This window comes from Protopterus annectens, chromosome 3.part1, assembly GCF_019279795.1.
Source record: "Protopterus annectens isolate FY-2018-M chromosome 3.part1, PAN1.0, whole genome shotgun sequence".
NCBI lineage: Eukaryota > Metazoa > Chordata > Ceratodontiformes > Protopteridae > Protopterus > Protopterus annectens.
The window spans coordinates 591848017-591920105 of NC_056732.1; positions in this window are offsets into that span (position 1 = coordinate 591848017).

Below are 72089 nucleotides of genomic sequence, written 5' to 3' on the forward strand. Positions count from 1 at the left end.
GGGGGTGACAGGTAATGTAATATATCGCCAATGGGAGACTGGGTTGGATGCACAATAGGTGAACTGGAGGTCTAAGAGGGAGCGGTGTGTGAATCAGGAAGATAACCAAAGAACAAATATACACATCTGCAATACAATCCCACAAACATGTGAACATTAAAATGTGCAATCCACATGTACAGAAACGTTACCAGCACATACCCACATAATGGTCTGGCCTGAACTGAGCCATCCAACCCCAACAAACCTGGATACATAATTGAATACCTATCATCCCCTTCACAGCACACCACCCCCCCTTCCTGAACGTCCACCAAAACCAGCCATACTCAGGCTGCTAGATAGGCGCGGCCATACCTGCACATAGTGACCTCTACCCATATCTAGTAGGCAGTCTCACCCTAGGCATTCTCAGGATTTCAAACTAAGTATCCCTTGCATGTATAACCCTACCTTACAGCCATAAAGCAAAGATGGTCATCGCTCCCCACAATTTTTGGATATCCCTCATGGGATATGTATCTGTTCTAAACATTAGACTTGGTGTCATGACACGATGTCCAGTCCTGTATACATCTGGGCACAAGTTGCATGAGCATTAGCTGTCCACAAGTCTGCTCAGCCTCCAGCCAGTCCTGCAGAACTTACGACCCGGGATTAAACACCTGACCGTGATGCACGTCTCCCCACATGCATTAACGAGAATATATACCTTACACATTCGCATAGTGGCAGTCAGATATAGGGTGCTTAAGGAGCTGTAAAGCAGATGTAAGTAGGGTTACCACCTGCTCCACCTTGTGAGGGACAGTCCCTTTTTTGTTAGTTGTGTCCAGACCAAATATAATGCAATGGCAAATGTCCTGTGATAGTTGGAAATATGTCCCATATATCATGTAACACTTGCATAAAACAGTGATTTATGTAAAATACTCAAGCGGGTATGCAAGCGTGTATGCGCAACGGTAGGTGGCGGTGATTCAACGGTATGGGAAATGCAAATGAGCATGTAGGTGTATATGCATTTGTATGTACAGAACGATATATATATATATATATATATATATATATATATATATATATATATATATATATATATATATATATATATATATATATACACACACACACACACACACACACACACACACACACACACACACACACACACACACACACACACACACACACACACACATATATATATATATATATATATATATATATATATATATATATATATGTATGTATGTAGATGTGAAGAATGAACATGGTCACAATATAGGAAATCCTGGTAATAGTTAGCGCTGTTATATATCAGGATGGCCATCGGTGAGCACACCTCTGCATCCCCAACCACAGGTAGAACGCTAAAAATGGTACGAACGATCTCCCCTTGCTAAGTCTGACTTTCAACTAGGTACAGGGCAGTCCTGGTCCCCAGTCAGACAAGCCTAAACCCGGAAGACCATATAAACACCCTGGCAATCGAACACATGTATGTGCCAGGACTATAGGCTGTAGAGGTCTGAATATCCTCGGAGTGAGTCAACATGTGGCACAAGTCCAGAGCAGTAGGGAATAGAGAATAATGCATGTGTAGTAGTGCATTTTTTCCAACATGTAAATGGATGCCTGCTGTATAAGTGAAGTGATGAGGCATGTGTTCAGGTAACTATGCACCATGGGTATACATATAAATGAGGCAGAACACCAATAGTGTAGTGGTTAGAGCATCCGCCTAATGAAAAGGCATTCACGGTTCAAGGTCGACAATAGCACATATCATTTTCCTTGTGGAATTAATGTTGCTCTGCTGTAAGGCCGACATTTAAACATGTAAAGGTGAACGTGTGTATCACATAGGACTATTAACCAGTTCCTTTCAATCAAAGTGGTATTGTCATAATGTATAAGGCACAAATAAGCATAAATAAGCAACAGTAAACATATGTAACGCACAGTAAGCATTGGCGAGTGTGCCTGCACAGGTCTAAGCAGCTCCCAGCATAGGAAATGTATGTTTGTATGTACAGATGTAATATATATATATATATATATATATATATATATATATATATATATATATACATATATATATATATATACATATATATATATATATATATATATATATATATATATATATGTATATAAAGAATGGATGTTGTAACAGTAAAGTATACACAAGGGATGTGAAGGGAATCAAGAGCAATGTTGGTATTGTAAAGTGCTTTCAGCGTATGTCATAAAAAGCTGCCCAGGAGTGAGCAGAGCACCGCTACTCACACCACAGGCAGGGTATTACCACTGGGAGTATCATCGTTGAAATGCTAGGTCTACTTTACACACAGGCGGAATATAGTCCCATGCTGGGACTCCAAAATTGGAAAGCGCAAATGGCTTTATTTCATAACACCAGGAAAGGCACGTATGTGCAAATATACATGACGGGAGACCCTGTGAATACACGAAGTGGGACAGAATGTGTGTAGGGCCCCAAAAGCTCTGGAGAGGGAAATGTGTAAAGGTGTGTCATGGCTGCGATAACAAGTGCATAATGGATGTTATGCCTGCAAATTTAACATGGGTGGGTTGGAGGAACTATGGGTATGCTATTATGGATCCATGTGTGCCAGGGTTGGATGGGCTGGTTCTAATGGACCGCTCCGTGGAGGTCAGCTAGGTCATAATAGGTATATATGCATACTCACATGCAGACAACAATATATGTTGACGTACAAATTCTGTAACACATGCATTCCATTTGTTGACATAAATAATAGGAATGTGCCCATACAAACATCGACAGTACATGGAATAATAGGCTGTGCAGAAGAAGGACGGGTCGAATCACACTATCACATTCCAATTACCATCGGTAATCCCTACAAGAACATATAGCGACATCTGTCCGCTGTATAATGTGCTACATACCAATAACAAGATGACTGGAGTGTGTCGGTGTTATAATGAATAAAGCACTAGTATGCTGGTGAAGCTTATACACATCATTATGCATGTGTTAGTGCGTATGAGTGGGGAATGTATTGACATACTGATGTGTGTGTATGTATATATATATATATATATATATATATATATATACACACACACACATACACATATATATATATATATATATATATATATATATATATATATAGATATATATATATATATATATATATATATATAGATAGATATATGTTACAGTGAAATACACATGTATATACCTAGGTTATGTTACAGCAGTTATGGGTGACATGTTTAGACCGGGCATATGTTGGTGGGAGGTCCACTCAACAAACGTCTACTTACCACCCCCCCCCCCCAGCTAGGTGGTGAGACATACAGACACGCAATAAAGGTAAATACAACACTGGTTCCCAGACCACTGGCAGGAAACTACCAGTGGGAGAGATCTACAAGGTCTACACTTTAAACATGGATAGTGACGTCCCTTGCGGGACACCAAAAATATGGTGCCTTCAGTTGATGGGTGTAACACAGTTAAGACCAGGATGTAGCTTTACACGGAGCAGTAGGTTTTGCAAGCCTGGTAACACATGCAATGACACAATGTACGACATGTGTCCAGACATGGAGAGAGTGGGCAATGTGTAGGGGTGTGTTTATATCCCACCTGCATCCACCTGCGTCCACAGTAAGGATGAGTACTGTAGAGTAGTGGCAGGTGGGGGAACTATGGGTATGCAATTATGGATCCAGGCATGCCAGGGTTGGATGGCCGGTTCTAATGGACTGCCCCGTGGAGGTCAACTAGGTCGTAATAGGTATATATGTATACTCACATGCAGAAAACAATATATGTTGAAGTACAAATTCTGTAACACATGCATTCCATTTGTTGACATAAATAATAGGAATGTGCCCATACAAACATCGACAGTACATGGAATAATAGGCTGTGCAGATGAGGGATGGGTGGAATCACACTATCACATTCCAATTACCATCGGTAATCCGTACATGAACATATAGCGACATCTGTCCACTGTATAATGTGCTACATACCAATTACAAGATAACTGGAGTCTGTCAGCATTACAATGAATAAGGCACTAGTATGCTGGTGAAGCTTATAAACACCATTACGCATGTGCAAGTGCGTATGAGCAGGGAATGTATTGACACACTGATGTACATATATATAGTCATATATATATATATAAAATTTTATATATATATATATATATATATATATATATATATATATATATATATATATACATATACATACACACATATACATATATATATATATATATATATATATATATATAAATATACATGTATGAATACATATGCAGATATGTCTGTATATATTAATGAAAATAGATATATATATATATATATATATATATATATATATATATATATATATATATATATATATGTTACAGTAAATATACACATGTATATACCTAGGTTATGTTACAACAGTTATGGGTAACATGTTTAGACTGGGCATATGTTGGTGGGAGGTCCACTCAAAAAACGTCTACTTATCACCCACCCCAGCTAGGCCGGTGAGACATACAGACACGCAATAAAGGTAAATACAACACTGGTTCCCAGACCACTGGCAGGAAACTACCAGTGGGAGAGATCTACAAGGTCTACACTTTAAACATGGACAATGATGTCCCTTGTGGGATACCAAAAATTTGGTACCTTCAAGCAATGGGGGAACACCATTATGACCAGGATGTAGCTGTACACGGAACAGTAGGTTGTGCAAGCCTGATAACACATAGGTTGACACAACGTACATGTGTCCCAACACGGGGAGAGTGGGCAGTGTGTAGGAGTGTGTTCATATCCCACCTGCGTCCACCTGCACCCACAGTAAGGATGAGTGCTGTAGAGTAGTGGCAGGTGGGGGAACTATGGGTATGCGATTATGGAGCTTGGCGTGCATGTGTTGGCTGGCAGATACATATTAGGACCGCCCTGTGGATGTAAGTAATATTCCAATGTGGGTATAGCAGACGCCCATACCCCCCAAATTATAAGAGCACATCTACTGGACAGTCCGTAAACCATTGGGGGAATACATATTGACCATATCATTGAACTGTCCCCGATTACCAGGGACGTCCGTGATTACAAATCAGAATCCTAACACAGTCTCAACTAAACCATCCTAGAACTAGTGATATTAGGAGGAAAGGTGGCGGAATACACATAATGAATAATGACAACATGTAAGAGTCATAAACTGCATGCACCACAGAAAATGTGTATGAATACATATGTGCTCTGCGTCCATCAGTGTGTCAAGTTAATAGCACCAACCTTCTAATTGTGTCCGTGAGGTTGTTATGCAGTGTCTCTGATTCAGTGTTTATTCTTCCCCATTCGTATGAGAGGTCTGATAGTGAGAGAAAGCACATGTTCTGCCGACTACCTTAGAGATTGATAGAATAAAAGGTTTGGGGTTACCACCTGTCCACCTTTGTGAGGGACACTCCCCTGTGGGCAGCTGTGTCTTGCATAATAACTGTAATTAAGGCAAATGCCCTGTGATTTAGGGCAAAGACTACCTATATTGTCTGTAGTAGTAGCATAAAACAATTATGTTCCTTTGAAACACCTAAATGTTATAGGCAACAGTATAAGCAACTATAATGCTACAAGAGTAACCTTTTATTTAGGTGAAACAGTGAAGTACACCCCTTTCTACTGGCTGTGGGTGTGTTGCCCTGCAAAGTCTGATGTCTGTACATACAGGTCCTAAAGGGCTGGCACCTTTCCAAATGGCCAGAGTGGGACATATTCTGTAGAAATGTCAGACATTCCAGGACTAAACTTACCTACAGTCGTGCATAGTACAGGATTACTCTTATTTGCACAAATAAAAGCTTAATCTAGTTGCATTTGAATTGCTTATGCTACTTCACATAACATATAGAAGTGTCATATATAAAATAACTGTTGTATGCAATCATTAATGAAACGTAGAATATAATAATGTCCTGTAATCTGGATATGTGCTATGTCTTGATTATTTTCGCACTGTCCTTCACAAAGTGGGACAGGTGGTAACCCTAAAGTCCTACCTTGGCCAATTGATAAGGTGGCAAACCTATAATAGGTATGCGGTAGCATGACCCGTCCGACAGATGTGGCTACCACAACCCAACTACTCATTTGTAATGCAGGGTCCCAGTTCCCATGTATCAGCCAGATGGGAGAAGAGTGTATGCAGAACACACAAATATGATTAATTCATTGGACAGGCCGCTGACTCCATACAGTCGAATGCCATGCCGTCGCCTAATGGGCAGCCATTCCCGATACTGTAGTCATGTAGTCCGATGTGATAGGCATTACAAGGTGGGAGCAGATTGTAAGAGGAACACACAATTATGAATGTTTCACCAGACAGGCCACTGATTCCGTACATTCGAACGCCATGCGGTTGCCTAATGGGCAGCCATTCCCGATACTGTAGTCAGGAGTGGCCTTAGGTCAACTGGTGCCTAGGCAGAGGGCACAACAGCAGCCCCCATCACACCACCCAGTGCCCCCATCCTGGTCTACCTACACCAAATAAATACTGGTAAAGTGCACCCACTAAAGCGGTGCCCTAGGCAGCCACTTAGTTGGCCTATGCCTAAGGCCGGCTATGACTGTAGTCATGTAGTCCAATGTGCAAGGCATCACAAGGTATGCCTAAGAGGAACACATGAATATGAATGAATCTCCGGACAGGCAGCTGATTCCGTACAGACAAATGCCATGCTGTCGCCTAATAGGCAGCCATTTCCGATACTGTATTCATGTATTCCAATGTAATAGGCATCACAAGGTGGGTGCACATTGTATGAGGTACACACAAATATGATTGTGTCACTGGACAGGCCGCAGATTTTGTGCAGCCAAATGCGATGCCATTGCCTAATGGGTGGCCATTCCCGATACTGGAGTCATGTAGTATGATGTAATAGGCATCACTAGGTAATATTGTGGTCCTCGCCCACACCCAGGGGTGTGAGTGACAGATGCAAGCACCAATGCCAGTGCATTAGCAAGTGTGGGAACGAGCAGGTGTAAGCGTGTTTCGCTACCAGTATGAGAGTATTGCATTGGTTAAGCAATGTAGAGGCTAATCGAGTGTAAGAGGCTATAACCAGAGGATATCATACAGACCAGTCATTCAACAGTATAGGAATGTATCCCATCATGTAGAAGTATATGTGAGTATTTATGTCCAGCATATAGGTACATACATATACAGAGATGTATCAGGGACATGCCATGTGGCAACAAAGCATTACAAACTAATGAAATGGGTAACACCAGCGACGCGTGTATTATGTAGTGGTGTTGCTCTATGTGATCATAAGACTCCCTCAGACAGACAATAGTTGTACATTGGCCATATACATCACTCTGTGCATGTAATGTACAGTAACATAACAGTACCTGTCCAGTCATTATGTGTGAACAGTACTCCTGCAATGTGCAACATCATCATCATGATAAAGGTAAATGGGGTAACCATAGAGGGACCAGTAGTGTTTTGTGTACAATGGGGTTGTCCTCCTCATGTGTACCTGAACCATGTAGAAATGATGTGCATACCAGGACCGTGCACCTGAGGGACAGTGGTGAGGATAACAGTAGTATGTTATGATGCATATTACAAGGGTTTCATGTGTCCAGTGGGCACGTTTGTGTAATGGACAGCTATGTATAGGGCAGATGGTGTCCTAGGAGCCAAATGGCCTTATGTGTCCGTAGGTGAGGGTCAGATGTTGGGGAAGGAGTGTAGGTATGGCCATGGAGGATAGGTAGGAGCACAGAAATGACAGCATAACAGGGTTGGTATATGACACATGTGGGGGGGATACACCCTGGATGGGGATGGGTCTTCGGCATTCAAAAGCCCATGGGAACAGTGGGATGGAGGTCTCCAGCCATGGGCAACTGCCACTGCACCTACACAGCTGCAAAGGAGGCAGTGCTGGGGGCTGTCCAGGACAGGCAGCATCACCCTGTAAATGTGACACTCCACCCTTGAACTGGTGTATCTGGATTTGTAACCCCTTGGGGAGCCACCTACGAAACATGTCCAGGACCGCATGACAGCAGATATGTACCTGTCTGGTCCCACTCCCAAGGGAGGCATGCTCCATCCTCAGTGGTGGAGCCACCAGGAGGTGGTGCATAGCCAACAGAGGTTGATGTTAATGGCTGGGCCCCAGATGTGCTTGTGCCCGGTGCTATGGTTAGCTGAAGTGGGACAGGAGGATCTGCCGGGACCTACCAACCCATTCTGCCTATGGTGTTGTGTTTTAAACCCACATATGGCTTAGTGACAGACAACAGCATACAGGATTACCTACGACAGTATGCATAGATATCACCAGCAACCCAACAGATTGTATACATTTGCAGAGGGAGCACAACACATGCATATATACCGCATGGCAACTGTACAATGTGTAGTAGACATGTGACCGCAGCTATGAACAGTTGCCCATCATTGGCTTGTTACTGGGAATCCCACACAGTGTCAGTCATACCACTGTCTCATGTGACACATGTCCAGTCAGGGATGCGATGGCAGTAACACATCCTATCATCATGTACTGTCTGCAATCCCCACACCATGCTTCTGCTGTCCACAGAAGTGTGTTCAGTGTGTAACACAGGAAACAAATGGTTGTACACACTGACCTGCTCACAGATGGCCCTACAGATGGGGTTCCCTCATGAACAGAGTACTGTCATGTCTGTATTTTAACATGCAGAATAGCCATTACCACACACATGTTAAACAGGCAGTAGTCTCAATTCAGCATAGCTACACTTACATGCTGTAGTTGTGTGGCACATCACCCTCCTGTCATTAGGCTATTTCCCACTGTTGAAAATGATTGAGGTACATCCAGATATCATCTGCAATGCCATGTCAGAACACCACATCCAGGTACCACTCACAGCGACTGTCATGGCCAGATAATAACATATTTCCCTAGATAGTGTACTGTGTTTATCATGCAGGTGGCTATGGGAACACCATCACAGCTGTACCACATGCAATCAGCTAGAGGAGGACTGCAATAGGTGCAGAGGCCATCACCTTACCATTTCCAGCTGTTACAATACACATGCTGCTGCTTTGCAGGTGTACACCTTCACATCCACCAAAGACTGTGTGTGCGGGACAGGCAATGTACACCAGGGAAGGGCTTGGAGACTTCACCATAATCTGCCACACGCTGAATAGTACAGTGTCAAACACCTGACTACTCATTACTATTACATGTGCATGACATTACTACATGTGCCCCAGAGGCAGCATGCTACAGTGCTGTAAGAACATGTGTGTAGGTGAGTGAGTGCCATCTGCAACAGATATAGTAGACATATATTAGGTGTGGCACACGTCAGTCCACCTGAACAGATGCCATTGTCACCACAACCACACTCTAATGGACATGCATTGACACCTTTGCCAGAACGGCAAATACACAATGTAACTACTTAGTTTGCCACATCACAGTAATGCACAGGACCACATGCACCACAGGGGATATCTGGAGGTTCAATGGGCTAGGCCATGTGAAAGTGCTTGACAACTGTTGGTATGCCAATGAGGTTTATACTGGGAGTGACTGTGGTTGGGAGCATCACATCCCACACACAGACACAGGGTGCCAGTACTGTCATGCAGGTATGCATTGCTCTATGGGTGTGTAATGTTTAGCTGTGCAAGATGGCTGTACAAGGCTGGGTGAGGGGTAATCCTTGCCATTGCATCACCCGACAATGGTGTGCAGTGCAGGTGTGTAGTGTCTGCAATGTCCCACACAGATGGGTACTGCAATATCTGGCTTGACATCCTGGTTCATAAGTTCGTAGGTTCATAGGTTGGTACTAGGCTATCAGCCCTAGGGCCTATACAAGCCTAGCCATAACAATTCCCTGGCTATTTCTTCCCACACTATTTACTTCCCTGGACCCCTGTCTAGCAGGGCGACTGATGTGATCCCCGGGATGAATTTCCTTTCTCCCCTCCAATCATTAAGGTTCCTTCTGAAGAGGTCCAAAGAGACAGTCTGTTTGACATGTATGGGCAATCTATTCCAGAGTCTGGGGAGTCTCTGGGTCAGGAACCTATCCCTCCAGCATGTTTTGTTTATTGTGATGACAAGGTTTAGATCCCTGGAGCGTGTGGCTCTGAGGGATTGGGATATCTTTAAGTGTAGCATGTCCAACAGCTCTGGGTTTGACATGGCCTTGTATGTTAAACAGAGATCGCCTCTGAGTAGATGATATGCGACAGAGTATAGCTGGAGTTTTTTAAGGCGGTCAGCGTAGGGCATCTGCTTTAGGCCTGTGATTCTTTTAGTTAGGTATTTCTGAGGCCTTTCCAGTTGTTGGAGATGTCTTGAGAGGTACATACCAAACGGAGCGTTGTACTCTATAATGGGTCTAATGAGGGATGAGTACAGTGGGACAATGACCTCCTTTTTTCTGGCTGAAAAGCCCTTAGTGATGAGGTGTGCCACATAGAAGGATTTCCTGACTGTTGTGGCGATGTGGTTATCTAAGGTGAGACCACTGTCCACCTGTGTCCCTAAGTCTCTTATCACACTTTTGGTGTTTAGTGTACAGCCACCTATATGGTAATTCACAGATACATGTTTTTTTCCCAAAGGGGATAACTATACATTTCTTGGCATTGAGCTTGAGCCCATGGCTCTGGCACAAAGCATCTGTTTCTGTAAGACCCTTTTGTAGAGTATACACATAATTTGGGGATTCATTAATGGCTCCCAGTTTGCAGTCATCTGCGATCTTTGTTAGCCAGAGTCCCTTAGTGTTGGCCTGTACTTCAGAGAAATAGATGCCAAACAGGAGCGGTCCCAGGACTGAACCCTGAGGTACTCCACTTGTCACTTGTCTGGAGCTGGATTTGGAGTCGGCTACTTTTACAGTGTGGGTTCTATCAGTAAGCCAGTTAGCAACCCATTGGGTGATGTAGGGATTAATGCCCAGATTAGTAAGTTTATCTATGATTCCAGAGTGGGGGATGGTGTCAAAGGCCTTGGTAAGGGCTAGATAGACTGTGTGGAACACCTTACCCTTGTCCATGGCTCTGGAGACTGATTCAAAGAAGTCAATCAGGTTCAGGAGACAAGATCGGCCCTTCACAAACACAAACTGGGTGGGGTCCAGTGTTTGAAGGTTGCCAATGTCTTTGTTTATAAGTTCCATGATAATACGCTCTATGGCCTTGCAGATATGGCTTGTCAGACTGCTGGGACAGTATTTTCTGGGATCCAAGGTGGATTCCCCCTTGTGGAGTGGGATAACTGTAGCTCTGCACCACTCAGTGGGCACGAAATCTGAGGTGAGGCTATGATGAAACATGACACTTAGGTGAGGTGCCAGTTCATATTGTAGTTCATGTAGTACACAGCCCGGGATGTCATCTGGTCCCATGGATGCTGTATTCTTAGCTTTGCAGAGCGTGTTTTTTACCTGTGTGGCCATTATTACTGGAATTTGGCAATCTTTTGGTATTGAGATGGGCCATTTAGGGGGTTAGAGGGGGGTGAAGTTGGCACTGAATCGATCTGCCAGGATATTGGCAATATCCTTGGGATTAGTATATTTAATTCCATTCTGTTTTAGCTCAGAGCAGATCTGAGCATTGCCATTTAGATTCTTGACATAGTTATAGAATGCCTTGTGGCTGTCTTTGGAATTTTTGCCAATTTTATTTTCGTAACTAACTTTGGAAGATTTTATGAGGGATCTCAGTTTCTTACTAAGGCTGATAAGGGAGTTTTTTGCATCCTGGGATTTTCCTCTTTTCTGCAACAGTTTCTTCCTTTTGTTGTAAAGTTTGCTTATGGCAGGGGACCACCAGATTGGCTTCCTTTTTTTGGATGAGAGCATCTTGATTCCATTTGGGATGGCACAATTCATGCATGAGAGGATGTGCTCGTACAGTGCCTTAGTTTAGGATTCAGCAGTTGAACTTTCAGTTCCTGTCTGCATGGGTGTCATGAAGTTTGTCACTTATGACTTAAGTAGCATGAAGTTGGCTTTGGAGAAGTTTTTTATGGAGGTTTCCTTACTGGGGGGTGGGGGTGGGATGTGGATGTTAAGGGTGATTAGCTTATGGTCAGACCTGATTAATGAGGAGGTGACCATAGGTGTGGAGCATCGATTTCCCATGTTGGTAATGACCAGGTCTAGGATATTGGAGCCCCTGGTGGGACTATGGATTAGTTGATCCAGGGCGTTGGAATTTATGAATTCCAAGAACCGTTGGGCAAAGGTGTTGGTACATGAGTAGTTTTCCCAGTTAATGGCAGGGTAGTAAAAATCACCCAGTATTAGGGTGTTTGGTTCTATCTTAATATTTTCCGGTATGTTTAGAAAGGTGTAGGGCCATAGCTTTGCAATGCATGCCATGTCTGTGTTTGATAGTCCTTCACATGGACATTGCCTGGGATGCGCATGTCAAACAATACTGTACAGTGACATGTAAAGGTGTACCTGATTTGGCAGACACATGTAGTGTACACAGCCTGTTATACCCCAATATGCCAATACTGGCCTGGTGTGGTGAAACCTGATTACAGTGAGCAGGTCGGCCCTGCACCTGCATGTATAGAATGGACAGGTATTCTGTGGTGTCAGTGGCATGGGTCCATACAGGGCACATGCGTACAGCATTGTCTGGTCTTAGTGGATCACATATGTTGCAGCCATTCAGTGTGGAACATAGTGAAAGTACAATGTCCGCATATATGTGCTAATTGTATCGCTGTACAGGCTGCCATGTCCTCTGCAGGCCACTGCGGTCACACCATGCCTACTATCTGTCCTCAATGTGCATGTTACTAGCAACATAGTGGGATATCCTAGGCAAGGTTTTATGTGCATGGCACATGGGTGTGGGACATATACCGGGTACTAGTAGGGATGAATACTTAGTTCACCAGCCCTTTTGCCAGATGTATGGGTATGGCTTGCCAACATGGTGCTGTGGCTGACTGACAGCTGTACTCCTCATGAGGTGGCCAATGTGTCATAAGACAGATACTATACAGGAAAACTACAAAACCCGCTTCCAAACATGTCCAATGGTAAGACAATCACAGCCACCTCTACACAGGCTCTGACAGACAAACACACACTTGCCATGTCCTGTACAAAAACCCTTAACGTATCACACTGCAGCAACATGCATTTAGGGCATGCTCAACAGCAAATACTACAAAGCACTGTACTTGTCTCATGCAGGCAGACACACACACACACACACACACACACACACACACACACACACACACACACACACACACACACACACGGCAAGTGTGGGACTAGAACACAGACCTAACTACTTTATTACACTACAGCATTACGCAGTTACAGAACGTGCTACTGAGATTACTGGGACACAGCATTTCCAGAGGTGTATTTGTAGATGGGTGACATCATCGGCCTTGCTAACGGTGGGTATAAGAAATGTATGGAGTGTGAGCAGTATAAAGGTATTACTCAATCCTCAGGCAAATGGGGAGACACACATACACACACACACACACACACACACACACACACACACACACACACACACACACACACACACACACACACACACACGGCAAGTGTGGGACTAGAACACAGACCTAACTACTTTATTACCCTACAGCATTACACAGTTACAGAAAGTGCTATCGAGATTACTGGGACACAGCACTCCCAAAGGTGTATTTGTAGATGGGTGACATCATCAGCCTTGCTAATGGTGGGTATAAGAAATGTATGGAGTGTGGCCAGTCTAAAAGCAATTTAGAGTCCACCGGCAAATGGGGACAGACATACACACACGCCAGTGTCGGGTATGGAACACCTGCCTATTTACAGATTACTATTACAATACTACATATATACGAATTGCGGCACACAGACTGCACATGTCAAGGCTGTCATTATGACCGTCTCTGAATGCGGACATCAACAGGAATGCTGGCAGTTAAGATGTACATACCTGTGAACCTGTGTGTTTAAAGTATGAATCCATCCTGACCTGGAGTATGCCCATCTGTGGAATGGACAACTACTACCACTATACAGGGTTACAATGGCCATGCTCATACACAGAGGCACATAACCAACACAAGGTGTCATTGGGCATGCTCACACACTAGCACAGGGCTGTTCGGAATGCATTGTGTCCATCTACACAAGGATATACTGCGCATGCTCATACACTTAGTAGCACAGGGCTGTTCGGAATGCACTATGTGTTCATCTACACAAGGATATACTGGGCATGCTCATACACTTAGCAGCACAGGGCTGGTCGGAATGCACTACTATGTGTCCATCTACACAAGGATATACTGGGCATGCTCATACTCCTAGTAGCACAGGGCTGACTGGGATGCACTCTGATGCTAAACACGGAGGGCCACAGTGGCCATGCTATTACAGATAGATGTAAAGAACACATTGTAATGGGCTCTGGTGTTGGTAGTTGTCATTGTTAGTGGGAACGCTGCTCTACATATATTTGACGCCGGTCTTTTACAAATCAGCTGTCATTCTGGGATGGCATGGCTGACAGTAGGCAGGCCTTTGTCACATATCACATGCATCCATGATACAAGGGAGTGTGGATAATACCCAAGTCGCATCCGCCCACACAGTGCCATTCCAAGGCAAATGTCCTAAACACAGGATAACTCCCATACACCTACAGGACAACTGCATTGTTTTCTTATGCTAACCAGTGCTAGATATGCAGCATCCATATTCACAGATGGCCACTGTAGATACAACAATGGGGAGTACTGACATCTGTGCAGTGAGGAACACCTGGCTGATGTCTCTGTAGTGCACAATAGAACTACCACCATATATCTCAGAACCTAGCACTAAAACCATATACCTCTGAACCAGACATGTGGGCCATAACACAGGTACGGACCGCTCCAGGTGGTGTACCCACATACATAAAGGCCACTCACATGTACTGACCAGTCCCCCCATGAAAGGTATCACAGATGAGCCATGTGCAGGATACAGTGTCACATGCTGCATTCTAGGATGTAAACTGCAGACACCACCATGCCCTTGGATCACCACCACGTAAGCATACATGTTGTATGACAGACGAGTACGCCACCATGTGACCCTTGACCTGTGTACTGTACTAAGCTCTACATCAACTGTAGACAGTACACATGTACTGACACAGTTGCATCATGTGTTATGCAATGCAATGATACCACTGTCTGTGACCACGTCAGCTGTACACATAATAAGGGCCCTCAGTACTGTCCACCATTAGCAGATGTCTGTTGCTGTACACCAGTACACACCCTCATGTATGGATATGACATACATGTACCTGCCCTGGGAATGTACATGTCACACACACAACATACCTGTAAATAGCATAGCTGTTGTAGTCCTTTGTGCAAACAGGTGGCTACAGCCATTACACACATGCACATGGAATGTAGGTCCATGGCTGCTGAATGCTAACAGTACATAAGGTGTGATATCATTGTTGACAGAGGTAACATCCCCTCTGTACTGGTCACCCATCATATCATACAACAGTCCATGTGTCATGTATGTTATTACACATATCCACCAATTGCAATGCCTACAAACATGACCAAATGTCAGGATTGTAGGACCTACACACCTGTACACGTAGTGTTGTGTGTTCAGATAACATGTGTGTGCAGTTGCTGATGTATGCAGGTGGCATGTATCCTAGTACATCATGCAGCTGCAATGCAGCCTCAGCATTGCCAACTGTATATGGTGATATGCTGAATGTACAGAAAGATGTACCACAGGTATGGACAGATGTGTTGAAATAACTAAGTGGCGGGGCATCTTTGCAGATGGATGTTTGCTGTGGACAGCTCACAGGTGTGTCACAAGCCATCCTACAATACCCTGTGTAAATGGTAAGCAATGGTTTCATTAATTGAAGGACATAACACACAACTTAGACAGCAGTCAGGGTGATAGCGAAGGTAAATCACTTGACACCTGTTAATAGATATGATGTCCCTAGTGCATATGTCAGCACTGTTGGCACAGGAAGCATCAGTACAGTTTGTAATGCATGCAATACTGCTGTACATCTGACATACATAACATGAGCTAGGCAGGTCTGAGATTCACAGTACTGGCATGTGTGGTTGCGTGTGTATCCATATTTATCACGTATTGTCGGGAATACATCTCAATTGTTACTCACTCTCCTGTACACTAGTGTACACATCTGTACAGACTGCAATGTATAAAGCAGTACATAGGCATGGGCGTGTATCTCACACATGTGAGTTATCTGTATGTGCATGACATAGGTGTATTAATTACTGAATGCCACAGTGTGTGTATGTAGGGCTGACTGGTCCCTGGGGTGAGGATGTATGTTACCATACTGAACTGATAGGACCCCTCCCACCATCCAGGCGATGCATTCAACTATCCGTGTTGATGTCCCCGATCTTAGGCTGTACTGACTACCTTAACATGTGTATTCTCTGTGGCACGTCATCTAGGTGCACAGTATTGTAATGATGATTTGCACATAGGCAGGGGTTCTCATCCCACCAGTAGCAACTGTGTGCGAGTATGTGTTACTGTGTCAGTGAAGCCGTGAGTGTGTGTGTGTGTGTGTGTGTGTGTGTGTGTGTGTGTGTGTGTGTGTGTGTGTGTGTGTGTGTGTGTGTGTGTGTGTTACAGTGTCACTGAATACATGTGTGTCAATACCTGAGTGTGTGGGTGCAGTTGTGTGTTGTCATCCTGTCATGGGAACGTGTATTACTGATTTCCATTGAGGCATCACACTTTCCACTGGCCTCTACTCTTGTAATCAGCTAGACCACTCTCTTACCTCACCACTCCATGTAACTGTACCTGTGATGTCACTCTTTATGGATGTCACATCTGTGGCCACAGTAGCTTAATACACAGCTATCATGCTCTTGGAATGGTAGACGTGTTTGTAACGTGGGACATTCTCACTGGTATGTGGCAGCTACATGGTGCATGCTGGTATATTCATACATACCTGTGAGTAGTCCACATTGACATATGGGACACTTAACTGCAAACACCGATATCCACCAGCACATGCAATTAGACCTGAAGAAGGACAGCAGAACAACATGACCAACATGCATTTAATGTTGTTATACAAGACACATACTGTTAACAGTATTGTACACCTGTACTACATAGCATATCTGCTGACTGTCAACAGTCCTCAACATAGCATATCTGCTGACTGTCAACAGTCCTCAACATTTGTAAGCTACACATATCATCATAGTCTGTTCACTCTGTGCATCAGACCATATGAGCATGTCCCTGCACCAGTGGTGTGGATGTCAGGGATGTGGCACAGGCATCATCATATGCACAGGGTGTTAATGTTTGCCGGAGGCCTAGGCTGCACTGTTGTTACACAAGACACATACTGTTAACAGTATTGTACACCTGTACTACATGGTATATCTGCTGACTGTCAACAGTCATCAACATTTGTAAACTACACATATCATCCTAGTCTGTTCACCCTGTGCATCAGACCATATGAGCATGTCCCTGCACGGATGGTGTGGATGTCAGGGATGCGGCACAAGCATCATCATATGCACAGGGTGTTAATGTTTGCCAGAGGCCTAGGTTGCACCATTGGATGACATCATGTGTGTGGGTTTGGGCCTTTGATCTAATTGGGCATGTGTGGATGTTATGAATGTGTGTGTTGCAATGCCCAACATATGTGTCCATGTGTGTGTGTGTATGTCTGCACACAGTTCTCCCATGTGTCTGGCCTACACAGGGGTATTATTGACAGCTGCAGACTGTACAGGCAAGGTTTTACAGTTTACGGTGTCCAGCCACAGACATGTGACCTGTGCCTGCCAGGGGTTGCACGGGCACTACCAGACAGAGGTGCAGATTGGGTACTGTCTGATGTCACTAGTCCACTGGAACCATGTCCCTGTTGGGACCATCCCGGGCCACGTGCACATGGCCTGCTGTGTTGTGATGTGGACAGCACAGCACCAGATGCACTGCTGCTGCTACCGCCACTATGGGAGCAGACATGTGAGGTAGCTCGTACACGTAGATCTGATACAGGTGATGTAGCAGGCCTACATCCATGTGCCCAATGCCTCACTCCTACCAGATGCTCCAACACAACAGCTCACACTCATGGATTGTCATGCTATGGTCAAGGACTCCAACCATGTCATCCAACCATCTATCCAAAGCATCAGCAATCTGCTGTTGAACATTTACCATTGTCTGGATGCTGTTGTTTAAAGAACAGACAGCAGCCCTCTGTACCCTCTGATCTTCTCTGTTGTGCCATTCAACATGTGCCTGTGCCTCCATTACAGCCTGAAACATGCATCTGGTGACACCAGCTGCTGTACTCTGTCATGCAGGAGCATGTTGGCCAGAGGTCCTCCTACAAGCAGCACTGGCCACATGGCTGAGACCATGGTGTGCAGGCACACCTTCCATAGCCCCCACACTTTCCTCTTCCAGGCTACCATGCACCAACTGTCCTTCCTCTATGGCCACTGGTGATGGGGTATATGCAGGCATGGGATCTGTGTGCTGCGATGAGGTGGATATAGATGGAATGGCAACCAATGGCACAGTTTCAGCCCCTGAAAACTCTGCCTGTGACCCAATCATACATTCATCATCACTGCTAGAGTCTGTGGGGACACTAACATCTGATGTACAGCAGGAAGGCAAGGCACCTACATCACCTGTGAGGGCAGACAAGAACTGTACATTACAATCTATACAATAGACACACACGCATGTGATATGACAGAAGACATGCAACATGCATGTGATACGGCAGATGGCATGAAGTGCAGACAATAATAGTGGTAGTTATCATACATCCCTAGGTTGAACACAACAGCATGAATGTGTGATAGCAGACGGCATGCAAATTACACAATCATAGTAGTGGTTAGCATACATCCCTGTGTTACACCACGTGGACCAGCACAGGTTAACAGTACACCTGCCTGATGTGTGGCATATGACCTTGATAATCACATGTAGTATGACATGTGATCTGCTGACGTGTGCAATAACATGCATACATGTTTAACACAATGGAGTCCTGTTGAATATACAGTGGGGCAATGGTGTACCAATTCAGTGTTGTCTGTCCACCCTACAGATATACTGCAAATTTAGCTGATGTGCATGACCATTGCAGAGAATCATGAGGAGTTTCCAGTGCTATACAGTGTGAGTTACAGCCAGGGTTCATAGCCATTTATTTATTTATTTTATTTTACATTTGTTTACCGGGCTGGTCTGACTGGATATATTTCCATTTTCAGCAGAGGCCCGGGGAGAAAAGCTCCACATAGAGACAAAACACAGTTACAACAAACCAGGTAAAAGACAAACCACGTCAACAAAAAAAGTAGTATCCAACGACTCACGAACTGAGGGCAAGAGAAGTTTATTCACTAGTATATGTAAAGCGCTTTTCGTTGCTCGCAATGTGAGCAACTTCTTCAGACAATTAAGTACTAACACAATTAACAATTTATACTCTCATCAATGAAGACCCACGTGTTTGATACATCAATTGTGGGTTAAAGTGGTGAGGTTGTTTAAAACATAATAGCTTAAAAAAGAACTGTATGAAGCCTATTTTTTTATATAATAAAATATATGTTATATATATATTGCAAAAGTACACTTAAAAATACTTTAAAAATGTGTATATTATACACTTAAGAAAATACCTTCCAATTAAAACAAACATATGACTTTAAAGAAACATATGACTTTTTAGAAGTAAACTGAAACAACTTGCAAGAAAACAGCCTACTAACTGCATATATTATTGGAAAAAGTGCATATTAACATACTAAAAACTGTAAGTTAGAAAAAACTGTCAGTGGAAGAAAGAGCTAAACAGAATGTCAGTCAAGGGCAGGAGATAGCTCAGCTCTTAGTAAGTTTAATATTACACAGTTACGTTATACATATAAAAATAAGTAGCAGGTTAAACATGATTCTAGACTACATTACAGAATTCTACTTACATACCCTGTAGAGAAACACAATTAAGTTGTAGTTATAGAAATACAAAATAGAAAGGTTCTGTAACAGTAAAACATTTGTGGCAAGTGTAAAGCACATTCAGGAAATTTATTTTACATTCAAAATTCTTTAATGGATTGTAATAGATGCTACTTGTAAAATAAGTAGATTGTTAGGGAAACTTCTCAAAGTGTAGGTAGTAGAGAGCAAATAGAAAGAAGGTGTTAAAAGAGAGAGAGAAAAAATTGTGGAAGTCACAAAATTTAGTCAGGATTGAAGCATGGGCATAACCAGTGTATTTTAAGGTATTTAATTAAAAATAATACGTTAACCTTTGGTTTTGGTGTACTGTGGACTCTCTCCGCATTTTTGCGTAGTGGTTTTGGATTCTTGTTTGACTTCACTAGTGTATTTTAAGGTGTTTTTTAAGCTTTTGTTTAAAGAGAACAGGGGAGGGAATGGAAGTTAGAGCAGTAGGTAGAAGATTCCAATATTTACTGATGGTATTGGGGAATAGGGAGTCACCAGCAATGTTATTAGACTTAGTTAAGGTTACTAGAAGTTTGTTTGAAGAGCCATGACTGTGTTCAGATACTATACATATATACTGTGGAATGTGACCCATGTCACTGAGGTGTATACACACTAAACCATGATGTGGAAGTTGTGACACAGGTCACTGATGGGTATATGGATGACACCCCTGCACATCTAAAACCATATTGCTGCAGCCTGGCAGCTATGGGCAGACATGGCGAACACGTCAGTACACCATGTCCCACATGATATCTGTGTACCACACACACACATGAGGAGCTAGTATGGCATTTATGTCCATCACCAGCAATGGGAATGTACTGTATCTGTGGCCTGATGTGGATACTGAACAGGTGACTGCTGTCATGTTGCAACACCCTCAAGATGTTCAACACATCCTATGTTGTGGATTGATGTTACGCCTACACAAGATGTGCACAGGCCTGTAGGATGTCTAGTGTTTCACATCTACATTATGACCATTATACAAAGGCCATGGACTAACCATGTGTAGCCATTGTACGACAGGGTGTACACACAAGCACAACACTTCTACTGTGTGCGTTGCTCCATGTCTCTGGCCATCCTCCCTGGCCATGTGTGTACATGTGTTGTCCAAATTATAGTGATGGGCATCAATTTCACATGTCTGTGTTGTCCCATATGACATATATGCTCCATTGACAACAGAGTTATACAGATAAAGGGTGGTATGTGGGATATGTTTTCAGGTTAGGTAGGCAGTGTAGCAGCCAGGCCAATAGATGTCATGGACATGTCAAGATAGCACATCACATTGTGTGACATTCATAGCAGGGCTATGATCCACACCGGTGAAACCTGTGTGCTGGCCATACTCCAGCCCATTGTGAAGTACTGTTTGTATTCACCACATGTGTAGATCAGATCTGCTGTACATTCCTAAAGTGAACAGCACCTCCACAATTGTAAGCACAGCTGTCAACACATCTGGCAATAAAGTTTGTGAGGATTCATGTCGGTGAGATGATTCACATAATTCGCAAGTGTGGCACATGGATAGTCATTGTGATGCATTGCAAGTCCGACCTGCATATTGTGACAGGACCATACATTATGTGTACATGTTGTAAATGGCCACATGACAGATAGATTTGTGCATTACGGTTCCTGATAAATAATAACACTCTCACCTGCAATGGTCTGCTGTCATCGTGGAATGCCAGAGGTACCTAAATAGGAGTAACACAGCAGTATGAGCATAATCCACCCCTGTATAAAGGCTACAGGGAGCAATGTGCATAAAACATACACTAGTACATTAGACTATACTATGGTGTATGCATATGCGTGCATACACAGAGTTGCATACTATAGTATGTGGCATGTGTGTATACATGCCTTGCATATGATGTTACTTTACATATTGTACAGTAACACATGCAGCTATACGGAATATAGTTGTTATAGGTGCAGTACTGACTTAACAGGCAACTCCAGGCTCAGTAGTTGAGAGACACCAAACTCCACAATATCAGCTAAGGCTTGTGGATGTGGTTCTGCAGGTGTCCCCAGGTTGGCCAGTAGCTCCTCGATATGTGTGAGTGGGGGCTGGGTTGGTGGTCCACCACCTGTTGCACCTTGTTCCCTGGCAATTGCATTTGCACACTGTTTCGCCCATCTAATGAGGTCTGTACAGTATCTGCGCACCTGCTGGTATGTGTGGTTGTGGCACCCACATCATTAACCCTTCTGCGAAGTTCCATCCACAGGGCATCCCGCTGCTGTGCATCCTGTGGCACATGGCTGAACAGGATGTCGTGATTATCAAGTAGGTATGGGATGAGGGCCTCATCCTCCAAGCGTGTAAAAAGGGGAAGCCTTGCACACAGCATACCTGGAAGAAATAATGATGGAGACAGGTCACAGTACCTCAGAGACAAACAGAGCTACAGCTGAACATACATGTGTATCGCATTAATTAAGTTTAAATAGTTGTATTTGCAAACCTACATGACACTGACGTGTTTGTGTCACACACATGTGACACTAAATGTGTGTGTGTCACCTGATTACATTGCTCATACTCCATGTGGTTGCTGTCTTGATGTGGACATGTCTGTTTGCCTGTACTGGTATTCCTACCTATCAGCACATGGCTGGATGTGTCCACATTAATGCAGTCGATCTTGATGCAGTGTATATGTCACATATAAGGACTTACACTGCCTTAACAGACATGACCTGTGACCCTGCAGACATGCTTACATAAGGTTTTACATGTATGTGTTCTGCCATATACATCTACTCGGTTCTGTAAAGTGATTCAACATCCTGCCATGTATCACCTGTGTTGCACATGTGATACACATGGGACACTGGCTAGCCAGATGGTATTTGCAGGGATGGATATCAACTATGGCATGTACAGTCAAAGTCAACTAGTGGGCTATATGTCATGGGCCATGTATGCATCTAGGATGCAAGGTTACCTGGCAGTAGCCGACAGGTGGGTCTGTGGGGCCAGGTGGAGCAGTGCCACATTACTAATGCACAGAGTTAATGATACATATACAATGCATGACCATGCAGTCATCACACCATGTCTGAAAGGGGAGCAATGTGCAGCTTTGATGGACAGGAATGCATAGTATGGCAGAACTACGTCAAGTGTATGGGACAAGGATCTGTCCAGCATGTGGTAGGTGGATGTCCATGAAGTATGTGTTCGAGATCAGGATGAGTACATGTAGCATATCCGACATCACTGGGTTGGACATGGATTTATTCAGGGTATGCATCATGCTAAGTAGTGGAGACGGGGAATGGGAAGGCTGGTGTAGGCCATCTGCACATGCCCAATACCCCTTAAAGGAATATGTGATCTGATATGGGTCACTTGAGTGGTCTGTATGGCTGGACAATGATCTCTATATTCATGAATGGCACCCTGTTATTATTAGGGTTGCCACATATGACTCCCTGACAGGTGTGGTGATGTAGTTATCACAGGAAAGACAACTGCCCAGCTGCATCCCTCACACACAAGTGTCCATTATGATGACCGCTGCCTAGTTGGTAGTTCATGGGTACAGGGTTACTAACATAGGGGTGACAATGCAAGTCAGCTATTGCTCCTAGGTCATAGTAATTTGCATACTTCAATAGGCAGATGCCTTCTGTTTGTCTGTGAGGTATGGACTACAATGAGGGGGAATATAATTCATTAACCCTGACATACTGTAGCTGCCACTGGTATGATGATCACAGGGACGGCTTGCACCTGTCACCCCTGGGCTTTCGGATATTGGCAAAGGCTCTTGCCACCCGCATAGTGCCTTTTATAGGCAAGGCTCAAAAGACAAACCCACCTCCATAGGTATCAAAAGGGATAAGAAATGAAGAGTAATGCTACTCAACGCCAGAAGTCTAAACCTCAAGATGCACACACTCAAAACTCTCCTTAGCATGGAGAACATTGATATCTGTGCAGTAACAGAAACCTGGTTCAAGGCACCTGAGAGCACCCCAGCACTACCAGGTTGTACCTCATACCATGCTTTTCAGCCCCAAAACTTGGACCGAACCACAAAAAGAGGGGGAGTATCAATATTCGTCAAAGATACCCACACCTCCAGGTTGGTGGCACAGCACGAAGCATCAGAGACTATCCATGTGCAACTAACAGTGAGTAAAACTGCCTTCCAGTTTATAGCCTGCTACAGACCACCCTCCCAAACCCAGGAACCCCATTTGGCCTTCCTGAGAACACTGGAAAATATGAAGGTCTCTCCAAACCCCATTATGTTGGGCAACTTTAACTACCCAAACATAGACTGGGAGCATTACTCTAGCTCCAACACCCTAGCCCGAAGGTTCCTAGAATTTATAAACTCAAATGCTATGGAACAACTTGTTACCACTCCCACAAGAGGGAAAAACATACTGGATCTGATCATCACCAATATGGGGGCTCTATGCTCCAGACCAGAAGTGTATCCCTCACTGGTAAGATCAGACCATAAACTAATCTCACTGGATATTCACATCCCGACCCCACCCCCTGCCCAGAAAACCACAATGAAAAACTTCTCAAAAGCAAATTTCACACTCCTCAAAACTGAGGTGGAATCCTTCAAAGTCCCCGGGCCTGTGGAAAATACAGCCCAGACCGCAGAATCCTTTATACACGCATTCTATGAACACCTTCAGGAATGCATGGATCATGCAATCCCAAATAAAACCAAGACCCAGTCCTCCAAATTCAGGCTTCCTGTCTGGTGGACCCCAGCCATAAATAAACTATACAATAGAAGGAGGAAGCTACTACATGATAGAGCAAAATCCCCAAAAGGGAAGGCATCTCTGATCAGTATTAGCAAAAAACTACGGGCGCTCATAAAATCGTCTAAGGCCAGCTTCGAGAGAAAAATTGCACAGGACACTAAGGATAATCACAAGGCTTTCTTTAGTTATGTTATGAACCTGGGTGGGAATTCCCAGTTATGCTCAGAATTAGTCCAAAATGACAAAAAATACACCAAACCCACAGACATTGCCAACATCCTAGCTGACAGGTTCAGCACAAACTCCCCCACCTCCCCACCAGAAGAGCAAATATCTATCCCAGCAGAGTGCTGCCCCCCTGACATCTCAGATACTCAGGTAAGAGCTGCCCTCTCCAAAGCAAAAAACACAGCATCAATGGGACCAGACGGTGTCCCGGGCTACGTCCTACATGAACTCCAAGAAGAGCTAAACCCAAACATAAAACTACTGTTCAATCTCAGCCTTACTACAGGATATGTACCCAAAGAGTGGCGTACAGCAACACTGGTCCCTCTCCACAAAGGTGGTGCCTCAACGGATCCTGGAAACTATCGCTCCATAAGCCTGACTAGCTTGGTCTGCAAAGCTATGGAAAGGATCATCATGGACCTCATAAATAAAGATATTGGGGACCTACAGACACTGGATCCTACCCAGTTCGGCTTTGTTAAGGGCAGATCCTGCCTCTTAAACCTGGTCAATTTCTTTGAAACAGTCACCAAGGCCATTGATGAGGGAAGGTGGTCCACACAGCCTACCTGGACCTCACAAAAGCCTTTGATACAATACCCCACTCGGGCATTATAGATAAGCTCACCAGCTTAAATATAAACCCCTATGTCACTAGATGGGTTGCAAACTGGCTCAAGGACAGAACCCACATGGTTAGAATTGCTGGAGCCATGTCAGACTTCAAACCAGTTACAAGTGGCGTCCCACAAGGCTCAGTCCTGGGACCTCTCTTGTTCGGTATATATTTCTCGGAGGTACAAACCAACACCGAAGGACTGTGGCTGACCAAGTTCGCAGATGGCTGCAAACTAGGCGCCATAATCGACTCTCCAGCTGACACAAGCATCCTCCAAAAGGGCCTCATAGAAACAGACAACTAGTGCCAGAGCCATGGCCTCAAGCTAAACGCCAAAAAGTGTATAGTCATCCCCTTTGGCAAAAACAAACTGCCCACAAATTACCACATATGTGGTAAACCATTAAGTATGGAAGAAGTAATTAGGGACCTGGGGACCCAAGTTGATAGCAATCTCTCATTTGAAAACCACGTGGCCAAAGTGGTTAGAAAAACATTTCATATAGCCCACCTAATCATGAAGGGATTCACATCTAGATCAGGGGAGGTCATCGTGCCTCTTTACTCATCCCTCATCAGGCCCATAATTGAGTACAATGTCCCTTTTGGGATGTACCTTACCAGACACCTGCAGCAACTGGAAAGACCCCAAAAGTACCTCACCAAGAGGATCAAAGGGCTCAAACAGATGCCATATGCTGCCCAGTTAAAGAAACTCCAGCTCTACTCAGTGGCATACCGCCTGCTCAGAGGCGATCTGTGCCTGACGTATAAAGCCATGTCCAACCCAGAATTAATGGACATGCTGCACCTCAGAAAATCCAAATCCCATCGAGCTACACACTCGAGAGACTTGAACCTCAGCACTGAAATAAATAGGACATGCTGGAGGGACAGATTCATAACCCAGATGCTCCCATCACTCTGGAATAAAATCCCAGTCCAGGTTAGGCAGAGTCCCTCATTGACTCTCTTCAAGAGGAATCTTGATGAGTGGATTTGGAGATCATAGGTTTACCCTGGGTATCACTTCTGTGTCACTGTTAGACAGATGCACAGTATACTAACCTCGAAAAAGGGCATAGCAAAATTCATTTAAAATGGGTGGCGAAAGCCAAACACACTCTGGCTAGGCTTATAAATGCCCTAGGGCAGATAGCCTAGTATGAACCTATGAACCTATGAACATATTATTCAGACACCTTCTGTAGTGTTGTTTCTGCCAGCAGTCCTGTTGCAAAACACTCCTGTGACATAGGAATGTACATCTAGTATACCGAGTGTAGGTAGTACACAGTATGGGTGATGATGTCCTATGACCTGGCAAGGTTATGATATGCAGTATGACATCAACCATACTGTCATCTACATCTGTACTGCTGACATTACTTAAGTGATCAAAGTTCATGGCCTTCCAGACCAGATTCAGCAGGGTAGTAGTGCAGTACTTCCCATTATCAGTGGTGTCTCCCCCTTTGTGGGTTGTGATACCTGTTGGTGTGCACCATTCAGTGTTTACACAACCTGACATGGAGCTATGTTTTACATGATGTGTACGTGGAGAGCATCTTGTTTTGCCATATGTGTATGATACAACCTGTGATGTGGGCAGGTCCCATGCAGACTGAGTGCAGCTTGTACCTGCATAGTTGTGGGTACAGGGGCCCTGTGGTGTACATGGATATATGCTTGTGCACCTGTTGGGGGGAGGGGGCCATGTTTTTACATTATCCAAGACCCTATCTGGATTGCTTATTCATGCTAAGCACTTGTTCAGGACTTGTAAACAGTACGTAAGCTAATAATTACTATAGCACTCAATCTTCCACATCACCTACAAGTAAGGGTGAACAAGTTTTGTACATACTTTTCTCACTTGCGTAGAGTAATGTAGCTCTTGTACTCACTTTCTTCACTTATCTAGGTGAATGTAGTTCTATATTCAGGCATGTCCAAGAGTCAACTGCCAGTGTTCTCACCTATCTGATGAATCTGGGCATCTTGAGGCAATGTAAGACCTATTTCCCTATAGGCCTGACTAGCCTGGTCTCAGTAGAGCTCCTAGTATTATCTACCTCACCACCTTCGCTCTTCCTACTTTTTATCAGCCTGGTGAACCCGTACTTTCAGAACCTAAATACCTGCAAAACCCCTCCTGGAAAGTCTTTGGAAAATAGTCTGGACTCTGAAATTATCCACCTGCTCCCTGAGGGCCAGCTTTTTTTAAAGATAGTGAAAGTATGCACTGTTGTAAAAAAAATTGGTGCTATAAGTGCTCACACCAAACCAAGAAAAATAAAAGAGATTTGGACTGTGATGTTGCTTTGGTTGGCTCTAAAAAGGGCGATGGAGCTGTTGCTGGTAATGCTTTTCGTTTTGATGGTTCTAATTCTTCCTGCCGCTTTAAGAAAAGGGATGACGTCATCACGGCAGTGCAAATTCATAATGGTGGTGAGAGAAGGCGTTCTCCTTGCAACGCTAACAGTTTTATCGAATTAAGTGATGTGCAGGAGCCTGTTCGTTGTAATAATGGGCATTTAAGTAATTGTGTGGTGCAGTTTGAAGGAGAGATCGAACCTGCATCATTGGACTTTCATAATATGAAGAAAACTTGTCGCAAGGAAGGTTTGCCTAAAGGTACTGTTCATACTAATATAAATAGCAAGTTTTTAAATGGTAACAACTTGTGCACCAGTAATAAGGTTACTGGAAGAAAGGAATTTTCGAATTCTAATAGAAACTGTGGGTCATGCAATTGTAAAGAAGCTGCAACTTATAAAAATCATGAACATTTTGATAACTTACTTCATAAGCATTTTGTTTTTTCTGGTGCAAGCCCACAAAGAAGTAATGGAGTATTTGTGAACAGGAAAACTGGACAATATAATTTCGAATCATTGAGAGACATGGTTTATACCTTTGAGAGGAAATTGTTTAAACTAAAAATGTGTCAAATGGAAGTGTGTTATTTAAATGAATGTATTAAAAGAGAAATAGTTCCACAAGAATTAAGAGTTTTTAAATTTCCTTATGGAATACATTATGATGCTGATATTGTCAAGATATATACTGACATGTTCAACAAATGGGGTTTGGAACTATTAGACAATATTGTCTCATGCTTTTTTAGCAGATTATTTATGGCTTCGATCCTGATTCATATTAATTAACTCTGCAATTCCAGTATTGCTGTATTTTTCTATCTCATTGTTATCGCGTCCTATTGGATGCGCTTACGTTTCAAGATACTAGCACAATTCAGCTGATTTTGATCTAGGTTTCTATCTATGAGGATATGTGCTTTCTGTTTTCTGTTTGGCTTCTCATACACATCTTAAAAGCTATATGCTACATGGTCCTAAGTGGTTTTGTATCAGATTCATTTGTGTTACAATAGCGTTTTTATGGTAAGACTTAGTCAGGCTTGCAAAATCGTTCAAATGATTTTATTTAGTTTTAAAAAATATAAATAGTGCTCATAATAACCATGCATTCATATCGGATTTTAGGTTTTTTAGGTAGAAAAATATTTAGAAATGTTTTTGTACAAACTCTTTGCAAACGCTTCTAACCAGTTCCCGTCAAATGAACTAAGTTTTCGGTTGCGATGGTAACCGTAAAAAAGTCTATTTTGTGATATACCTGTTAGTATTTAGATGCGCAGGGTTCTCACTGCTTTTTATTTGTTTAAGCATAGACTTACTGTTGAATTGCAACAAGTTCTCTAATTGTTTGATTGTTAAATATTCTTTAGCTCATAAATTGTATTAAGAGTTTTGTATAAGATATATTATAGATTCTATAAGCACTCACAATGAATGCAACGCCTCTGACAGTTTGTTAGCATTGCCGTTTTAAATAATTATTGAAGTACCTAATTATATAGGGCTTGGTTTTAAACATTGTATTATTTAAGCACCTTTATACAGAGTTTTCATTTGTCTGATGAAGCGTGGCTGTGACCACGCGAAAGCGCTTACCTTTTCTAATTACATCTACAATAAAGAAGAGTTTTATACCTTTATTACGGCTGCCAACAATTTCTTTGAACAGTGACTTTTGGAACTGTATTTTGGAACAGTAACCGCATTTTATTTTACCAATTGACTACATCGTGGTGAGATCAGGTTTCTGCTTTCTACAGTGTATTCGTTTGTGTTACCTGATCTCTTGGAGTTGCAGTTACCTCTTGGTTTTTTCAATTTTGTCTGTGTGGTAACTGCTCTACGCGATGGATTCTACAACTGTAGAACTAGACTACAGACCAGAGTCGAGGGAATTTTCAGCTATACCTGAAGGATTGTTGCATCATGTTGCTAACCCTTTATTGGCTTTGGAACTGGGTGGGTCGCTTAATACTCCTGTATCCATTTTACCTGAAGAAAATCTTGCAGATTTCAACTTGGCTGTGAAAGAGTTTGAAGACAAGTTGTACCTACTACAAAGGTATGCCTGGCAAAGGCAACACCTTGAAGCTTCTATACACCATCGCATCGTACCCCGAGGAATGCGTGTTTTTTGCATGCCGTCATATGGGACTAATCACCCAGTGCTCTTGAAAAAGTGGCAGGACCTAAACATTGAGCAAGGCTTCAGGTATATGTCACTTTTAAATGAATATTTTTTACCACTTGAGACTAAGTTACGTACTGAAATAGACATAACTCATAAAAATTTAACTGACAAGTTTAAATCAGATTTTGCTAAAAATAGACTGCAAACCATTTTCTCACAAGTGAATTCTTTCAGTGAGAAATTAAAACAAATAAAACTGAAAAAGTTGCAGAGGGATTTTAATGATTTCCAAACAGGTCAGATTTTTGTCTGGCCCAGGCATAATAATGCACAAACTCAAGTGCAAAGGCCAGCTTCTCTGACACATACTAATGATAATGTTATAAATCATGATGTTGCTTCTTCATCTGTTGGAGATTCAGCCCTGTCTACTTTACCTACAACTGACAATAATTCTGCTCAACCTAGTGAGACGGATTTTCCTAGACTAACTGCTTATTCTGCAACACCACCTCCTAACCAACTAGCTTTTGCTAATATGCATAATGACATTCGTTTAGGTGCGAAACCTAAAGTTGCTCAAGAAGCAAGTCGTTTTTTACCTTATCCCATAAAAACACAACATCAAGGGAGAGGACGCTCTCAAAGCAGAGGGCCAAGAAAAAGGAAAATTTCCGAAGAGAGATATGGAACGAATCGAAGGCAAAGGATGTGACTGACATATTTGTCAATTTATCTAATTATGATTTGTGTATATCTGATGCTAGTTTGATTAACAAGGGCCTAAACTTTATACCAGCACAGTGTAGCAACTTGGCTGATGTTTTATGTGAGCTACGTATTTTTTGTAGAAATATAGCCCTTAAAATGTTTTTTAAAAACACCACTACAGCATACAACAATGAAGCTCTACAACCTGACTCAGTGTTTCTAAGACAAAAAAGTAATTTTTCACCTCCACTACCTTTCAGCATTGACTGTTTCCTAAAGGCTTGTGAGAGAGATTTTTATAAACTTTTTTCTACTAAGAAGAACAAAATAGCATATGTAAATTTAACATCTAGTGAAATGGCATCCCTGAAGAAATTTAAGCAGCTTTCTGACATCACCTTTAGACCTGCTGATAAAGGTGGTGGAATTATAGTTATGAATACTGCAGACTATGTCACACTGATGTTAAGTATGTTATCTGATCAAGAAACTTATTCTATTATTTCCCAGAAAAAAGTTTGTTCTATCATAACTAACGTACATGCAACTTTACATGACCTTCTAATGTGCCGACAAATTACACCAGAAGAATATAAATACTTGTACATTGAGTTCCCCACTACTCCTACAATAAAAGGCCTGCCAAAGATTCACAAACAGGTACACCCCATACCTCTTAGGCCTATAGTTTCAGGCTGTAATTGGGTAACTGCCACTATTTCTACTGCTCTTGAAAAATTCCTTAGGCCTGTAGTGGATTCAGTTCCAACTTTATTAAAAGATACCTATGACTTGCTAAACAGCCTTAAAAATGTAACACTGAATATTGGGAGTGATGAGTATATGCTGATAACATTAGATGTAAAAAATCTTTTTACGTCCATACCCAATGATTTGGGTCTGGAAGCAATTAGAGAACTACTTGTTAGAGACACCAACTTCTCCACTGATAAAATCATACTAATTTGTCAGCTATTGGATTTAGTGCTCAACAATAACATCTTCATGTTTGATAACATTACGTATTTGCAGACATGGGGTGTAGCTATGGGCACCCCATGCTAAATCGTATGCAAATTTAGTGGTCCTGAATTGGGAAAAAGAACACTTGTTCACCAATCCTGCTTTTGATAAAATCAAGTTCTACAAACGCTTTGTAGACGATGTTCTCCTAATTTGGCAAGGTACCCTAGAGGAATTTACACGTTTCTTACACTATTTAGAAACTACCACCAGTTATTTGAAATTTACAGTGGAAGCATCTATGAAACAAGTAGAATTCCTGGATGTCTTCTTGACACTTAATGAACATGGAAAAATTACGTCTTCCATTTTCAGGAAACCTACATGGACTAATACACTACTTCATTTCAGTAGCATGCATCCTAGGCATATGTTCCCAGGAATAGTTAAGAGCCAGTTCACTAGACTGACCAGACTTTGCCAGGATAGTATTGTTTTAGAAAAAGAATCTGACTTACTAGAGCAATTCTTTTTGGATAGAGGTTATGATTTTAAGCTTGTCAATTCTATTAAAAATAACACTATACATCCCACAGAATTTACACAACATATGGTTAAGAAACCCATTTCCTTTATCTATAAAAACATCAACGATACTATAAAAATACCATATATCTTAAAATATACTAGTGATGTGAAGTGTTTGGAGAATATTATACGGAATAATTGGAACATATTGCAGACAGACATCCTAGTAACCAATTTGGTGGGTAACTATCCTTCTTTCTTGTACAAAAACTGTTCTAACTTAAAACAAATCCTATGTAAAGATTCTGTACTAAATGCTAAGAAATCTACCCAAGATATGGGGACAGTTTCATGTGGTACTTGTACCAGGTGTAAACTGATTTGTTCTGATTTAACCTTTATTCATCCTACTTTAGGTTTCACCTACTATATTAATGTTTCAGCTACCTGTCAGACTAAAAACCTGGTATATTTAGCAACTTGTACAAAATGCACAGCATTTTATATTGGATTGACTAAAAGAAGACTAACTGATCGCATCTACGATCATTTGTACGAAATAAAGAAAGAAATAGATACTAATGCGTTAGCACAACATATAATAGAACACAAAGAACACACTTTTTTATTCAGGGTACTTGAAAAAGTAACTCTGAATCCCAGGGGCGGAGATAATATCAATAATTTAGCCCTGGCAGAATTAAAGTGGATTTTAAAATTTAATGCCCATAGTCACCCAGGACTGAACACTTCAGTTTCTATCAAACCCATTTTAAATAATAGAAAACGTTAAAATCTATGATCAGAAAATTTTTTTAGATGTATGTTCCTTATTCTCAAAATATTTTTAAATTATGCTATAAGGTACATAATTTAATATTCTTGTCATAACATTAGTTCAATATTAGTTACTTTTTACTTATCATTTTTACCCATTTTTTATAATTTCACTTTTTATATTCTGTATTTTATGGGTAACTAGTACCTTTAGTTAAATTGGTATTAACTTTCATATGTATATACTTTTATATGTATTTATATTTTTGGAATTATTTTATATCAAATCAATTCTATTTAAACAGATGCTACTCATTAGCCTTAAGATAAAGGAGATATTTTGACATAAAAAAATTCTATAATTTAATTAAAACTGAGGTTCTTACAATTAACTTTCATTAATTGTTATTCATGCATTTATTTATTCATTTAATATTTAATATTTATTAATTAATTATTAGAATTTTCTTAAATAAATAAAGAATAAAAAATTTATTATATAAAAAGTGTTATATCATAACCTCAAGAACTTATGGGTACATAAACTCTAGCAGTTTATATTAAATGGATTTGATTACTTATTTGTATTTGATTCATTTGATTTTTATTTTTATTATTTTCTATGGTATTTGGTTTTACTCAAGATTATATACCACATTAATAATATTTCATTATTCAAACCATAGGTATTGACATAGATATATAACTGTATATATATATTCATTGACATATTTATAGTTTATTTACGTATATACATTTGTACTCGTTGTTGTTTATATATTCTTATTCTTCCATATACCAGTACCATAATTGTCTCATGCTTTTTTAGCAGATTATTTATGGCTTCGATCCTGATTCATATTAATTAACTCTGCAATTCCAGTATTGCTGTATTTTTCTATCTCATTGTTATCGCGTCCTATTGGATGCGCTTACGTTTCAAGATACTAGCACAATTCAGCTGATTTTGATCTAGGTTTCTATCTATGAGGATATGTGCTTTCTGTTTTCTGTTTGGCTTCTCATACACATCTTAAAAGCTATATGCTACTTGGTCCTAAGTGGTTTTGTATCAGATTCATTTGTGTTTCAATAGCGTTTTTATGGTAAGACTTAGTCAGGCTTGCAAAATCGTTCAAATGATTTTATTTAGTTTTAAAAAATATAAATAGTGCTCATAATAACCATGCATTCATATCGGTTTTTTAGGTTTTTTAGGTAGAAAAATATTTAGAAATGTTTTTGTACAAACTCTTTGCAAACGCTTCTAACCAGTTCCCGTAAAATGAACTAAGTTTTCGGTTGCGATGGTAACCGTAAAAAAGTCTATTTTGTGATATACCTGTTAGTATTTAGATGCGCAGGGTTCTCACTGCTTTTTATTTGTTTAAGCATAGACTTACTGTTGAATTGCAACAAGTTCTCTAATTGTTTGATTGTTAAATATTCTTTAGCTCATAAATTGTATTAAGAGTTTTGTATAAGATATATTATAGATTCTATAAGCACTCACAATGAATGCAACGCCTCTGACAGTTTGTTAGCATTGCCGTTTTAAATAATTATTGAAGTACCTAATTATATAGGGCTTGGTTTTAAACATTGTATTATTTAAGCACCTTTATACAGAGTTTTCATTTGTCTGATGAAGCGTGGCTGTGACCACGCGAAAGCGCTTACCTTTTCTAATTACATCTACAATAAAGAAGAGTTTTATACCTTTATTACGGCTGCCAACAATTTCTTTGAACAGTGACTTTTGGAACTGTATTTTGGAACAGTAACCGCATTTTATTTTACCAATTGACTACATCGTGGTGAGATCAGGTTTCTGCTTTCTACAACTATTAGACAATACTGTTTCCTTTTATGAGGTAATGGAAACTAGGTTATGTGATGAAGTAAATGTATTAAATGAAAAAATTGTCACTGATTTGCTGTTTGAGCAGTATGAAAAATTGTATTATAAAGTTATTAGTAGGGTAGACCAAAAATGTGATGGTATCTTTAAGAAAAAAATCAAAAAGTTGGATAGAGATGTTAAACAGTATCAAGCCCATAAAGTATATCCTACTGAAAATCTAGTTTTCCATGAAGGAGAACATGGAAAGGTTAAAAGTGATGGGAATAACAGGGTAGCACCCAACAATAATTGCAATTTTGAAACGGGCAGTGGGGAACTAGAACGTGAATATTCAGTTGATTTTCAGGATTTTCCGCTTCCCAGACGCTCAAAGAGAATAGCAAATCGCAGACAGGGTGTGTACAAAACTTACAACAGGACAATACAGTAAAATCAGGAATATGTCAAGTGCAAGTTCCTGTAACCGAAATAGAATGTTTTGATAACATACAATTCAGTTTCAATGGCTTCAATATATATAATTATTCTGATATTCCCATTACAACAGATCTTTTTTCCTTATTTTCGAAGGGCTTCAAATTTGTTCCAACTAAAATACCTGACATAGCTGGAGTAATGGTTGATTTGCAGTTATATTTAAGAAAATTGAATTTGAGCATCTTGTTTTCAGGGAAGTCCCCTAGTGTTGTGTCAAAAGATACTCTTAAAAGAAGTAGCACCTTTAATCCCCCTTTGCATCCTTTGGTTGCTGCTTATGAAAAGTTAGTAAAAGATGACTTATATAAAGTTTGTGGAGAGAAAAGAAGATTATTCAATAATTTAACTTATAATGAGAAAAGTTTATTAAACTGCTTAAAGGATGACAAGGGTATAAGAATTATGACTCCAGACAAGGGTGGTGGAGTTGTTCTATATAGGACAGAAGATTACATCAATAACAAGCAAAGTATATTATTTATAACAGACAACTACTCCTTATGTTCCAAAAATGAGATAAATATTTCATATAGCAGAATAGACAGGTACCTTTATGAATATTTAATGGATAAGAGAATTTCCAGTGATGACTATGATTTTCTGCTTAACAAATATCCAAAAATTCCAGTGATTTTTGGAATACCTAAGGTGCATAAATGTCTAAAGAAACCACCATTTAGACCTATTGTAGCAGCTGCTGGCTCTAAAACACATAATATAGCAGTTTATGTGGATAAGAAACTAAAGCATATTATGAATAAATTCCCCCATTTACTAAAGGATTCATGGAATTTCTTGGAACAGATTAGTAAAGACTTATGGTCAGTGGATACCTCTTTCCTCACTATAGATGTACAGGAACTTTTTTCCTGTATTCCGAAAAAAGAAGGCTTATTTGAGGAGGTGCTTTTCAAGTATTCATCCTTGACTACTGATGAAAATTTGCTTACATGTGAGCTAATAAGTATTATATTGGAAAACAATTATATATTTTTTGAAGGAGAATATTTTCAGCAGCTTAAGGGAGTGGCTATGGGCGCAGCTTGCGCCCCCTTATATGCGAACCTAGTCCTGTTGGGCTGGGAATACAAGTATGTTTTCCAAAATGAGTTGTTTCTTACTAATGTCACTTACTATGGCAGATTTTTGGATGATATTTTTATTTTATGGAAAGGAAGTAAAGAAAAAATAATGGAATTTGTTCAGTATTTAAATTCAACTACAGATTATTTGAAGTTTACACATCAATTTGATGAACAGGAAATTAATTTTTTAGATACCAAGATTATTAAAGATCACGACGGTTTTATCTCCAAAATCTACCGTAAAAACACATTTTGTAATAATTACTTGCATTATACCAGCCATCACCCTATTTACCAGAAGAAAAGTATCATAAAGGGCCAAGCCATAAGAATTGCTAGGATGACAACTGTGAGAGATGATGTTGTAGCAGAATTTGGAAATTTGAGGGACATGTTTTTAGAAAGAGGGTACCCAAATGACTTTATTGAGCCTATACTTATGGATGTTCTAGATAAATGGGGTAATATATATGTACCTTTATTGGGCACTGGTGGGGATAATATTCAACAAAAACCTACAGAGGCTATATTACAGTCTGTGCCCAATTTTCAGCAAGCATGTGTAGTGCAGTATAATCCTTTATATTCCCAGATCAAAGGAATTTTGACAAGAAATTGGAACGTTTTTAAAACTAATACTGATGTTTTTCATACTTTGGGTGATAAACCCATTTTCTCTACGAAGGTGGGGTTCAACCTGAAGTCTTTATTAGAGACAGGTAGTAGTTGTAGTACTAAGCATGATAAAAGATGTGGAAGTAGACCATGTGGGAGGTATTCCTATTGTTCATATATATTGCAAGATTCTTCCATCTCCCTTGACAATAAAAACAAAAGTCACGTTTTCTTAAAAAGTGGTAGTTGTTGTTCCAATAAGTTAGTTTATATAGCAATCTGCAGCACCTGTTCTTCCTTCTATGTAGGTAAAACAGAGAGAATGTTCAAAACTAGAATATATGAGCATCTCTATGATATCAGAAACAAAAAAGATACTAATGCTTTATACAAGCATAGCATTATATGTGATGGGTATCTATGCTTCAAGTTTGGTATACTTGAATTTGTAACTGTTGAAACAAGGGGTGGGGATTGGCAAAATGCATTATACAAGAAAGAGTTATTGTGGCAGTTAAGATTAGCTGCTGATTATTCACCTGGGCTCAATGAGCATATTACTATAATGCCAATTCTCAAAGAGAAGGCAAATCAAATCTAGTAATCTTTATAATGTTTGCTATAACTAAGTGTTTTTGTGTTAGTATTTTTGTACTAATTTTGTACTCTTTTAAGGTTATGTTATATGGACATGGTTATTTATGATGAAATTATCTATTTTATTGAAATTATTTCTTGCTTGTATACTTTAGTATGTCCTCTTCCCATAAATGGAATTGGTTGGTTCAGAACCAATGGCAGACCAGCAACTTGTATTTAAATGTAAAGTTCATAATGGCAGTTTGCTCTGAAGAAGTCATACTTATTGATGAAAGAGCTTAACTTGTTTGTTTTATTATTTTTTATATTAAATCAAGATTTTGGACTCGCAACGCTGTGCTCTTTTATTTTTCAAAGTATGTACTGTTCTTAATACCAGACATTTTTACCCATGCTTTTGGTATAAGAGCCTGCTACGCTAGGCAAGTTTCCCACTCAAGATAGCCAGCAGCCTATAACCCCCACAACTATATTTTTCTGTGCTTTTAACCAACACCCCTAGACAGCCTCTACTCACCTGTGTGTATTAGGTCTCCCAACTCCCCCTCACCTGTAGCCTGACCCCCCTTTTATGAGGGATTTGTGGCAATCAACTTACTGGCCACTAGGTGGCACCTTACCTCCACCGTTCTGTATCTCAACCACATATATCTCTCTACTTGACCTACTATCCCTATTTTTTTTTTTGCTCTGTTTCTTTCTTCAGCTTTATCCCTTCTTACATATTTTTCTGTATCTCTCTACCCTCATACCTGAGTAAACTAACTAAACTCTACTTATCTTACAACTTACTTCTGCATCCTCTCACTTTCACACTTACCTGCAGTTTACTCCCATTATTCTGATTGTCCACTCTCTTGTCTCTACCCGCTCCGTTCGCCCTCCGGGCTCAGTCCGCTCCCCTACCCTGCCCCCAATTTCCACCCGCCCTCAGTGCTCCTACATTTATAGCTCTCATGACCACACCCCTATCTTAACTACCCAATCAGATAAGTACCTATCATACAATCACTCAACCTCTTCTACTGAACATCACACCCACTAATTAACTAACCCACCTCTTACCTTTTTACTTAACCTAAATGACTTCTCCTTTGTTGGATCTACAACCTACCTTCTCCTCCTTTCGTACTTCCCCACCTTTAAAATGGGCACAACATCTATCCACTCACAACTAAAACCACTTATCTGCTTATCCTTTCTTTCCTGCCTTGTTACTACTTACCTCTTAACTTTTTATGAATACCCACTTTACTCTACTCTTCCTTTTTCATCTAAATATACCTCTACACCTATATCAACTCTCTCTCCTACCTTCTCCAATCTCACTACTCAACCCAGTTACCTACTAGCCAAATACCACAGACTAGCACATTTCAAGTTAAGCAAACCAAAATTCAGGAAACTTATAGACACTTTTCAAAAACTTCTCCAGTCAAAGGACATTAAATTCCTCCACTTACTGTTGGACGGAGATATTAATCCTAACCCTGGGCCACATCATACCAATTCCAATACCTACAAGAAACAAAACAAAGCCACTCCTCTATCATCCACCAAACCTACCAACTCTCTCTCTATTGCCCATCTCAATATACGAAGTATTTGTAACAAAACTACTCAAGTTCATGCCCTTCTAGAAACCCATCATTTCGATATCTTATGCTTAACTGAAACATGGCTAAAGCTTACCATCAAACACAATGAAATCACCCCACCTGGGTATAAAATGATTAGACTAGATCGTACTACAAAAAAAGGGTGGAGGGGTAGCAATTCTCTATAAAGCACATATGCAAATTAGTATTATAGACCAGACTCTTAGCCCTGATAATCATGCTGAAATTATCAGCTCTAAACTTCAAATCAACAGTACTAAAGCCTTAAATATCATATGTGTTTACCTTCCCCCAGGGAATAACATTAACACACTTGAATGCACCCTTAGCTCACTCTCCAACTACCTCCCTCAAGAAACACTAGTCCTAGGTGATTTCAACATTGACTGGTTTTCCTGTAATAGTACAAACCTTACCTCCCATATAAACCTCTATGGCTTCACACAACTTATAAACAGTCCTACCAGAACTAATAAAACCAACAATAACAAAACCATCTTAGAATGGATTCTTACAAATACTCCTCAACAAACCTACCAATCAGGTACTCTCCCTGATGATCTCAGTGACCACTCACTTACTTATGTCATTAGGCATAAAACTAACCTAATTTTCCCTACGAAATACAGAACACTACGTTCAAAAAAGCATTTTAACTCTGAAGAATTTCTAGATGAATTACTACAATGTAACTGGTGTCCACTAAAATATCTTCCTCTTAATGAAGCAGTAGAATATTTTAATTCGACATTCTTATCTATCCTGGATCATTATGCCCCAAGTCACACTATTAGAACCAAAGCTAAAGCAGCACCCTGGCTGACCAACAATACTAGGCAAAGAAATCATCCTCAGAAACAAATCTTGGGCTAAATGGCATACCACTAAGAATCTGACTGACCACCAAAACTTCAAAGAACTTAGAAACAGTACAAAAAAGCCATCCTAATAGATAAAAAGAACTATTACCTTCAATTACAACAAACCTCCAAAAAGGAACCCAAAAAATTCTGGACCAGTATTAATAATCTTTTATCCCCAGGCCAGTCTATCACACCTAACCCCCAGGACTGTAACACAGAGAATCCCACACAAACAGCTAACGACTTTAATTCATTCTTCACTAATACTATCCAAACTCTAGCCAGTCACCTATCTCCTGACACCTCTAAGCTACTCTTACCTGCTCTAAATCTACCTCCTTCCTTTTACTTACAACCTGTATCTACCTCCTATATCTTATCACTGCTCTAAAAACTAAAACCTACTACTCCTTCTGCAGACAAACTTCTTGCAGAATTCTTGCAAATAGGACACAAACCTATTGCCTATCCCATTTTTATTCTGATAAATAGATCCTTAAAGGAAGGTATTTTCCCCTCTATTTGGAAGATATCGCACATCATCCCACTTCACAAAGGAGGTAAGTCTAATGACTTCTCTAACTTTCGTCCTATAGCACTCCTATCACCCATAGCTAAAATCATGGAAAAATGTATCCATAAGCAACTTCTTAACCACCTTCTGCATAACAACCTACTTGCGAACTGTCAACATGGATTTAGACCTTCCCACAGTACTACCACAGCTCTACTCTCCTTTACCAACTCCATCAACTATAACCGTAACAATAATAACCTATCATCCTCTATCTTCATTGACTTATCTAAAGCTTTCGACATGGTAAACCATAAACTTCTTTTGCACATACTAAAATCTCTCTCACTTGATCCTCCTTCCTTAACTTGGTTTACATCTTACCTAGAAAACCACCAACAGGCAGTTCTCTGGAAAAAAATGCACTGTCCAATCTCCTCCCTATCTCTCTAGGTGTACATCAAGGCTCTATCTTAGGCCCCCTTCTATTTTCCATCTTTATTAATGACCTCCAATTAGCTATCCCATATACTACCTGCATACAATATGCAGACGATTCTACTATTATCTGCACCGCTAATTCACAAACTGAACTACAGTCAATCATTCAAAAAGCTTTTACAACTGTTGAACAATGGTTCTTTGATCGTTGCCTACTCCTTAATCCCAAGAAAACTAAATTGCTATTGTTCTCACCTTCCCGCAGATCTACCCCACTAAACTTCACTCTTTCTTCCACTGATAGCACTCTCATCTCTCCAGATTCAACTACTAAACTATTAGGTATAACTATTGAAAATAATCTCAGCTTCGAGACTCACATCAATAGCACAATAAAATCAGTTAATAGAAAAATCGGATCCCTTTATAGAATCAAACCCTTCCTTTCACCCGAAGCAAGGACCACCTTAGCCAGATTGCACCTTATCTCTACACTTCTATATGCCTCCCCCATATACACGAATCTTTCCAAAAACAACCTCAAGAAACTAGCAACATCTTACCATAATATTGCTCGATTTGCAACAGGATCCCCATTTAAAACTCACCACTGCCTGAGCCTAAGAAAACTAGGTTGGCTTGAACTCAAGAACCAACTCATACTTCAACAGCTCTTAATAGCTCACAAGATCCTATACCAACCAACTCAAACACCTATACTCTCTAGCCTCATTTCACCATACAGTAACCTGAAACATCTACGTTCTTCCAACAAACTACTGATTAATATAACCAAACCCAATAACTCTGCAGGTGATTGTCTTTTTTCCAACTCAGTTGGCAAAATGTGGAACAAACTACCCTCTGAAATCCTATCTTTGTCCTCTCTTCCACTTTTCAAAAGACAGCTGAAAATTCATCTCAATAAACACTGGCTTTGCTCCTGCACCAACCCAGATTAACTCTTTTTTTTACCTCCCTATCCTTTCTTCTTCCAAAATTCCGACAATATCTGCTCCCTACAGCCTTGATAACTCTCCCTGTATGATATTTATACAGTCTTATGTAATTCTCTTTGACAAAAAAAAAAAAAAAAATTACATTTTTCTTTTTTTAAGACATTTGTTTATTATACTTTGTATTTGCCATGACTATTTTATGTATTACGTGTATTAACTTGCCCTGATTTAAAGCCTTAGTATTTGCATTGTCCATCTTTGTCTAATGTGTTTAATTTCTGGAGCTTTTCTCCCCGGGCCTCTACTGAAAATGGACATATATCCAGCTAGACTAGCCCGGTCAACAAATGTAAAATAAAATAAAAATAAATAAAATGTACACATTGCCTCATGTACACAGACAAGCCTCTCCGCCTACCACCCAACACTACAACCTGTGAGAGATGCACTCATCTAGTCAAACTGAAGGTAAAGGTCTCTCCAACCAAGCCTGACCCTGACTGTCATGTGGAGAAGGTACACAGTCGCACAACACCACATTCATCACATAAGCCTCATTGTATCTACCCCACCATTAACTGGGAAAACTACTCGTGTACCAACACATTAGCTCAATGGTTTCTGGAATTCATAAATACCGATGCCCTGACTCATCATATCCACACACCCATCAGGGGCAACAATATCCTAGATCTAGTCATTACCAACATGAGTGACTGGTGCTCCACACGTGAAGCCAACTCCTCGTTGGTCTGATCAGACCATGTGCTGATCACTGTTGATATCCACATCCCACACCTACCCCCCCCATTAAGGGAACCACAGTATAATATGTCTACCAGGCCAACTACATGCTTCTTAAGGCAGACGTGGTGAACATCATGACACCCATACAGATGAACAGTACTGTTACAACTGCTGAATCCTACACAAATGCACTCTATAAGCACTTACAGGAGTGCATGGCTTGTGCTATCCCAAACAGAACCAGGACACTATACTCATAATTAACTAAACCAATCTGGTGGTCCCCTGCCATAAACATATTGTACTACAGGAGGAAGACACTGTTGCAAACGAGAGTACAATACCATGCGTGGAGGAGATCCCTGGCCAGCCTCAGTAAGAAGGTGAGATCCCTTATAAGATCCTCTAAAGCTAGCTACAAAAACTATAACGCAACTAATACCAACAACAACCTCAAAGCCTCGATGTCAACAACCAGATCTGCTCTGAGTTACAGCACAAAGGCACGAACATTACAGAATCAATTGATATTGGCAACATCCTGGCAGATCCCTCTCAAAGCTGTACACTCTAAAGGCAATATCACAGTATCCATGGGACCGGACAACATCTCAGGCTGCGTTTTACATGAACTTCAGATCGTACTGTCTTCTCACCTACGCACCATGTTCAATAATAGCCTCACATCGGGCATAGTACCCCCTGAATGGCGCACAGCAACAGTTATCCCACTCCACAAAGGTGGTGCCACAATGGACTATGGGACCTATTTCCCTATAGGCCTGACTAGCCTGGTCTGCAAGGCTATGGTGCACATCATGGATCACTGTCACAGAGACATTGGGTACCTCCCAACCTTTGACCCCTCCCTGTTTGGCATTGTTAAGGCCGGACCATGCCACCTAAACCTGGTGGGCTTCTTAGAGACAGTTACCAAGGCATTAGATGAGGGTAAGGAGGTCCACCCAACCTACCTAGATCTCTCATAGGCTTTCAACACCATTCCTCCTTCTGGTATTATCAACATACCCATCCGCCTGAACATTAACCCCTACATCATGTGATGGTTTGCAAAGTGGCTCACGGACAGAACACACACAGTGGGAGTTGCATACCCTAGGTCCGACTGTATACCAGTTACAACTGCCATCCCCCAGGGCTCAGTTCTAGGACCCATCATGGTCAGTATATACTTCTCTGATGTACAGACAAGCACAGAAGGGCTTTGGCTGAAAAGGTTTGCAGATGACTGCAAACTAGGGGACATAATTGTTTCCCCAGCTGTTACAGACACCCTCTGGAAGGGTCGCACTGAGATGGATACCTGGTTTTAATATCATGGCATCAAGCTGAATGCCTAAAAGTGCTTAGTCATCCCCTTTGGATATAACTAATTAACCACGGACTACCACATAGGTGCTAGTCCCCTACATACAAAAAAGGTAATATGGGATCCGGAAACACCAGCAGATAGCAATCTCTCCTTCGATACACATAATGACAAGGTGGTTAGAATATCCTTCTACATGGCCTCCCTAATCTCTAATGGGTTCGCATCCAGATCAGAGGGGCCATTATGACTCTACACATGTCATATCAGACCCATTATAGGATACAACACCCCATTTGGGATATACCTTACAAGACAACTACAACAGCTTGGAAGACCACACCAGTACCACACCAAGAGGATTACTGACCTCAAACAGATGACCTATGCAGCCCAACCAAGGAAACTCCAGCTGTACTCAGTTGCATACCACATACTCATAGGTGATCTCTACTTGACATACAAGGCCCATGTCCAACCCTGTATTGCTGGATATGCTCCAACTAAACAGAAGCCCCTGTGAACCACATGCTCTAGGGATATACAACTAACCACAACGATGAATAGGACGTGCTGAATGGATAGATTCCTGACCCGGACACTCCCTATGCTTTGGAACGTGATTCCAATGTACATCAGGCAGGGCTCCTCATGAGCACTCTTCAAGGGAAGCCTTGACATGTGGATGGGAGACAGACATACCCAGAGATCACTGCAGTGGCTCTGTTGGACAGAGGCACAGGGAACTATTGGCTCTGCCGTTCAGAGGCACAGGGAACCAACCTATGGGGGTGGCGAAAGCCAACACACACTAGCTAGGCTTACAGATACCCTTTGTAAGACAGTCTAGTACCTACCTTTGCACATATTACATGCCTTATGTGCATGGATAGTTAAATAGCTCTTCCATTTTACTTTGCTATCATGCTGATAAACTGTCGGCTCACTAAAAGACATATGTATCCTGTTATTGTGTATTGTAAATGCCAGTTGACATAATTAATGTTTGCCTACCATTACAGTAATGCTATGTAGCTTGTAATACATACCTGCCTACAATACTGTACATTACACAGTAATTGACACAATATCCCACAATGCAAAACATACTTGCACAGTGGCCCAACCTTCCACATGTTATTCTATGTATTACACCCATACATATGGCTACAGTTACAATATATCAACATATACTATCTCCTGTTATAGCACATACTTGTTGGACCAACCCTGCCACTGACGTCATCTGGTGAGGAGTTTTTCTGTTCAAAGCCCTTATATAGCATCCCTTGTGGTGTATGCAGTGTTTGCCTTGTGACCTACAGCAGTACACATAAATACTACAAGCGTTACTATGCTCAACAATACATCACTACAAGATAACTGTTTCCACTATATGGATTGCGTGCACTTTAAATGCTACAGAATAGTACTACCTACACAGACATACTGACTGTTCTACATACCTTATTAATAACCCTACATATCATTAACACTTGATTCAATCCTTTTCGGTTTGTGTTTCAATGTTATTTGTAATGTTCCGCTGGTATATACGGATGGTTTGAATGTGTGGTAACACATCCTTTTCTAGATACATATTGGTAACATGTGGTATCCTGTCCACCAGTTGCTATTCCAAAGTAGTTAAATGGATGCACATCGGCTGTGCAGCTACTTCATTAGCCGATACCATGGAATCGGCTACTCCATTAGCTGATACCATGGCAACAGTGGTGTATAAGTGAGTACTCCTTTTGGGCATTGTCCATTTGCCTTACTTTCATGGGAGATGGCCTAGATGTGTTATTGCGATATATTTCAACAGCTATATGGAGACACACAGATATATATTAGCTTCATGACTCCCGTGGACTGTGTGTAATGGCTAGATGATTTAGTTCTAAGTGTGAGTACAGCTGTTATATTTCAGAACAGTGCTACTTATGCAGGGTTTGTTTGTACCTGATACATCTGCAGATGTTTAAGTTTGGCAAGGATGTTTGGCCAGCTGAAGGCCGTATGGCTATGCATGAACTGTTATGTGGTGTACAGTGTGCTCACCAGACATCCTTGATTTGGTGTACAAGTGTAGCATACTGTGCTGTTACTCACTAATTGCTAACACATCCCGGTGTACACACAACCCTCTGAAACGGGATTAGTGCAAACAAACCCTATTACATCAGCAGTTGTTCCATTGTATAATAGCCACTATTTCACATAGGGCCATGTTAGTGTGTCTCTGACAAGGTATGTTAAGGCTTCTGCAGATGTCGTACAGTGTGTGAATGATTTGTTATGTTATTACAGTTGGTATTGTAATATGTTTGGGTGTGGGGGTGATGTTGGTGGGTGTGCTTAGCAAATGCAGGTGTGTAGGAACTGCTTTTATACATAATCGCTATGTGCGTGAGGGTTACTTCCCTATTTGAACACCTATCCTTTTGTGGACTAATAGAAATGGTATTTGCAGGCTGATTCATTAAGGCACTGTTATGTGGTTCCTGTATAGCATGCAGGTGGTGTTAGTCCTTGAATCCCTTCGGTAATACATCTGAATGTAATAATGTGTTGCTACATGATAGCTGTGTATTTCTGTCATAGGTATTTGCAGCCATCATAGTTGTGTTGGTGACTGACCCTCTTTGGCTAGGGTTGCCACCTTTTCATATGTCCATAGTGGGTCCTCTTCGGGACACACATCGGATTTTACAGGCCGACACAAACCCACGGTCAGTACAAGGGATAGAATTTTCCTTTCTTGCCTAATTATAATCTTATTCTTTTAGCAGTTTAGTAGCTTATCCTGTTTCCTGTACCATGTAGGTACTTTAGATACAGAAATAACTATTGTATGCAACTATTACAGTACATATGGGACATAATTATGTCCTACAATCCCAGGACATTTGCCAGGTTTAATATATTTGGTCAGGACACAACCGCCCAAAGAGGAAGTGTCCCTCGCAAAGTGGAACAGGTGGTAGCACTATCATTGTCTCATGTCCATAGCACATATTTGTAATGGTGTATAGACATATACTCTCCATATCCTTTGTTCATAAAGGTTGGTAGTGGTGGAATGTGTGATTGCTATGGTCTATGTTATACACATAAGTGAACACTTCAACCCCTGTATACGGGAGACCTACGGAATCCCGAAACCACAGTGTTCCGACGCACACAGTCCCGGGAACAGACTCCCATACTCCACATTACTGACATCGACAGTAACTCGCGAAGGTAACATGAACATGGAACACACACATGCACACACAGACACACTGCTACCCAACACATCCAAACAAACCATCCTACACTAAGTATGAGCAGGTGGCCAAGCCCCCCTACACACCCCATGTAGGTGTCTGCGCCCCACACATCACCCCCTACTTTAATATTCTACATCCTAGGTCGCACAAACAGATGCACAAAGCAAATCCACAACTACACATGCATACATATATACAGTCCCCCAAGAACACACACCACACACAGAACACACACTTACACACACTACAACCCTAAGAAACACACGTACACACAGTAACCTACCCAAACCACAACACCAGAAGCACTGACTAACTGTCCATTAAAATCATGAGATTACACCTTGCACATCTGGTGTTTTGGTACTGTGTTCTTCCGGACCTTTAGCCTCGGGATTACATGCGTCGGTATGTAAAGCAGTCGGTATGTGGTAGGTATCCCATTTATATGGACCTCCATGGTTATGTAGATGTTGTTAACCTATCTATATATCTACATATATATGTATATCCCCATATGTCGACATATCTCTCTCTCTCTCCCTCTCTCTCTCTCTATATACATATATATATATATATATATATATATATATATATATATACGATTAAGTGTATATATATATATATATATATATATATATATATATATATATATATATATATATATATATAAAAAACACACCTTTCATTGCGTACATGTCGGTTTGTCCTATTTCAACACATTCCTACCTTTTGTGTTTTATCCTGTTGTATACACGACTGCCATTGGTACATGTCAGGTAGCTTAGTGGTATGTTATTGCGATGAATGTGTACATGGTTGCATGTTCTAATGCTGGCAGTGATATCTTCCCTCTCAGAGCAGGCACTGGTAGTGCAAGGGTGATGAACGCACATTTCAGCGGTTGTGTGTTCCACATGTTTATTATTCTGAGGAGAACTACCTATATATGCAAGCTGTATTTAAGGTATACTATGTAACATGTACACATCTGTGAAGATTCCTGTCAGGGATACTCCCCATTATTTGGAACTACATCCCTGATTACATTATACAAAACCCCTCACTAACACTCCGGGGAATCCTTGCAGAGTGGGTGGTGAACAGTAGCTACACCCCAGGGATCTCGCAAGTGGCTCTGCCCCACAGAGGGACAGTTAGTTTATCGATGAGGTGGTGACAGCAGACACGTTTTGCCTATGTTTATGAGTGGCCTCAGCGGTTGAGCATGTACCTACCTATGTATCTATGAACCTGTACATACAGTATGGACACAAGCTGATAGCTTAATATACTGTTCAGGTATTGACTTACCTTGTGCCAATGGGGGTTGTGTGTACAATAGTTGAGGGCTACCTATGTAGGCCTCCTATACATGACAATTCACAGGTGGTCGTGTGTGTGTGCCATCCATGTTTGCTGTGTGTGCAGGTGGAGAAGGATGTCAGTCCATGAGTGCCTACACTGTCAGTGTGTGTGCTATATGTTCTCTCTTTGCCAAGGCATGGGCATACTGGGCATGCCTCCTTCTGCCTACTGGGGCTAGCACAGGGTGTTTGCGGTCTGAGTCCCTCAGTGCCTGTGGGTCCCTTGGTAATGGTGGTGGGCTGTGAGCGCCTTCACCATTCTGTCCCTGCTGCAGCTGTTTCCGCAGGATCATATTGTGTAGCATGGCACATACTATGAAGATGTGGGCACACATTCCTGGAGAGCACTGCAAGGCTCCACCAGATATGTCCAAGCAACGGAACCGTGATTTCATCATCCCAAACATGCACTCTATGATGATTCTGGTTTCTGCGTGTGCCTCATTATGGCATTCTTGCATGGCTGTGTGTGCATTTCTGATGGGTGTCATCATCCACGGTTCCAGTGCATAGCCAGCATCCCCCACCAGGTGGCCATATGGGATGTCCCCCCTGGCAAATACCTGATACAGCTGTGAGGCATGCCAGATGTGGGAGTCATGATAGCTTCAAGGACTACCAGCACACACATCCATGATAATTCCCTGGGCATTGCACACGACCTGGCAGTTGGAAGGGAATCCCTTGCGGTTTATGTAGTGCCTACCCTGCTCACCGGGTGGTGACTTTATGTGTTTGTGCGTGCAGTCTATTGCACCCAGTACCTCCGGGTAGTCCACCACATGGTGGAAGAGACGCATATTGCTGGCCAACTCCTCCTGCATTCGGGGGAAGTGTATGTGCTCATTGGCATGTGGTAACATGGCATCCAGGAACTGGTGGGTACCCTGGATGCTGATGCCTGTGAGATCCCTATGATATCCCCAGTTGGCCTTTGGAAGGTACCTGTGGCTAGTATTCTCAAGCTTACATATACTTTCGTGTCCATTGGGATGGGCTCACCTCTGTTACTTCTGACTCTGAGGAGTGGCCGGCACAGCTCAACAAGTTGCTGTATGATGTCCCTGTCCACCCTGCAACACTCTACTACCTCCAGATCATGTAGCCCCTGGTAGGTTACCCTGGGTCTGAACACTCGTCTCCTCCTCTGGTGCCTAAGATGGTTGTCAGCATCATCCTCCACACCACCGTCTGTCTCCAACACATGCTGGTGAATCAAAGCTATTGCAGCCCCTAACATATACATATTAAAAGTTCCCCGTCTGTATACACCAATGGTGCAGAGTGTCTGGGAATACACAAGTGTGTGTGTGTGGGGCTTTCACACCTTATACTATTGTGCAATGGATGATGCTGGTGTAATTGGGTGTGGTTGTGCTATTCCAGCTGCAGGGTATCTTAATTAATGGTTTTACAGCAGGTACTGCTATTGTAGGGCCTTTGGTGTTGACTTACGCTTGTCTGCTGTGATTCATCTATTGCCCTTTACTTCTATTTTCAACCCGATTTACCTCCCATTGTCAGGCATGCATCCAGCTGCCTCCTTTCTTATTTTGTGCTTCCACAACCCAGGCTTGTGTTAGGAAATGAGTTATGTAGCTGATCTACAGCAAGTTTGCTTTGTTCTGCTGTGACAGTTCTTTTCTAAGCTGTACGGCACCTCCCCTTTCCTGTTCTGCAGGTAGCTGCTAGCAGCCTTGTTAGCTGTTGTCTATGGCCCACTGTAAGTTTCTAGGTGTTAATTACTCATTTGTACTCCAATTACCATGCTGCAGCATTTCCTTATTGTCTTCTTGTATCCTTCCTGTTTCAGATGTGGTGCGCACCACGCACATCCATTTACCGGGTTTCGTGCACGTTTTCATCCATGTTCATATGATCTTTCGGTTACCTTGTGTGCTCTCAGCTAAGCAAAGCTATGGCTACTTCCACACCCCTATCCTGCGGCTTTGCTTAGCAACACCCAACATGGATTAGCAATGATACAATGTGCTTACAGATACGGTGGCACGCCCCTCTCTTGATGTCATGTTTACCTCCAGGCCACTCCTCGGTGTTGTAATGCTATGCCGTGTGGTACATCCTTATGCCAGTGGGACGTTTGTGATTCAGTATTACTTGACTCATTTGCATGGCATTGACTGCTAATTCCTAGTTACCGCACGGAACACTGTCTCAGACCCTTAGCAACCCTTGCGCCATGGTTGTGGTGTAGCATACGTGTCATTGACTATTATGGGGATAACATGAATTGCGTTACATTACAGTTTTATGACATCTAAATATATTTTCATTATGATCCCGTTTGCGCACCGATGCACTGTAGTTTTACTTTGTGTTGGTGTGGCCATGAAATTAAATGTTATTTTTTATATGTTGTGCATGGTGTTTTATGCCATTAGCTGTATATTTAGCCATTGGCATATATTAACATTATAATACGTAAGTCTGGTCTGCTTTCATGGCTCCAATTTTATGTTTGACAACATGTAAATCATTTTTTTTTTGGTTTACATTTCTACATGCTTACGCTACGCCTGCACAACTTCATGAATCGCTATATACCTTAATGTGCATGCTACACTGCTGCCCATGGGGTAATTAGCATACATGCGCTGGGAGCTGCGCAGCTCTGGCATACACTGGTAGTGCACGTGGAAACAGCTCTTACCTGAATCACTCGATGGCCATATTTGGCATTAGATCGCTGACGCTACTCTGGTGCATGGTACAAGCTTCATGAATCCCAAGGCTAATCAATACAATAATACAAAAGATAAATATAAATGAGCCAAAACTCTATGACAGAATTGATCTTGAAAGGTTTATTGTCCAAAGAAAAATGTTATCTAATATTTGTAAGTTAATTTCCTCAATCAAATATCAATCTTCTATACTATATTCAAATTACTGAAATAGAGAAAACAAAAGCATTACCAGGAAACAAAAAATGCAAGCAATGGAGTGTACGATAAAGCTTACTCCTTTTAAAAACTTAATCTACACTCAATTTATGATTAACAACAATGCATATCTTACCCCTATGTCACTCAGTAAATTTAATCCAAAATTTTCACCATGCTGTCTATGCTGTCCATCAAGGATTTCTGATATACTACATGTGTTTTGGAGCTGTAAACAAACTTATAAATTGTGGTGTGCATTGAATGTTAAGTTAGAAAAAATGGGATATGAAAAATCAATACTTTCATGGGAATTTGCTTATGCAAACTAAACAAGCATGTAATGATTACTGTATTTGCATGAATTAAGTTGTATATAACCCAGAACTGGCTTGATCGAACCAAATTATCATGGAGAGACTTTAAAAATATGGCATTAATATATATATCCTCATATAAGTTAATAGTAAAAAAAAAAAAAAAAAACATTTGTACTTCCGGAAATGCTTGACTCGCCTTCTAGATAATATACTAAAAGATTAAGTCAAAAAGAAGTATTTTAGGTGCAGAAAGTAGTAGCATGAACCTCTTTACCAAACTCATAATCCCTGAATGTATAAGTAAAAGAAAATAAATTAAGACCAAAATAATGTTAAAATGGTCGTCTTCTATCCTATTAAACATTGAGTTAATATATTCATGGTGGCACTATGTTGTAAATTGTTGTATATAATTTTGTTACATAAACATATAACCTATACTTATAAATGTGCAAACTATTTTTTCTCTTCAAAAAAGTTTAACATGGAGTTGTAATAAACATATATGCTATTATAGTCAAACACTGTATTGTATGTACACTGTCACATTTTATTTTTTTCTCTGCAATATTTTTAATTTTGATTTTGTATGTAAATATGTACTACTATTTCTTAAAAATAAAATATTATATTTGAAAAGATAAATAAAAATAAATGAAAAAAAAGAACCACTACCTTTCTACAGAGCCAATCATATACAGTATCAAAAAATGCTGTTCAGCTCTTCTACTGTCCTTGCTCTCTCAAATTAACACTTAACCTCTACAAGGGTCCTTACACTTATTTCTATCTGTCCTGCCTCATCTCCTTTCATCAACTCCCTAATTCATGCAAGCAATTCTGCCTTCCCAACCACTGCTAAATCCTCTGCTTTCCAGTTCTTTGCTACCCATCTCTTAACTCATTCTGCTGCAAATTGAATTTCTACCTTTTCTCCTTTAGTCCACTTGTCACCTTTCTCCTCCACCATAAAAAGTATAATCACCAACTGTCCTCCACCCACTGTCCATATGCTGCAGGCCCTAGTTTTCTTATATCCTGCTTGTCTTTATATACCTTTGAGCACTTCTACCACATGTATAAATTATCCATGATCAGTCTCTTATATTTCCAGCAGGATGTCTATTCTGACTATTACTTACTTTTAATTCTCTTCAAGATTCTGTTCCTGCTGTGCATCAGCTGCAAATTTATGCCATACACTGTCACTACCCACTCAATTCCTTTGCAAATGGCCAAACTTTTTCTCTAAACTCATGCTAATTCAAATGCACACTCTATCCTGCAATATTGTAACTCTTAAATTGCAGTACTGCATTGCCTTTCTCCAAGTTCTCTGTTATTCATCCCAAAATGTCACTGCTCATGTCCAGCCATCTCCTTTTATCCAAATACCCTGGGTACCTACCCCTGTCTTCCTCATTTGCCACTTGTTGGCCACTTTCAACATTAGATAATTGGGTTCTATGAAAGAGATTTAAGTAATCTCATTTCAGCATTACCATAGCCTAACAATGTTACAATGCAAGAAGCATTCTTACTTCATCTAGTCTCTTCAAATCTTTCATCTGCATAAAACCTTTCACATTCAACCTCTATAAATTTCTCTTCACACCAAAAGGTACTTTACCACCCCATAATCTATACAAACCCACTCCATAATCCATACAGACCCATTTTAGCCACCTTATGACTTCTTTGTCTGGGGTCTTCTCAACTTCCCCAAAACATCTACCATACTGCCCCAATGTTCCCTTCTTACAAGTAATGCACCATAAGTGTTTATCCCCTATCCTCACTCCTGTTTTGAGAAATTAATGCCATCGTGTATTTCCAAAATTCCCGCATTCATGCCTTTCATCTTTTTCTCTCATATGTAAGATATTTTTCTCAGTCCTACCCTTCTTCCTCCTCTGCATATATCTAATACATGCTTTTCTATATCTTCTATAATTCTTCCCTGTACTTTAATACTGATGTGTTTTCCCAGATATATGATTAATGGCAGTATTGTGGCCCTGACAAACTCCATCCTAACCACCAATAATTTAATCCTCCCTAACCACCCCTCTCATGTGCTGTTAATTCTGACTTTTCCCAGTTTTTCTCCATATTCTCATTACTTGATGGCTACATCCTTATACCCAAATATTTCTTCTATTTTCAAATAATGAAGCCCTACATCTGTTCTATCCAATCCCTAATTTTAATAATTACCAATTGTTCTTGATGATAACATATACCTGACTCCTCTGGGGACTTCCTAAGCAGACCTAACATTATCTGTTACTGTGTCTCAACATCCTCCAACACTAATACACTCTCATCAATAAGCATATGAACACAACAGTCTTTTGATCTGCCTCTCTTTTCACTGAAATAGCACCCTGATTCTCTGGACATGTTACTCCATTACCATTAAAAATAAAACAGATGACAGTATACACCTCTTTTGTGTGCCTAGTACAGTTGTATCTTATCTAACGTTTCCTCATTTACCAATATGCATAAACAAGATTGCTTACACAGTAATCTTACACAATCTCACAAATCTAACCAGGGTCATCACTTCCTTATGATAATCCCTTAATTCAACTATTGAAAGTTTGAGTGCATTTCCATGCAATAATTAATATTGCCATACTCTCTATGTTTCTAATATAAGACATTTTAGGCACCCTGCATCTTCTGCATCCCCCCAGCATTCTGTCTCACCTCCCTATCTGACATCAGAGATAGCACATGCAATAGCAGCACAATTTAGCTAGTATGGTCCCCACTCATTTATAAATTATCTGCCCCCCCCCCCCCAGTGCTCCAAGATATTTAAGGCTTTCACTTTCACTCAGAAAGTGCATACACTGTCTCTTTTTTATAACTGCATGCAACTCAATTTACATTTTCTGCAAAAACAAGTACATTTCACTTTATAACATAAACACATACTCAAAAGGCTCAACCCTTTTTATGCTTTATCAAGACAAAATCTTTATCACCCACAAAAGGATATTCACTATTTTACTTTTATTGGCAACCCAGAACCATTGCATTAAATGAGGTGCTTAATTATAATTATGCTCTCCTCAGTAAAATGCATTTCACATTTCACCCCTTATATAAAGCAAATATCAAACCATTCAAAAGAGTGTTATGATTCTAACCATTTAGTCACCATATGGGTCAGTGATTATTTTCTGTTTCTATTTTGATGTGTAAAATAATCTCCTGCCTTGAAGTACCATTTGCCAGATTACCCCCCTGTTTGAATTAGTAGCCCTGGCACTTTATGATTAATTTCCATTGTCTGTCCCCTTTTTTCTTTAACTTCCCCAACTGATGTGCCCTATTAGTTCAGCAGTCAAGGAAATGAAAATATTTCACTGCAGATGCCATCCATTCTCGTACAAAGTGCATTAAATCTGGTGTTTCCATACCTTTCGATAGCCCAATTATCCAAAAGTTCTTCAACACCACTTTCTGTGAGCTATTGTCTTTGCATCATGGATCCACCATGTGTGATATTGGTAATCTGTATTTCCTCCTCCAGAGTTTATCCTTTAACTGTTGCACTTTAATATCTGTACTTCAAAGGGAGGATGATAACTTATGATTGCCTTTTCTGATGGAACCTTTCGTGTGACTCAGGGTACCACGTGTCTGCTTAAGATTGTCCAGCTTGTTTATGTGTTAGTATAACTTTTTATCCATCCCACTGCCCTCAGCATTGCTTTTAGAGACAAATCACAGTACACATCTTCCTGTACACAGAAAAGCAAACACGCACACCTTAACTATACTTCTACTGTCATAAAAGAACAAACTTTAAAATATAAGGAACAGAATAAAGAGGCGATACAGCCATTCCTGCTCCAGCTCACATCACTGAAAGCAGCAACATTTCTTTACTTCACTAAATTTTAGGCAAGTATTGCTGTCACTTCCCAGACCTAGTACAGATTCCTGAAGGACTCCTGCAGTGAAAGATCCCAAGAATGGTGTGAAATGATGAAAAATCTAAATGTCTGTTGGAGAGAAAGCATCTTAACAAAGATAAGTCAGCATTACCTAAATAGTGATTCTTTAAACACAGCAGTAGGCAACTAGAATCAATGGTTTTTAAAAGCTCTTTTGAGGTTAATAAAAGATGTGATGTGCAGTGTCCCTTTTTGACTGGATTGGTGAATTAATAGGTGGTAGTTATAGGTTCATAGGTTCATAGGTTCATACTAGGCTATCTGCCCGAGGGCATTTACAAGCCTAGCCCATCGTTTTGTGGCTTACGCCACCCCTTTAGTATGGGGAACTATACCCATTATTTTGCTGTGCCTCTGTCGAGCAGTGACACTGAGGTAATCCCTGGGGTATATCTGCGATCTCCCATCCATTGGTCAAGATTTCTCTTGAACAAGGCCAGCAAGGTGCTCTGCCTCACATGTACCGGGATTTTGTTCCACAGCATAGGGAGTCTTTGGGTGATGAATCTATCCCTCCAGCACGTCCTATTAATAGCCGTGTCAAGGTTTAAGTCTCCCCCTCTTGTGGCTCTGATGGATCTAGATTTTTGAGGTGAAGCATATTCATCAAATCTGGGTTTGACATGGCCTTGTATGTTAGGCAAAGGTCACCTCTGAGCAAGCGTGCGACTGAATAGAGCTGGAGTTCTTTCAGTCGGGCAGCATAGGACAGATTTTTGAGACCCTTTATCCTTTTGGTGAGGAACTTTTGTGGCCTCTCCAGCTGCTGCAAGTGTCGGGTCAGATACATTCGAATGGGGCATTGTACTCAATCATTGGTCTGATGAGTGATGAGTAAAGGGAGACTATGACCTCCCTTGATCTAGATGAGAATCCCTTCATGATAAGGTGGGCAATGTAGAAGGTCTTCCTAACTACTTTAGCTACATGGGTGTCGAATGACAGACTACTATCAACCTGGGTCCCCAGGTCCCTGATAACGTCTTCTGTGCTCAGTGGATTGCCACCTATTTGGTAGCTAGGGGTAACCTTGTTTTTCCCGAAGGGTATGACTATGCATTTTTTGGCATTTAACTTTAGGCCGTGGCTCTGGCACCAGTTATCCGTTTCTGTGAGACCCTTCTGAAGGATATCTGTGTCAGATGTGTTTTCTACTATGGCCCAGTTTGCAGTCATCTGCAAACTTTGTCAGCCATAACCCTCCTGTGTTTGCTTGTACTTGGAAAAGTAGATGCCAAACAAGAGTGGGCCCAGGACTGAGCCCTGTGGGACACCACTTGTGACAGGCTTTGAGTCTGACATGGCGCCAGCAGCTCTGACCCTGTGGGTTCTGTCACTCAGCCAGTTTGCAACCCATCTTGTGATGTATGGGTTGACATTTAAGCTGATGAGTTTTTCAATGATACCCGAATGGGGTATTGTATCGAAGGCCTTAGCCAGATCGAGGTAGGCTGTATGGACTGCCTTTCCCTCATCAATGGCTTTGGTGACTGTTTGAAAAAGTCAACCAAGTTTAAAAGGCATGATCTGCCTTTGACAAAGCCAAACTGGGTTGGATCCAAAGTCTGCAAATTCCTATGTCTTTATTTATGAGGTCCATTATGATCCTCTCCATGGCTTTGCAGATAAGGCTTGTCAAGCTAATGGGCCGGTAATTTCCAGGGTCGGTGGAGGCACCGCCTTTGTGAAGTGGTACCACAGTTGCAGTGCACCACTCCTGGTGCGTATCCAGAGGTAAGACTTTGATTAAACAGCTGTCCTAGCTGTGGGTTTAATTCCTCATTGAGTTCATGGAGCACACAGCCGGGGACACCATCAGGTCCCATGGATGCTGTGTTTTTTGCTTTGGAGAGAGCAGTTCTCACTTGGGCGCTGGAGATGTTTGGGGGGCTGCAATCGTTTGGTATAGATATCTCTCCTTTTGTACTGATATCATTGCACTAAAGCTTCACTGAAACCTGTGCTGCCTCTCCCTGAGCAGCACCATGCTTGTTTATATGCTCATATAGCTAGTAGTACAGTAAATGCTCACTATCTGGGGATAGCTGCTTCATGAACTAGATTAAGTGAGGCAGAGAATGTTCTACTGTAAATGTTTTTTTTTTTCCTTTTAACAATTTCGGATTGTGAAAGTTCAGTGGAGGGGCAACTGGCTTATGTGGAGGTTGTTAGGAGTGACATTAGTGAATGCAGAGGTTGAAGGTGTGTTTTTTTCCAGGAGAAGGGTATTGCTTTATTTGCTTGTTTCTTTTTTTCCCCTCTCCTCATCTTTTTGTTATTCTACCTTCATTTTTTACCAGCTACCTCACTCACCCAATCCCAGATCCTCCTGTTGCCCTTTGCCAAATGCCCAATAGTGTATACCTTTGTCTCTCGGGTCCCATGACTCCCGGAGGAGTCAGTTTTTTGGTACTCCTTGTTTTAGACTGAGGTAGTGAAGGATCTGATGGGTAATTACTGTCACATGACTGGGAGTCATCATGAATGCAGCAGATGACTAAACTCTTTAGTTGTGGAATTAGGTAGTGCAATGATATCAGGATGCCCTGGCCACTCCCTTATACTTAGTGGGATGACTTTTAAAACCTCTGTACCAAAGTCTTTGTTTTTATATATGTCGTTTTTATATGTTGCTGGATGATTTGCAGAATAAGAATTGCGTTGTACTTTGTGATGCTGTCTCTAGTACATATGACAATAAAGTTAAATTGAATTGAATTGAATTCCTCTGAAGTCCTTCTCCTAGCATACAATATCATTAGCCACTTCATTTTATCATCCCTGAACAGCCCAAACAGTAGTCCAAATTAATTCCCAAACTCATGTCACTGCTGTCATAGATGGATGACCTGCCTCTTTGCAATTGGTTAAGTATGCTTTGTCTGTTTTGTTGGTTATCCCATGACAGACTAAGATTATTTGGTACTTCATTATTATAGCGGCCTTTGTGATATACTTACGTAAAGAGTACATTTAATGGCAAGTCCTTACGTGAAATGATTTATACTGCTTCATGACTACACTCACATTGCTTTGTGACATACTTGAATGTCTGAAGAGAGACAAGTATATAATTTTAGGTAAAATCAGGGACAAGTGTGTTTTGAGGAGTGGTTGAGTGTTTGGTATATTAACATGTTACTGCAATGTGTGCTTGATTCTTCATTTCTGTTCTCCTCTGCCTAGTTTACATCTTTATCATCTGCAGCGTACAACTCTTAATTTTGTACGTGACGTGCAGTTACTTATTGCCCTGCAATCGAGTGTGTGTGTGTGTGTGTGTGTGTGTGTGTGTGTGTGTGTGTGTGTGTGTGTGTGTGTGTGTGTGTGTGTGTGTTTTAAAGGCCCTGCATGTACTAAAAACTTGCTTACCACTCTTCAGCAGAAGAGAAAAGGCCCCAAATGAAGGATATTTTATGGATGTCATTATTTACTTATTCATTACTGTTTGTTTACTGGCAAAGTGGGATAGGTACTGAACCATTTCAGCTACAGCACGATAGTAAATAGAAGAAATTACATTAGGATGTTAGTACTGAAGTTTGTCATATAAATAATGGGTACAGGGTAAAAAACATCTAATGATAACATTAACATGCAAATATGGTATGATTATGAACATGCACTCAGAGTGCATTGAAAGTAAGATGTGCATAGCAATATTACATAAAGTTGTATATAATTTATATACATAAGAAATGTACAATATACATCATATACATAAAATGCATAATCCCTGAAGTGTATTGCTGTAGCACTTTCACAAAGGCTGTTTTCAATTTCTTGAAGGCTGCTATAATAAGGAAGTATTGAATATTTACAAAGGACAGGGGTGCTGCACAGGGATAATTGTTGATCCCTTATATAACTTGTATTTATGGATAATTTGAGTTCTTGTAGCTTCTGTAGAATTTTAGGTCTGTGGTGTCTGCTGGGTTGGATTTCCATAAGCCCAATGTCCTGTCATTGTTTTGGTACTGACTTAAGAGCTTGAGAAAGCCAAGAGCACTGACACACCCTTGCCTTGCTTACCTGTTGCTGAATGTGAGTGAAAAAATGTGGACAATAGTTCATCAGATCTTGTCAGAATATGCAGCACTACTTCCCCTACTTTCTAACTCATTGAGGAGGGGATCTTCCATAGATTCATTAATCCTTGTCTTGCAGCTTTAAATTTTTGTGGTGATTTATTTTATTTATTTATTTTATTGCATTAGTCTTTGCGGATCAAATTGCTATGACTGGACAGTGGTCAATAAAACTGCTATTGTATACTTTGATGCTTGCTTATCTATGAGGTGTGGGCAGCAATATTAAGTTGAAAATTGGTGTTTGCTGTTGGAGAGTACCTGGATCAGTAATTTACTACTTGGGTTTGATTTTACATTGATATTACATCTTTCATTGTTTGTTTAAACAGACCCAACCACTTTTATTTAAGTTGTCCCATAACTATGGTTCTTGGTAAAAGTTCATATTTCTTGAAGGGATTGTTTTATGAGTTATTTTGTTAATGGTAAATGTAAATTACTGATAGGGAGATTTTGGTGTGAACACCAAGTGATATTTGCCCTAACAGTCTATTTGGATTGGGGTCAGCTTATGAGTTACATTAGGTAATGTGGTTGCGGTTAAGGTCAAAGTTCTTTTCTATTAGTATATGACACTATCACCAGTGTGGATACTTGGTCTTTGACCTTAGAAGTAAGCATAATGACTTGCAAGGCATTTTGCCAGGAATGATTTCTTATCCAATATTCTGTCATGCTTGTCATGGAAGATGTGTGCTAAATTCCTTAGTGATATACCTCATATGGTAAAAGACATCTTGATGATGGCTGACACTTGTTTCCAAAAGGTCAGTCTGTCATTGTGGACCTCTCCAGGTTTATGTATCTTGGATAGTACCATTGACACAGAGGGATAAAGACATTATTATGACCCAGGTAACCAGAGTTTTACTCGGGTCTCAGGCACCTGATGTAACAGGTACAGGTAGGAGCGAATGAAGGGACTGATACCTGCTCACTTTCTTTAGTTGAAGGGGAACATGATAAGGAGGTGGGCTATTGTTGAGCGTTATCAGTAGTGACATCATAGAGCTTGGTAGATCAGCCATCAGGTAGGCAAGCCGATCAAGAAATGCAAATGAATGATATTCTAGTTCAGCTGAAAATATTTTTTTCACATTTAATTTTACTTCACACTTTCAGGCCTAGAAAGTAGTGGTCCAGCCTGCCATCACTCAAGAATGTGACTTTAAGCATCTTAATTATTTAAAATGATGACTTAGTCTGATTGTTACTCTAAATGTTAAGTGAATGTGCTGACAGACAAAAATACTTTAATATGCATGAATTACAAGGGAGAGAAATAATTTAAATATATAGTACAAGGGGAAAATCTAGATGGTAGACACATTATTTTACCATTAATTTCACACAGTAATATTTGGCATGTACCCCCAGTTTTATCAGGATAACTGTGAATTTCAGTAACAAAGTGGAATCAACAATTCTTGAGTAATCAGATAATTAAACTATTTGCTAGTGATGAAAACTGTAACACCAAATTGTTCTGGTCAGGCACTGTATAAGTTGCAAAGTTTGAAAACCGTGTAATATTTAAAAAAACAAGTTCATGCAGAGACTGAGCGTACAGCATAAGAGCGGCGTAGTCCAACTTCTCCGTTCCTCCAAAATTTGCAACATACAATGTATAGTGATGGTTTCCCTTTATAATCTTAAAATACTGAAATCTCAAATTTCAGTATCTACAAACTATAAAGGTAAATGACTCACAATCCCGAAACCGAACATACACACACCATACGCCACAGAACATACACACCATTCTAACACATTTTCAGCATTTCATCTTGAAGTATTCAAGCCTAAAGAACCATTATTTTTCAGCCTGGGGGTCAAAAACCCTTCCAAAAAAATAAAAACAATGTTGGATATGACATTGTAGATCTGATAATGTTGTTTTATCAGAAGCTGAATATCTATTTTCCATACTTCCTGCAGTAAATCAAAACTTATTTTAATGTTGTAGTCCTTTCAAGATATCAGTTACTGCTCTTTAACTGCTGCTAAGACACAGAATGCATCAGCTATACTGAGTGGTTTCACACAGATAATACACGGAGGTACACTTGTGTGGTGATAGTGAATGGGGGCAAAGTGCCCTGAGAGCTCTGTCTGTAACACAACTAGGTAAACTTAGCCAGGACAGCATTTCTGTGATGGTTTCCTACACTACTCCTGCCAATGTATTGGACTTTTAGTCCTCTTTCAAGCTTCTAGTGATTAGAACTGTCTTTCCTAGGTCTACCTTCCAGGGTTAGTAGAATATGTCACAATTGGTTGGTACAAAAATCTAAACTGATTCACTTAGGGCAGCAATGAATTATATCTGTCATTCAAATATAATATTCTTAATGTTTGTAAACATGCTTCAAGGCTATACAAGGTATTCTTAATGTCTAGCAATATATTTACTTCTTCCTTGTAAATCATAACCAGATGAACACAATGATACTATTTCTTTTTCCCAGGACTAAAGCAGTTCTTTCAGCAAGATTGTTATAAAAAAAAAAAAAAAAAAAAAAAAACAGTCCCCTTGACATGATAAACTATTTTGTGGAGCACTCGATTCCAATAATTCGAAAATAAAGCAGTTTTCATTATTTAGTGAAGCATTCCTTTTTTCCTAAATGTGGACAAAAATTTGACAATCTTCTCGCAGGCATTTTGATGTAAATTTTTTTTTTTTCATTAGCAGTACACTTTGGAGATTTGGTGGTTATATTTGATTTATGTTAGCAAAGATTAGATATCACAGAAACCCTCATATTTCTGCTATGCTGAAAGCAGCATTTTGACTACACAAGTCGTGCACACATTTCTTTTGCTAAACAGACACCATGTCACACATGCAAAATCTCCAATATTACCAAAATGCCTCAGCAGGAAATATGGATCTGAGCATAAATCCTATAGTAAAGTAAAATATTTATTCACTGATTAGATCCATTTTTGAGGTCAACTCATTTTTTGCAAGCAGGTGTTCATGTGTTCAATGAAACAAAGAAGAAATGCATTTGAATGACATTTTTGAAAATGAGACTGTTGGAAGCCTGAAAGATGTGATGTGCCCGTACATTTGCCTCCTGAAGTGATAAAACTAACCCAGAATGAAGTGATGATCCATAAATACATCAACATGGCAAAAGCAATGTTATGCAAAAAGAAAGAAGCACTAAAAACATATGAAGCCAGGCTATATCAGTCAACATCACTACAGAGAGCAGTGAAATATGGCAACAGCTAAGGGTAAAATTTGATATTTAAGCATTGTTGTGTGGAGCAGTATTCATATTTACCCTACTCACTGGCATAACATTGCTAACTCCCTAAGCACAATGTTTATTGTAGCTTTTTTTTAGAGACCATTTTCTCCCAATCACTCTACGTGAATGACTTTAGCCCAGTTGGACTGTCCTTGTAAAATATGTGAATAAGTAACTCAATAAATCAATCAATAAGTAAATATTTGTATTTAAAGGAAATCAGAATTTGCCAAAAAATATAATGCTAATTTAAACACATTGCAGTTAGCATACACCTAGGGTTATAATGATAGTAGCCATAAGTGCAATTTTTAACAAAACACATTTCTTCACAATTTGACTGACGCCAAACAGGAAACATTCAACTGTGAAATAAACAGCTCTACATCACTAATTTTCTTACCAAAGTTTTTGGAGTGTAACTACTTTCTTAACTCACTGGCCAGTATTAGTTTTATAGAAAAGCAAACATGCATTGTTTGATCAGCAAATGCAATTACTCACTTGAAGTCTCTAATTTTCTTTTCTTAGTCCACTCCTGTAGGGCAAAGAGATAAAGCTCTTATATCCTGTGTTTGATTAGTGTGCATGGAAGCAGGAGGGATATAGGTCAGAACAATGGGAGTGAAACAGCATATGGCACATCTATCTTGATGGGATGGAAACAACTTGGCTCTCCATTTGGGAGATACTCAGAGAGAACTCTAGGTAGTGCAGTTGATGGAGTCTGAGTATGAAGGATGTGCTATTGCTGCACACTAGCACAGGTCAGAATTGATCATGTGGAAAACCTTGCATGCTCCTCCCTCAGCAGACTGCCAGTTTAACCATCCGCAAAGGTGTTCAGAGGGGTTAACAGCCTCTGGAGTTGGGGAGGGGAATCCCTGATGTCTACATGGATGACATTCATGGGTGACCTTCATCTAAAAAGGGCTAGTTAGGTCTGAGCCCCCATGTAAAAATAAATGGACCAGTTGGTCATCAGACTGATAACCGGCCAAATCAGTGAGTGTAAAAAAAAACCTAAAAAACTAATGTTTTTTTTCCATGGTGGAAGATATGAACCCTAAATAAGTATCAGCCTATGACTGCACATTATGAGTCAGCATGGCAGTAAAGTGTGTATCATTAATAACATAATGAATAAATAAAAACAAATGGCTGAAATAAAGCTTGAATGCAGTGAATTATATCAGTCTAAAATCCAATTTTGTCAATATATTTTCTTCTCTGGCTGACCAATTTGTAGTGGATAGAAAAACACTAAAAAATAATCTTCACAGCTTAGTAGATTCTGTAGGCAGGAGTACCCAAAAACACATGGAAAAAGGAAATGGTCAGCAGAAACAAAGACTAAATCTAAAGAGAGTATGAAGAATCTGAAACTGCTGCACAAATCTTCCACTTTTTTCAGCAATGGAGATTGTATATAGAAAGTACAGAATCCTGAAAAGGCTATGGTTACATTGTCATGTTTTGCATGGCTATACAGTAATACATGAAGAGGAATCAGGGGAATCCTTTACTGAACATTTCCACTACATAAACCAAAAACTATTTTGCTTTCGCCATTCATGTCATGGAAAATTTCTGTAATACTACAATCTCACTGCTCGATGACTTCAGTTCTTTTTTAACATACAAACTGCACTATCTAGAGTAAGGTAAGTCAATAAGAAAGCTGTAGTGGTGCAGAAAAAAAAAAAAAAAAAAAGAAAAGCTTGAAAAAGGTAGCAGGGCTAAATTATAGAAGGATCTCCTAGCAAAATCTGACCTAATTTTTGTTTTGTTTGCCCATCACTATCGACAATGACCAAGGACATCACATCGAGAAGGTTGACTGGGTATGGTGTGTCCGGCTGTGGCTGATCAGTCCGATGCGAGCTCAGAAAGCTCTGCTTCACGTCGGGCACAAGTGGTCTGTTGAATTAATTGGCAAAGAGTTGCGTATGGATTTATACAGCTCTTGCTTCCTCTGACCTCTGAAGTCCTGCTCTGCTCGAAGTAGCGCCTTTGCTGATGCAGCTTCGCCAAGTGGGACGGTCTTGCGCTAAGGTTTCCAAGGAGTCCAGATCAATGCCAAAGCTCTTCAGAGAGACTTTCAGCATGACCTTGAGTTCACCATAGAACAGTCTCTTGGGGAGGCATGTGTCTGGCATATGTACAAGGCGGCCTGCCCACCTGACTTGGGTGCAGATACTTGGCAGTCCAGATTGAGAGAGCACAACTGTGTCTGGAACTTTGTCCTGCCAGGTAAATTTCAGCAGCCTTCTTAAGCAGTTCATATGAAAGCGATTCAACTTTTTGGCATGACACTCATGCACAGTCCATGTCTCCCAGGCATACAGTAGTGTGGGCAGTATGACTGCCTTGTATGCCTTCAACCTTGTGGGCAGTTTGATGCCTCTCCTCTCCCAGACTGACTCCCACAGATGTCCAAATGCAAAGCTTGCTTTGGCAATGCATGCATCTACCTCATTCAAATTGTTCACAAATCTGGAGATTGTGCTGCTGAGGTATGTAAACTTGTCAACAGCCTTCAGGATCTTATCTTCAGACATGATAGTTGGTTCCACATATATCTTCTGTGGTGCAGGCTGATGCAAAACTTCAGTCTTCTTTGGTACTGATTATGAGGCCGAAGTTTCTGCAGGCATTGGAAAAGTGATTCATGCTCTGCTGCATCTGGGCCTCTGAGGCAGCATTGAGTGTGCAGTCATCTGCGAACAGGAAATCACACACACAGTCCTCTTAATCCTTGGTCTTGGCCAGTACCTTCTGCAGGTTGAAAAGCCTGCCATCAGTCCTGTATCTGATCTTGATGCTGGTTTCTTTGTCATCACAGAAGCCATCTAACAACATGGCTGAGAACATCATGCTGAACAGCATAGGTGCCAGTACACAATCTTGCTTGACTCCATTGGTGACTGGAAGGCATCGGAGGAGTCTGCATCATCCAATACTCAAGCTAGCATGCTGTCGTGGAACTGGCACACCATACTGATGAATTTAGCTAGGCAGCCAAACTTCTCCATGATCTGCTATAGCCCTCAGGACTAACGGTGTCAAATGCTTTGGTCAGGTCCATGAACATTGTATAAAGGTCCCTGTTTTGTTCCTGACATTCTCCTGTAGTTGACATGCTGCAAATATAATGTCCACTGTCCCTCAGCCCCTCTCTAAAGCTGCATTGACTCTGCGGCAGGTGTCCATCTTCCATGTGAGAGTAAGGTGGTTAAGGAGGATTCTGGCAAGGATTTTGCTGGCGATGACCAGGAGAAAGATTCCTCTGTGGTTGTCATAAGATTGCCTGTTTCCCCTTCTCTTATAGAGATGGATGATGGCAGCATCCTCGAGCTCTTGAGGTATAACTTCCTGATGCCACATGGCCTGGAAGAGCCCAGTGAACTTCTGTAACAAGACTGGTCCCCCTGTCTTGTAGATTTTGGCAGGGATGGAGTTAGAGCCTGGTGCTTTACCATTGGAGAGAAGATTAATTGCTTCTGTAACCTCTGATTCCTTTGGAGATTCTGCTAGGGAGGTGTTAATGGTGACTTGCAGCATGTGGTCAATGGCTTCGGCATTGATGGAGGTAGGCCTGTTCAGGACATTGTTGAAGTGCTCAGCCCATGTTTCCAGGATGGTGATGTTCCAGAGGACTGTGGGCCATGAATTGTTTTCAGGGCATTATAGAAATGCTTGAAGTTGTTGCTACCAGCTTACTTCTGGATCTCATCTGCCTTTCTGCTGAGCCAGGAGTCTTGCATCTCTCTGAGCTTTGATTCCACCTTGCTTTTGATGGAGTTATAAGCTGCTTTCCTGGAGACAGATATAGTGTCATGCTGGAGGGATCTGAAGGCTTCACGCTTCTTATCCAGTAGCTTCTGAAGGTCTTCATCATTGTTGCAGAACTAGTCCTGATGTTTGCGTGTGTTCAGGTCCAAGTGAGCAAGAGCAGTATTGTAGATCACATCCTTAAAAGCTGCCCAGTCTTATTTTGCACCATTGGTGCCAAAGCTGAGTTGATCAAGCTTACTGTCAAAGTCCTCATTGAGGTTCTGGTGCACAGACTGCCATTCTAACTTGCTGACATTCAAGCACCTATTGGTCTTTTTTCCCTGCAGGCACTGCCTGGGCTGGATGTGCATGTTGAGTTTTAGAGGATGAGTCTGTGATTTGTCCAGCAGTCTGTACCACACATGGCCTTAGAGTGACTAAGGCTATGTGTGGCGCAGTCTGCACCACACATGGCCTTAGTCACTCTATCATCTCGCCTGTCCCTTCTCCTTACTATGACATAATCAATGAGATGCCAGTGCTTGCTGCATGGGTGCATCCAAGACATCTTGTTACAGTTAGGTAGATGGAAGACTGTGTTTCTGATCTACAGGTCAAGAGCTGCGCAGGTCTTCAGAAGTGTATGACCATTGCTGTTGCTTTTGCTGACTCCATTACTCCCAAAGACTCCCTCCCATGTCTGGTAGTCTGCACCAACTCTGGCATTGAAGTCACCTAAAATGATGAGCTTGTCCACCGTGAGCACAGATGCTATGAGGGAGTCCAAGTCTTCATGAAACTTGTCTTTGATCTCTTCTGGGTTTGTCATGGTGGGGGCATATGCACTGATGAAAGTGGCGTGGTGCTTTCCTTTGAGGGAGTTATAAATACATGAGTTGGTCATTGAATCCTTTTGGGAGGCTGACTAACTTGCTGATCAAATTAGATCTGATGGCAAAACCCACTACTGCTTCACAACATTCATTGCTGCTGCGGCCATTCCAGAAAAAGGTATAACCGGCTTTGACTGTCCGTCAGCTGGCCTTCGTCTACGAGCCTGGTCTCACTGAGGGCTACTGTCTGGATGTTTCACCTGACAATTCCTCTTGCGACAAGTGTTGTCCACCTCTCAGGTCTGTCTGTTTTGAAACTATCCATGAGTGTGTGCACATTCCATGTGCCAATGGTGAGTGAAGTCACCAATGTTTTCTCCTTTGTGATTCAACCGCATAATTGGGATCCCCACCTGCCACAGCAAGCAGGTTAGGGATGGAGTGAAGAAGGCTATGTTTAGAGCACCTTTTCTAGCCCCTTCCTCAGACCATGGAGGTGAAGAGAGCTATCCTAAATAGAGCTGCTCAGGCACCCAGGGGGCTGCCAAACTCCCCAACTGATTTGGTCCAGTAGAGAGCGATCCATTGCTCTGGGCCACTTGTGTGTGGGGTTGTGGCTATAGCTTCCAGTGTATCCGCACCTGCTGTGTGTTGTCCACCTCTCAGGTCTGTCTGTTTTGAAACTATCCATGAGTGTGTGCACATTCCATGTGCCAATGGTGAGTGAAGTCACCAATGTTTTCTCCTTTGTGATTCAACCGCATAATTGGGATCCCCACCTGCCACAGCAAGCAGGTTAGGGATGGAGTGAAGAAGGCTATGTTTAGAGCACCTTTTCTAGCCCCTTCCTCAGACCATGGAGGTGAAGAGAGCTATCCTAAATAGAGCTGCTCAGGCACCCAGGGGGCTGCCAAACTCCCCAACTGATTTGGTCCAGTAGAGAGCGATCCATTGCTCTGGGCCACTTGTGTGTGGGGTTGTGGCTATAGCTTCCAGTGTATCTGCACCTGCTGCTTCGTCATTCGCCCATCGCCACTGGACTTGATGGGGGGGTGATGTCTTGGCTTGCACATGAATTGGATTATAATGAGGAAAAGTTGCACAGATTGTCAGTCTCACTCTCTCATCCCAACCTATCTTGGTCCAGTGGCAGGACATAGTTGAGATGACTGGAGATGGGTTGGGAAGCAGTGGATGGCCAACAGTGTCCTAATGTGTCTCACTGTGCCCTATTTGCACTCCACAGCACTTGCTGAGTCCACCTTCCTACCCGTTGAATCAATCTGGAGATTTCCTACACTCAGTCTGCTGGATCCAGTCTTCATTCCATAGGTAGACAGACCCTGACTCACCAAGGATTACACACTCGTCGGCTACCCTCAACTGGTTTTGCCAGCCAGTCAGAGCTGTTACCCGGGGTGTGGCCACTGTTGTATGCAAACAGCAATGAGGAGCCACAGGTGAGAGCTGAGTGTCAGGTGAGGACCAAAGTGGGTGAACTACTCTGAATAGTATGGCATGTTCACCCATCAGAGGTACTACCTCTCCCTGGCACCCCATACACCCCTGTGTAGATTTATAGATGCATATGTGCATGTGTATAGTGGTTAGTTTATCCTACAGTGACCCTGAATACTGAAGTTGAAGGAGAGATCACAATTTGTACTCAGGTGTAAATGATTCACAGTGAAGGTTCACAATGGGACAAGTAGTTGAAATGAAAATGCACTTGGGATTTATAGATATAAACCAGACTAAATTTATTGATTAACACAAAGTGCATGGAGTGGTACATTGTTACGTATGAAGTAATATTCAGCAGAAAGTATCATGAGCTACTACTTAGGAATTTTTGAAGTCCCATGTAAAGTATACAGTGCCAGATTGATTGATTGACTGATTGATTGATTTATTGATTGATTGATTGACTGACTGATTGATTATGATATTTTAACTGGGATAGAGCACTGATACCAGTGGACCAATTTTAGGCTTGCCCTGAAAGAGCACAATATACAAAAGAAAACAAAGCTGAGATTTTCAAATAGATGTATGTAGAGTGATAAAACACTGAAAAAAGTTTTACAAGCAAGTGATCAGCTCTACAAGTAAAAAAAAAATAATAACTAAGTAAAACAACAATAACAACTTGAAAAACACATATAAATATGTAGAGTGTAAGACAGGTTACCTAACTGGATAAAAATGCAACATACATGGCAACTATTCACTGTATACAGCATATGCAATACTATGTTTGGAAAGAATGTAAAAGGATGAGAAAAGTAAAGGGAGATTAGAAGGAAAGTAATAAAGATGAGAAAGGGTAGTGAGGTGGTGCTTCACTGGGACAGAAATGGAGCGAAATGAGAGGCTATAGACAGGGGAATAACTTTAATCTCTGCTACCTATTATGCATCTCTGTCAGGATGCTGCATGATTTAAATATGTTTATATTGATGGCATGGTAGGAAAGGGGTAATAATATCTTTAGTAGGAGGGATTCTGAAATATGGTGTGATAGTGTTGAGAAACTGTAGGTGACATTAAGATTACAAGGGCAGACAAAAAAAAAGAAGCAGTCTATTGGAGCACAACTAAAACATACATAATCAATGCCAGAAATCCTGTACAGAGAGACATAAAAGTACTCAAATGTCCCTTTTTAAAAGATAGGAAACAGTATGTGGTCTATTCATCTATCCATTGCTGTTGGGTTGCATCCCAACCCTATAGCAACATCATGAACAACTGTCACCATCCTGAGAGTTTCCTAGGCAGACAAGGAACAGAAGTAGATTGCTAGGCCTTTCTTCTATACCATATGCACAAAGATGTGCATACAAACGAAGATTCACCCCCCCCCCCAGACACACACACACACACACATACACACACACACACACACACACACACACACACACACACACACACACACACACACACACACACACACACACACACACCTCTATTGACAATTTAGAGTTACCCATCTGAATATTGCATGTCTTTGAAAGGAAACTGGAGTTCCCAAAGAAAACCCATGTGAACACATGAAGGACATATAGACTCCACATAGAAGGCACCTCAGCCATAAACTAGACCAGAAGCTCTGTTGCTCTTAAGTTGTCAGTGTTATACTCTGCCACCTGGAAAGCATTATAAAAGCATTTAAATAGTTCAGGTAAATAATTAACAATCTGAAAGGAAAATAAGTAAAGTTCCATTAGAAATACTCTAGAATTGGGTCAGTGTATTTTACGTTTTACCTTTACATGTGCTTATTGCACAAGGGCGAACAGCAATTTTCCAAAAGGCAGTTTGCAAAGTTAGCAAACACTGAACGGAAAAAGGTTTGAATGTGCAATGAGTGAATGCACAGTGAAATGCGCTCATTGCACATTCAACATTCTGGGGCAGATTGTACTAAAGTGAGGATCGGGAAATGTTTTTTTTTCCCCACTGTAGTGCGATCTCAGAGTTAGAATAATAAAGTAGGGGATGTGGGAGGTGCAGGAGGGCTTGCCCCCCGCATTACACTTTATCGGCTTTTCAATTTGCTGATTTTCGAACATTTACAACTGTTGCTGTTTTACGTTTCATGGTTACGATTTGCTCATATGAGCAATCGCACCACTGTGTTTCGCTGTTATGAAGGTAAACCGTATTTTACACACACACACACACACACACACACACACACACACACACACACACACACACACACACACACACACACACACACACACACACACATACACTCACACACACACACACACACACACACACACACACACACACATGCAACAACCTAGAACAGCCATCCTGAGGAGGCAGAATAATGAAACATCATATATCTCTCAGACTCTTAGCATAAGATATCTGG